This window comes from Megalopta genalis, unplaced genomic scaffold (assembly GCF_051020955.1).
Source record: "Megalopta genalis isolate 19385.01 unplaced genomic scaffold, iyMegGena1_principal scaffold0425, whole genome shotgun sequence".
Lineage (NCBI taxonomy): Eukaryota > Metazoa > Arthropoda > Insecta > Hymenoptera > Halictidae > Megalopta > Megalopta genalis.
The window spans coordinates 73,694-145,782 of record NW_027476494.1 but is presented as its reverse complement, the minus strand read 5'-3'; the positions used below and the strand labels follow the sequence as shown (position 1 = coordinate 145,782).

The 72,089-nt window shown below is 36.6% G+C and overlaps 1 protein-coding gene across 1 annotated transcript; it reads left to right on the top strand.

The window, feature by feature from the left end:
- Positions 1–28,982: 28,982 nt before the first annotated feature.
- On the top strand, positions 28,983–32,501 carry LOC143263257 (uncharacterized). The gene is made up of 3 exons (XM_076528355.1): positions 28,983–29,327; positions 29,601–30,894; positions 31,195–32,501. The coding sequence occupies exons 1-3, from the start codon at positions 28,983–28,985 to the stop codon at positions 32,499–32,501; spliced, it is 2,946 nt and encodes a 981-aa protein (XP_076384470.1).
- The last annotated feature ends 39,588 nt before the right edge of the window (positions 32,502–72,089 follow it).

Below are 72,089 nucleotides of genomic sequence, written 5' to 3'. Positions count from 1 at the left end.
GTGTTTCGCATTGATTTGAAGCTAAGTCTTCTACTTCGCATTGATTTGGAGGTAAATCATGTGTTTCGCTTGGTTTTGAAGCTAACTCGTTTGTTTCGCATGCAGTTGAAGCTAAATCATGCATATCACAAGTATTTGAAGCTAAACCATTTGTTTCGCATGAATTTGAATCTAAGCCTTCTACTTCGCATTGATTTGAAGCTAAGTCTTCTACTTCGCATTGATCTGGAGGTAAATCATGTGTTTCGCTTGGATTTGAAGATAACTCGTTTGTTTCGATTGCAGTTGAAGCTAAATCATGTTTATCACAAGTATCTGAATATAAACCATCTGTGTCGCATGAATATTGAGCTAACCATGTATTTCGCATGAATTTGAAGATAAATGATGTGTTTCGCATGGATATGAAGCTAGCTCTTTTGTTCGCCTGCATTTGAAGATAAATCATGTATATCATAAGTATTTGAAGCTCAACCGTTTGATTCGCATGGATTTGAAGCTATCCCTTCTACTTCGCATTGATTTGCAGCTAAATTATGTGTTTCGCTTGGTGTTGAAGCTAACTCGATTGTTTCGCATGCAGTTGAAGCTAAATCATGTATAGCACAAGTATTTGAAGATAAACCGTTTGTTTCACATAGATTTGAAGATATGCCTTATACTTCGCATTGATTTGAAGCTAAATCATGTGTTTCGCTGTGATTTGAAGCTAACTCGTTTGTTTCGCATGCAGTTGAAGCTAAATCATGTTTATCAAAAGTATTAGAAGCTAAACCATTTGTTTCGCATGGATTTGAAGATAAGCCTCCTACTTCGCATTAATTTGAAGCTAACTCGATTGATTGTACTGCATTTGAATCTATATCACTTATATCGCAATTATCTGAAGATAAAGCATTTGCTTCTCATGTATTTGAAGCTAAGCCGTCTATTTCGCATTGATTTGAAGCTAAATCATATGTTTCGCATGGATTTGAAGCTAACTCGTTTTTTTCGCCTGTTTTAAAGATAAATCATGTATATCACAAGTATTTGAAGCTAAAACCATTCGCTTCGCACGGATTTGAAGCAAAGCCTTCAACTTCGCATTGATTTGAAGATAAATCATGTGTTTCGCTTGAATTTGAAGCTAACTCGTTTGTTTCGCATGCAGTTGAAGCTAAATCATGTATATCACAAGTATTTGAAGCTAAACCATTTGTTTCACATTGATTTGATGATAAGCATTCTACGTCGCATTGATTTGAAGCTAAGCCTTCCACTTCGCATTGATTTGAAGCTAACTCGATTGTTTCGCCTGCATTTGAAGCTATATCACTTATATCGCAATTATCTGAAGATAAATCATTTGTTTCTCATGTATTTGAAGCTAAGCCTTCCACTTCGCATTGATTTGAACCTAAATAATGTGTTTCGCTTGGATTTGAAGGTAAAACGTTTGTTTCGCATGCAGTTGAAGCTAAATCATGTATATCACAAGTATTTGAAGCTAAACCATTTGTTTCGCATGCATTTGAAGCTATGCCTTCTACTTCGCATTGATTTGAAGCTAAATCAGGTGTTTCGCATGGTTTTGAAGCTAACTCGTTTGTATCGCATGCAGTTGAAGCTAAATCATGTATATCTCAAGTATTTGAAGCTAAACCATTTGTTTCGCATGGATTTGAAGATAAGTCTCCTACTTCGCATTAATTTGAAGCTAACTCGATTGATTCGACTGCATTTGAATCTATATCACTTATATCGCAATTATCTGTAGATAAATCATTTGCTTCTCATGTATTTGAAGCTAAGCCTTCTACTTCGCATTGATTTGAAGCTAAATCATATGTTTCGCTTGGATTTGAAGCTAACTCGTTTGTTTCTCCTACATTTGAAGCTAAATCATGTATATCACAAGTATTTGAAGCTAAACCATTTGTTTCGCATGGTTTCGAATTTAAGCCTTCTACTTCGCATTGATTTGAAGCTAAATCATTTGATTCGCTTGAATTGAGGCTATCTCGTTTGTTTCGCATACAGTTGAAGCTAAATAATGTGTATTACAAGCATTTAAAGCTAAATCATTTGTTTTGCATGGATTTGAAGCTAACTCGATTGTTTCGCCCGCATATGAAGCTATATCACTTATATCGCAATTATCTGAAGATAAATCATTTGTTTCTCATGTATTTGAAGCTAAGCCTTCCACTTCGCATTGATTTGAACCTAAATAATGTGTTTCGCTTGGATTTGAAGGTAAAGCGTTTGTTTCGCATGCAGTTGAAGCTAAATCATGTATATCTCAAGTATTTGAAGCTAAATCATATGTTTTGCACGGATTTGAAGCTAACTCGTTTTATTCGCCTGTATTTGAAGATAAATCATGTATATCACAAGTATTTGAAGCTAAACCATTCGCTTCGCATGGATTTGAAGCAAAGCCTTCAACTTCGCATTGATTTGAAGATAAATCATGTGTTTCGCTTAGATTTGAAGCAAACACGTTTGTTTAGCATGCAGTTGAAGCTAAAACATGTACATCACAAGTATCTGGATCTAATTCATCTGTTTCGCATGAATATGAAGCTATGAAGCTAATCCATGTGATTCGCATGAATTTGAAGCTAAATCATGTGTGTCGCATGGATTTGAAGCTCTATCACTTATATCGCAATTATCTGAAGATAAATCATTTGTTTCTCATGTGTTTAAAGCTAAGCCTTCCACTTCGCATTGATTTGAAGCTAACTCGATTGTTTCGCCTGCATATGAAGCTATATCACTTATATCGCAATTATCTGAAGATAAATCATTTGTTTCTAATGTATTTGAAGCTAAGCCGTCTATTTCGCATTGATTTGAAGCTAAATCATATGTTTCGCATGGATTTGTAGCTAACTCGTTTTTTTCGCCTGTATTTAAAGATAAATCATGTATATCACAAGTATTTGAAGCTAAACCATTCGCTTCGCACGGATTTGAAGCAAAGCCTTCAACTTCGCATTGATTTGAAGATAAATCATGTGTTTCGCTTGGATTTGAAGCTATCACGTTTGTTTCGCATGCAGTTGAAGCTAAATCATGTATATCACAAGTATTTGAAGCTAAACCATTTGTTTCACATTGATTTGGTGATTAGCATTCTACGTCGCATTGATTTGAAGCTAAGCCTTCTATTTCGCATTGATTTGAAGGTAAATCATGTGTTTCGCTTGGATTTGAAGCTAACTCGTTTGTTTCGCATGCAGTTGAAGCTAAATCATGTTTATCACAAGTATCTGAATATAAACCATCTGTTTCGCATGAATATTAAGCTAAACCATGTGTTTCGCATGAATTTGAAGCTAAATGATGAGTTTCGCTTGGTTTTGAAGCTAACTCTTTTGTTTCGCCTGCATTTGAAGCTATATCACTTATATCGCAATTATCTGAAGATAAATCATTTGTTTCTCATGTATTTGAAGCTAAGCCTTCCACTTCGCATTGATTTGAACTTAAATAATGTGTTTCGCTTGGATTTGAAGGTAAAGCGTTTGTTTTGCATGCAGTTGAAGCTAAATCATGTATATCACAAGTATTTGAAGCTAAACCATTTGTCTCGCATGAATTTGAAGCAAAGCCTTCAACTTCGCATTGATTTTAAGATAAATCATGTGTAGCGCATGGATTTGAAGCTGACTCGTTTGTATCGCATGCAGTTGAAGCTAAATCATGTATATCACAAGTATTTGAAGCTAAACCATTTGTTTCGCATGGATTTGAAGCAAAGCCTTCACCTTCGCATTAATTTGAAGCTAACTCGATTGATTCGAATGCATTTGTATCTATATCACTTATATCGCAATTATCTGAAGATAAATCATTTGCTTCTCATGTATTTGAAGATAAGCCTCCTACTTCGCATTGATTTGATGCTAAATCGTGTGTTTCGCATGGATTTCAAGATAACTCGTTTCTTTCGCATGCAGATGAAGCTAAATTATGTATATCACAAGTATTTGAAGCTGAACAATTTGTTTCGCATGGATTTAAAGCTATGCCTTCAAGTTCGCATTGATTTGAAGCTAAATCATGTGTTTCGCATGGATTTCAAGATGACTCCTTCGTTTGGCATGAAGTTGAACCTAAATCATGTATATCACAAGTATTTGATGCTAAACCATTTGTTTCGCATTGATTTGAAGCTCAGGCTTATACTTAGCATTGTTTTGATGTTAAATTATGTGTTTCCCTTGGGTATGAAGCAAAATCGTTTGTTTCGCATGCAGCTGAAGCTAAATCACGTATATCGCAATTATCTGAAGATAAATTATTTGTTTCTCATGTATTTGAAGCTAAGCCTTCTACTTCGCATTGATTTGAAGCTAAGTCATGTGTTTCGCATGGATTTGAAGCTAACTCGTTTGTTTCACAATGCAGTTGATGCTAAATCATGTATAAAACAAGTATTTGAAGCTAAACCATTTATTTCGCATGTGTTTGAAGCTAAGACTTCTACTTTGCATGAAATTGAAGCTATGTCATGTGTTTCGCTTGGATTTGAAACTAACTCGTTTGTTTCGTCTTCATTTGAAGCTGTTTCATTTATATTGCAAGTATTTGATGCTAAACCATTTGTTTCGGATGTATTTGAAGATAAGTCTTCTACTTCGCATTCATTTAAATCTAAATCGTGTGTATGGCATGGATTTGAAGCTAACTCGTTTGTTTCGCATGCATTTGAAGCTAAATCATGTATATCACAAGTATTTGAAGCTAAGCCATTTGTTTCGGATTGATTTGAAGCTAAGCCTTCTACTTCGCATTGATTTGATGCTAAATCATATGTTTCGCATGGATTTGAAACTAACTCGTTTGTTTCGTCTTCATTTGAAGCTGATTCATTTATATCGCAAGTATTTGAAGCTAAACCATTTGTTTCGCATGGATTTGAAGATAAGCCTCCTACTTCGCATTAATTGAAAGCTAACTCGATTGATTCGACTGCATTTGAATCTATATCAATTATATCGCAATTATCTGAAGATAAATCATTTGCTTCTCATATATTTGAAGCTAAGCCGTCTATTTCGCATTGATTTGAAGCTAAATCATGAGTTTCGCATGGATTTGAAGCTAACTCGTTTGTTTCGCATGCAGTTGCAGCTCAATCATGTATATCACAAGTATTTGAAGCCAAAACATTCGCTTCGCATGGGTTTGAAGCAAAACTTTCATCTTCGCATTGATTTGAAGATAAATCATGCGTTTCGCTTGGTTTTGAAGCTAACACGTTTGTTTCGCATGCAGTTGAATCTAAAACATGTACATCACAAGTATCTGGATCTAATCCATCCGTTTCGCAAGAATATGAAGCTATGAAGCTAATCCATGTGATTCGCTTGAATTTGAAGCTAAATCATGTGTTTCGCATGGATTTGAAGCTGTATCACTTATATCGCAATTATCTGTAGATAAATCATTTGTTTCTCATGTGTTTGAAGCTAAGCCTTCTACTCCGCATTGATTCGAAGCTAAATCATGTGAATCGCATGGATTTGAAGCTAACTCTTTTGTTTCGCCTGCATTTGAAGATAAATCATGTATATCACAAGTATTTGAAGCTAAACCATTTGTTTCGCATGAATTTGAAGCTAAGCCTTCTACTTCGCTTTGATTTGAAGCTAAATCATGTGTTTCGCTTGGTTTTGAAGCTAACTCGTTTGTTTCGCATGCAGTTGAAGCTAAATCATGCATATCACAAGTATTTGAAGCTAAACCATTTGTTTCGCATGGATTTGAAGATAAGCCTTCTACTTCGCATTGATTTGAAGCTAACTCGATTGTTTCGCCAGCATTTGAAGCTATATTACTTATATCGCAATTATCTGAAGATAAATCATTTGTTTCTCATGTGTTTGAAGCTAAGCCTTCTACTTCGCATTGATTCGAAGCTAAATCATGTGAATCGCATGGATTTGAAGCTAACTCGTTTGATTCGCATGCAGTTGAAGCTAAATCATGTATATCACGAGTATTTGAAACTAAACCATTTGTTTCGGATTGATTTGAAGCTAAGCCTTCTACTTCGCATTGATTTGAAGCTAACTCGATTGTTTCGCCTGCATTTGAAGCTATATCACTTATATCGCAATTATCTGAAGATAAATCACTTGTTTCTCATGTATTTGAAGCTAAGTCTTCCACTTCGCTTTGATTTGAACCTAAATAATGTGTTTCGCTTCGATTTGAAGGTAAAGCGTTTGTTTCGCATGCAGCTGAAGCTGAATCATGTATATCACAAGTATTTGAAGCTAAACCATTTGTTTCGCATGAATTTGAAGCTCAGCCTTCTACTTCGCTTTGATTTGAAGCTAAATCATGTGTTTCGCTTGGTTTTGAAGCTAACTCGTTTGTTTCGCATGCAGTTGAAGCTAAATCATGCATATCACAAGTATTTGAAGCTAAACCATTTGTTTCGCACGGATTTGAAGATAAGCCTTCTACTTCGCATTGATTTGAAGCTAACTCGATTGTTTCGCCAGCATTTGAAGCTATATCACTTATATCGCAATTATCTGAAGATAAATCATTTGTTTCTCATGTGTTTGAAGCTAAGCCTTCTACTTCGCATTGATTCGAAGCTAAATCATGTGAATCGCATGGATTTGAAGCTAACTCGTTTGATTCGCATGCAGTTGAATCTAAATCATGTATATCACGAGTATTTGAAACTAAACCATTTGTTTCGGATTTATTTGAAGCTAAGCCTTCTACTTCGCATTGATTTGATGCTAAATCATATGTTTCGCATGGATTTGAAACTAACTCGTTTGTTTCGTCTTCATTTGAAGCTGTTTCATTTATATCGCAAGTATTTGAAGCTAAACCATTTGTTTCGGATGGATTTGAAGATAAGCCTTCTACTTCGCATTGATTTAAATCGAAATCGTATGTATGGCATGGATTTGAAGCTAACTCGTTTGTTTCGCATGCTGTTGAAGCTAAATCATGTTTATCACAAGTATCTGAATCTAAACCATCTGTTTCGCAAGAATATGAAGCTATACCATGTGTTTCGCATGAATTTGAAGCTAAATGATGTGTATCGCTTGGTTTTGAAGCTAACTCTTTTGTTTCGCCTCCATTTGAAGATAAATCATGTATAGCACAAGTATTTGAAGCTAAACCATTTGTTTCGGATTGATTTGAAGCTAAGCCTTCTACTTCGCATTGATTTGATGCTAAATCATATGTTTCGCATGGATTTGAAACTAACTCGTTTGTTTCGTCTTCATTTGAAGCTGATTCATTTATATCGCAAGTATTTGAAGCTAAACCATTTGTTTCGCATGGATTTGAAGATAAGCCTTCTACTTCGCATTAATTGGAAGCTAACTCGATTGATTCGACTGCATTTGAATCTATATCAATTATATCACAATTATCTGAAGATAAATCATTTGCTTCTCATATATTTGAAGCTAAGCCGTCTATTTCGCATTTATTTGAAGCTAAATCATAGGTCTAGCATGGATTTGAAGCTGACTCGTTTTTTTCGCCTGTATTTGAAGATAAATCATGTATATCACAAGTATTTGAAGCTAAACCATTGGTTTCGCATGGATTTGAAGATAAGCCTTCTACTTCGCATTGATTTGAAGCTAACTCGATTGTTTCACCTGCATTTGAAGCTACATCACTTATATCGCAATTATCTGAAGATAAATCATTTGCTTCTCATGTATTTGAAGATAAGCCTCCTACTTCGCATTGATTTGTTGCTAAATCGTGTGTTTCGCATGGATTTCAAGACAACTCGTTTCTTTCGCATGCAGATGAAGCTAAATCATGTATATCACAAGTATTTGAAGCTAAACAATTTGTTTCGCATGGATTTAAAGCTATGCCATCAAGTTCGCATTGATTTGAAGCTAAATCATGTGTTTCGCATGGATTTCAAGATGACTCCTTCGTTTGGCATGAAGTTGAACCTAAATCATGTATATCACAAGTATTTGATGCTAAACCATTTGGTTCGCATGGATTTAAAGCTAAACCTTCTACTTCGCATTGATTTGCAGCTAAATCATGTGTTTCGCTTGGTTTTGAAGCTAACTCGTTTGTTTCGCCTGCATTTGAAGCTATATCACATATATCGCAAGAATTTGAATCTAAATCATTTGTGTCGCATGGATTTGAAGCTATGCCATCTACTTCGCATTGGTTTGAATCTAAATCATGTGTTTCGCATGGATTTCAAGATAACTCCTTCGTTTCGCATGAAGTTGAACCTAAATCATGTATATCACAAGTATTTGATGCTAAACCATTTGTTTCACATTGATATGAAGCTAAGGCTTATACTTCGCATTGTTTTGATGTTAAATCATGTGTTTCCCTTGGGTGTGAAGCAAAATCGATTGTTTCGCATGCAGCTGAAGCTAAATCACGTATATCACAAGTATTTGAAGCTAAACCGTTTGATTCGCATGGATTTGAAGCTAAGCCTTCTACTTCGCATTGATTTGCAGCTAAATCATGTGTTTCGCTTGGTTTTGAAGCTAACTTGTTTGTTTCGCATGCAGTTGAATCTAAATCATTTATATCACAAGTATTTGAAGCTAGACCATTTGTTTCTCATGTATTTGAAGCTAAGCCTTCCACTTCGCATTGATTTGATCCTAAGTAATGTGTTTCGCTTGGATTTGAAGGTAAAGTGTTTGTTTCGCATGCAATTGAAGCTAAATCATGTATAAAACAAGTATTTGACGCTAAACCATTTATTTGGCATGTATTTGAAGCTAAGACTTCTACTTTGCATGAAATTGAAGCTATGTCATGTGTTTCGCTTGGATTTGAAGCTAAATCGTGAGTTTCGCATGGATTTGAAGCTAATTCATGTATATCACATGTATTTGAAGCTGAACCATATGTTTTGCGTGAATATTAAGCTAAACCATGTGTTTCGAACGTATTTGAAGCTGAATTATGTGTTTCGCTTGGATTTGAAGCTAACACGATTGTTTCGCATGCAGTTGAAGCTAAAACATGTACATCACAAGTATCTGGATCTAATCCATCTGTTTCGCAAGAATATGAAGCTATGAAGCTAATCCATGTGATTCGCATGAATTTGAAGCTAAATCATGTGTTTCGCATGGATTTGAAGCTGTATCACTTATATCGCAATTATCTGAAGATAAATCATTTGTTTCTCATGTGTTTGAAGCTAAGCCTTCTACTTCGCATTGATTCGAAGCTAAATCATGTGGATCGCATGGATTTGAAGCTAACTCGTTTGTTTCGCATGCAGTTGAAGCTAAGTCATGTATATCACAAGTAATTGAAGCTAAACCATTTGTTTCGAATTGATTTGAAGCTGAGCCTTCTACGTCGCATTGATTTGATGCTAAATCATATGTTTCGCATGGATTTGAAACTAACTCGTTTGTTTCGTCTTCATTTGAAGCTGTTTCATTTATATCGCAAGAATTTGAAGCTAAACCATTTGTTTCAGATGGATTTGAAGATAAGCCTTCTACTTCGCATTGATTTAAATCTAAATCGTGTGTATGGCATGGATATGAAGCTAACTCTTTTGTTTCGCCTGCATTTGAAGATAAATCATGTATATCACAAGTAATTGAAGCTCAACCGTTTGATTCGCATGGATTTGAAGCTAACCCTTCCACTTCGCATTGATTTGCAGCTAAATCATGTGCTTCGCTTGGTTTTGAAGCTAACTCGATTGTTTCGCATGCAGTTGAAGCTAAATCATGCATAGCACAAGTATTTGAAGGTAAACCACTTGTTTCGCATGGATTTGAAGATATGCCTTCTACTTCGCATTGATTTGAATTTAAATCATGTGTTTCGCTGTGATTTGTAGCTAACTCGTTTGTTTCGCATGCAGTTGAAGCTAAATCATGTTTATCACATGTATCTGAATCTAAACCATCTGTTTCGCAAGACTATGAAGCTATGAAGCTAAACCATGTGTTTCGCATGAATTTGAAACTAAATCGTGTGTTTCGCATGGATTTGAAGCTAACTCTTTTGTTTCGCCTGCATTTGAAGGTAAATCTTGTATATCACAAGTATTTGAAGCTAAACCGTTTGATTCGAATGGATTTGAAGCTAAGCCTTCTACTTCGCATTGATTTGCAGCTAAATCATGTGTTTCGCATGGTTTTGAAGCTAACTCGTTTGTTTCTCATCAGTTGAAGCTGAATCATGTATATCACAAGTATTTGAAGCTAAACCGTTTGATTCGAATGGATTTGAAGCTAAGCCTTCTACTTCGCATTGATTTGCAGCTAAATCATGTGTTTCGCTTGGTTTTGAAGCTAACTCGTTTGTTTCTCATCAGTTGAAGCTGAATCATGTATATCACAAGTATTTGAAGCTAAACCTTTTCTTTCGCATGAATTTGAAGCAAAGCCTCCTACTTCGCATTAATTTGAAGCTAACTCGATTGAAACGACTGCATTTGAATCTATATCACTTATATCGCAATTATCTGAAGATAAACCATTTGCTTCTCATATATTTGAAGCTAACCCGTCTATTTCGCATTGACTTGAAGCTAAATCATGTATTTCGCATGGATTTGAAGCTAACTCGTTTGTTTCACCTGCATTTGAAGCTGAATCATGTATATCATAAGAATTTGAAGCTAAACCATTTGTCTCGCATGAATTTGAAGCTAAGCGTTCTACTTCGCATTGATTTGAATCTAAATCATGTGTTTCGCTTGGTTTTGAAGCTATCTCGTTTGTTTCGCATGCAGTTGAAGCTGAATCATGTATATCACAAGTATTTGAAGCTAAACCATTTCTTTCGCATGAATGTGAAGCAAAGCCTCCTACTTCGCATTAATTTGAAGCTAACTCGATTGATTCGACTGTATTTGAATCTATATCACTTATATTGCAATTATCTGAAGATAAACCATTTGCTTCTCATGTATTTGAAGCTAAGCCGTCTATTTCGCATTGATTTGAAGCTACATCATGTGTTTCGCATGGATTTGAAGGTAACTTGTTTGTTTCGCCTGCGTTTGAAGCTGAATCATGTATATCACAAGTATTTGAAGCTAAACCATTTGTTTCGCATGAATTTGAAGCTAAGCCTTCTACTTCGCATTGATTTGCAGCTAAATCATGTGTTTCGCTTGGTTTTGAAGCTAACACTTTTGTTTCGCCTGCATTTGAAGATAAATCATGTACATCACAAGTATTTGAAGCTAAACCATTTGTTTCGCATGAATTTGAAGCTAAGCCTTCTACTTCGCATTGATTTGCAGCTAAGTCATGTGTTTCGCTTGGTTTTGAAGCTAACTCGTTTGTTTCGCATGCAGTAGAAGCTGAATCATGTATATCACAAATATTTGAAGCTAAACCATTTCTTTCGCATGAATTTGAAGCTAAGCCTTCTATTTCGCATTGATTTGAAGCTAAATCATGAGTTTCGCATGGATTTGTAGCTAACTCGTTTGTTTCGCATGCAGTTGAAGCTCAATCATGTATATCACAAGTATTTGAAGCTAAAAAATTCGCTTCGCATGGGTTTGAAGCAAAACTTTCATCTTCGCATTGATTTGAAGATAAATCATGCGTTTCGCTTGGATTTGAAGCTAACACGTTTGTTTCGCATGCAGTTGAATCTAAAACATGTACATCACAAGTATCTGGATCTAATCCATCCGTTTCGCAAGAATATGAAGCTATGAAGCTAATCCATGTGATTCGCTTGAATTTGAAGCTAAATCATGTGTTTCGCATGGATTTGAAGCTGTATCACTTATATCGCAATTATCTGTAGATAAATCATTTGTTTCTCATGTGTTTGAAGCTAAGCCTTCTACTCCGCATTGATTCGAAGCTAAATCATGTGAATCGCATGGATTTGAAGCTAACTCTTTTGTTTCGCCTGCATTTGAAGATAAATCATGTATATCACAAGTATTTGAAGCTAAACCATTTGTTTCGCATGAATTTGAAGCTAAGCCTTCTACTTCGCTTTGATTTGAATCTAAATCATGTGTTTCGCTTGGTTTTGAAGCTAACTCTTTTGTTTCGCCTCCATTTGAAGATAAATCATGTATAGCACAAGTATTTGAAGCTAAACCATTTGTTTCGCATGGATTTGAAGATAAGCCTTCTACTTCGCATTGATTTGAAGCTAACTCGATTGTTTCGCCTGCATTTGAAGCTATATCACATATATCGCAATTATCTGAAGATAAATCATTTGTTTCTCATGCATTTGAAGCTAAGTCTTCCACTTCGCTTTGATTTGAACCTAAATTATGTGTTTCGCTTCGATTTGAAGGTAAAGCGTTTGTTTCGCATGCAGCTGAAGCTGAATCATGTATATCACAAGTATTTGAAGCTAAACCATTTGTTTCGCATGAATTTGAAGCTAAGCCTTCTACTTCGCTTTGATTTGAAGCTAAATCATGTGTTTCGCTTGGTTTTGAAGCTAACTCGTTTGTTTCGCATGCAGTTGAAGCTAAATCATGAATATCACAAGTATTTGAAGCTAAACCATTTGTTTCGCATGGATTTGAAGATAAGCCTTCTACTTCGCATTGATTTGAAGCTAACTCGATTGTTTCGACTGTATTTGAATCTATATCACTTATATTGCAATTATCTGAAGATAAACCATTTGCTTCTCATGTATTTGAAGCTAAGCCGTCTATTTCGAATTGATTTGAAGCTACATCATGTGTTTCGCATGGATTTGAAGGTAACTTGTTTGTTTCGCCTGCGTTTGAAGATGAATCATGTATATCACAAGTATTTGAAGCTAAACCATTTGTTTCGCATGAATTTGAAGCTAAGCCTTCTACTTCGCATTGATTTGCAGCTAAATCATGTGTTTCGCTTGGTTTTGAAGCTAACTCTTTTGTTTCGCCTGCATTTGAAGATAAATCATGTACATCACAAGTATTTGAAGCTAAACCATTTGTTTCGCATGAATTTGAAGCTAAGCCTTCTACTTCGCATTGATTTGAATCTAAATCATGTGTTTCGCTTGGTTTTGAAGCTAACTCGATTGTTTCGCATGCAGTTGAAGCTGAATCATGTATATCACAATTATTTGAAGCTAAACCATTTCTTTCGCATGAATTTGAAGCTAAGCCTTCTACTTCGCATTGATTTGAAGCTAACTCGATTGTTTCGCCTGCATTTGAAGCTGAATCATGTATATCACAAGTAATTGAAGCTAAATCATTTGTTTCGCATGAATTTGAAGCTAAGCCTTCTATTTCGCATTGATTCGAAGCTAAATCATGTGAATCGCATGGATTTGAAGCTAACTCGTTTGATTCGCATGCAGTTGAAGCTAAATCATATATATTACGAGTATTTGAAGCTGAACCATTTGATTCGCATGGATTTGAAGCTGAACCATTTGATTCGCATGGATTTGAAGCTAAGCCTACTACTTCGCATTGATTTGAAGCTAAATCATGTGTTTCGCTTGAATAAGAAGCTAACTCGTTTGTTTCGCCTGCATTTGAAGCTAAATCATTTATATCACAAGTATTTGAAACTAAACCATTTATTTCGCATGGATTTGAAGACAAGCCTTCTACTTCGCATTGATTTGAAGCTAACTCGATTGTTTCACCTGCATTTGAAGCTACATCACTTATATCGCAATTATCTGAAGATAAATCATTTGTTTCTCATGTATTTGAAGCTAAGCCTTCTACTTCGCTTTGATTTGAAGATAAACCACGTGATTCGCATGGACTTGCAACTAACTCGTTTGTATCGCGTGCATTTGAAGCTATATCACTTACATCGTAATTATCTGAAGTTAAATCATTTGTTTCTCATGTATTTGAAGCTAAGGCTTCTACTTCGCATTGATTTGCAGCTAAATCATGTGTATCGCTTGGTTTTGAAGCTAACTCGTTTGTTTCGCACGCAGTTGAAGCTAAATCATGCATATCACAAGTATTTGAAGCTAAACCATTGGTTTCGCATGGATTTGAAGATAAGCCTTCTACTTCGCACTGATTTCAAGCTAACTCGTTTGTTTCACCTGCATTCGAAGCTGCATCACTTATCTCGCAATTATCTGTAGATAAATCATTTGCTTCTCATGTATTTGAAGCTAAGCCGTCTATTTCGCACTGATTTGAAGCTAAATCATATGTTTTGCATGGATTTGAATCTAACTCGTTTTATTCGCCTGTATTTGAAGATAAATCATGTACATCACAAGTATTTGAAGCTAAACCATTCGCTTCGCATGGATTTGAAGCAAAGCCATCAACTTCGCATTGATATGAAGATAAATCATGTGTTTAGCTTGGATTTGAAGCTAACACGTTTGTTTAGCATGCAGTTGAAGCTAAAACATGTACATCACAAGTATCTGGATCTAATCCATCTGTTTCGCAAGAATATGAAGCTATGAAGCTAATCCATGTGATTCGCACGAATTTGAAGCTAAATCATGTGTGTCGCATGGATTTGAAGCTGTATCACTTTTATCGCAATTATCTGAAGATAAATCATTTGTTTCTCATGTGTTTAAAGCTAAGCCTTCTACTTCGCATTGATTTGAAGCTAAATCATGTGTAGAGCATGGATTTGAAGCTAACTCGTTTGTTTCGCCTGCATTTGAAGCTAAATCATGTATATCACAAGTATTTGAATCTAATCCATTTGTTTCGCATTGATTTGAAGATAAGCTTTCTACTTCGCATTGATTTGAAGCTGAATCATGTGTTTCGCATGGATTTGAAGCTAACTCGTTTGTTTCGCCTGCCGTTAAAGCTAAATCATGTACATCACAAGTATTTGTAGCTAAACCATGTGTTTCGCATGAATTTAAAGCTAAATGATGTCTTTCGCATTGATTTGAAGCTAACTCTTTTGTTTCACCTGCATTTGGAGACAAATCATGTATATCACAAGTATTTGAAGCTAAACCGTTTGATTCGCATGGATTTGAAGCTAAGCCTTCTACTTCGCATTGATTTGCAGTTAAATGATGTGTTTCGTTTGGATTTGAAACTAACTCGTTTGTTTCGCATGCAGTTGAAGCTAAATCATTTATATCACAAGTATTTGAAGCTAAACCATTTATTTCGCATGGATTTGAAGATAAGTCTTCTACTTCGCACTGATTTCAAGCTAACTCGATTGTTTCACCTGCATTCGAAGCTACATCACTTATCTCGCAATTATCTGTAGATAAATCATTTGCTTCTCATGTATTTGAAGCTAAGCCGTCTATTTCGCACTGATTTGAAGCTAAATCATATGTTTTGCATGGATTTGAACCTAACTCGTTTTATTCGCCTGTATTTGAAGATAAATCATGTACATCACAAGTATTTGAAGCTAAACCATTCGCTTCGCATGGATTTGAAGAAAAGCCTTCAACTTCGCATTGATATGAAGATAATTCATGTGTTTCGCTTGGATTTGGAGCTAACACGTTTGTTTAGCATGCAGTTGAAGCTAAAACATGTACATCACAAGTATCTGGATCTAATTCACCTGTTTCGCAAGAATATGAAGCTATGAAGCTAATCCATGTGATTCGTATGAATTTGAAGCTAAATCATGTGTTTCGCATGGATTTGAAGCTGTATCACTTATATCGCAATTATCTGAAGATAAATCATTTGTTTCTCACGTATTTGAAGCTAAGCCTTCTACTTCGCATTGATTTGAAGCTAACTCGATTGTTTCGCCCGCATATGAAGCTATATCACTTATATCGCAATTATCTGAAGATAAATCATTTGTTTCTCATGTATTTGAAGATAAGCCTTGTACTTCGCATTGATTTGAAGCTAAATCATGTGTTTCGCATGGATTTGAAGCTAACTCGTTTGTTTCGCATGCAGTTGAAGCTAAATCATATTTATCACAAGTATCTGAGTATAAACCATGTGTTTCGCGTGAATATTAAGCTAAACTATGTGTTTCGCATGAATTTGAAGCTAAATGATGTGTTTCGCATGGATTTGAACCTATCTCTTTTGTTTCGCCTGCATTTGAAGATAAATCATGTATATCACAAGTATTTGAAGCTAAACCGTTTGATTCGCACGGATTTGAAGCTAAGCCTTCAACTTCGCATTGATTTGAAGATAAATCATGTGTTCCGCTTAGATTTGAAGCTAACACGTTTGTTTAGCATGCAGTTGAAGCTAAAACATGTACATCACAAGTATCTGGATCTAATCCATCTGTTTCGCAAGAATATGAAGCTATGAAGCTAATCCATGTGATTCGCATGAATTTGAAGCTAAATCATGTGTGTCGCATGGATTTGAAGCTGTATCACTTTTATCGCAATTATCTGAAGATAAATCATTTGTTTCTCAAGTGTTTAAAGCTAAGCCTTCTACTTCGCATTGATTTGAAGCTAAATCATGTGTAGCGCATGGATTTGAAGCTAACTCGTTTGTTTCGCCTGCATTTGAAGCTAAATCATGTATATCACAAGTATTTGAAGCTAAACCATTTGTTTCGCATTGATTTGAAGATAAGCTTTCTACTTCGCATTGATTTGAAGCTAAATCGATTGTTTCGCCTGCATTTGCAGCTTTATCACATATATCGCAATTATCTGATGATAAATCATATGTTTCTCATGTATTTGAACATAAGCCTTGTACTTCGCATTGATTTGAAGCTGGATCATGTGTTTGGCATGGATTTGAAGCTAACTCGTTTGTTTCGCCTGCCGTTAAAGCTAAATCATGTACATCACAAGTATTTGTAGCTAAACCATGTGTTTCGCATGAATTTAAAGCTAAATGATGTCTTTCGCATTGATTTGAAGCTAACTCTTTTGTTTCGCCTGAATTTGGAGACAAATCATGTATATCACAAGTATTTGAAGCTAAACCGTTTGATTCGCATGGATTTGAAGCTAAGCCTTCTACTTCGCATTGATTTGCAGTTAAATGATGTGTTTCGTTAGGATTTGAAACTAACTCGTTTGTTTCGCATGCAGTTGAAGCTAAATCATTTATATCACAAGTATTTGAAGCTAAACCATTTATTTCGCATGGATTTGAAGATAAGCCTTCTACTTCGCACTGATTTCAAGCTAACTCGATTGTTTCACCTGCATTCGAAGCTACATCACTTATATCGCAATTATCTGAAGATAAATCATTTGTTTCTCATGTATTTGAAGCTAAGCCCTCTACTCCGCTTTGATTTGAAGATAAACCACGTGATTCGCATGGACTTGCAACTAACTCGTTTGTATCGCGTGCATTTGAAGCTATATCACTTACATCGTAATTATCTGAAGTTAAATCATTTGTTTCTCATGTATTTGAAGCTAAGGCTTCTACTTCGCATTGATTTGCAGTTAAATGATGTGTTTCGTTAGGATTTGAAACTAACTCGTTTGTTTCGCATGCAGTTGAAGCTAAATCATTTATATCACAAGTATTTGAAGCTAAACCATTGGTTTCGCATGGATTTGAAGATAAGCCTTCTACTTCGCACTGATTTCAAGCTAACTCAATTGTTTCACCTGCATTCGAAGCTACATCACTTATATCGCAATTATCTGAAGATAAATCATTTGCTTCTCTTATATTTGAAGCTAAGCCGTCTATTTCGCATTGATTTAAAGCTAAATCATATGTTTCGCATGGATTTGAGGCTAACTTGTTTGTTTCGCATGCAGTTGAAGCTAAATCATGTACATCACAAGTATTTGAATCTAAACCATTTGTTTGGCATGGATTTGAAGAGAAGCCTCCTACTTCGCATTAATTTGAAGCTAACTCGATTGATTCGACTGCATTTGAATCTATATCACTTTTATCGCAATTATCTGAAGATAAATCATTTGCTTCTCATGTATTTGAAGCTAAGCCGTCTATTTCGCACTGATTTGAAGCTAAATCATATGTTTCGCATGGATTTGAAACTAACTCGTTTTCTTCGCCTGTATTTGAAGATAAATCATATATATCACAAGTATTTGAAGCTAAACCAAACGCTTCGCATGGATTTGAAGCAAAGCCTTCAACTTCGCATTGATTTGAAGATAAATCATGTGTTTCGCTTAGATTTGAAGCTAACACGTTTGTTTAGCATGCAGTTAAAGCTAAAACATGTACATCACAAGTATCTGGATCTAATTCATCTGTTTCGCAAGAATATGAAGCTATGAAGCTAATCCATGTGTTTCGCATGAATTTGAAGCGAAATGATGTGTTTCGCATGGATTTGAAGCTATCCCTTTTGTTTCGCCTGCATTTGAAGATAAATCATGTATATCACAAGTATTTGAAGCTAAACCATTTGATTCGCATGGATTTGACATTAAGCCTTCTACTTCGTACTGATTTGAAGCTAAATCATATGTTTCGTTTGAATTTGAAACTAAGCCTTCTACTTCGCATTGATTTGAAGCTAAATCGTGTGTTTCGCATGAATTTGAAGCTTATTCATGTATATCACAAGTATTTGAAGCTGAACCATATGTTTTGCGTGAATATTAAGCTAAACCATGTGTTTCCAACGTATTTGAAGCTAAATCATGTGTTTCGCTGTGATTTGAAGCTAACACGTTTGCTTCGCATGCAGTTGAAGCTAAATCATGTTTATCAAAAGTATTAGAAGCTAAACAATTTGTTTCGCATGGATTTGAAGATAAGCCTTCTACTTCGCATTGATTTAAATCTAAATCGTGTGTATGGCATGGATTCGAAGCTATCTCGTTTGTTTCGCCTGCATTTGAAGTTAAATCATGTATATCACAAGTATTTGAAGCTAAAACAATCGCTTCGCATGGGTTTGAAGCAAAACTTTCATCTTCGCATTGATTTGAAGATAAATCATGCGTTTCGCTTGGATTTGAAGCTAACAAGTTTGTTTCGCATGCAGTTGAAGCTAAAACATGTACATCACAATTATCTGGATCTGATCCATCCGCTTCGCAAGAATATGAAGCTATGAAGCTAATCCATGTGATTCGCTTGAATTTGAAGCTAAATCATGTGTTTCGCATGGATTTGAAGCTGCATCACTTATATCGCAATTATCTGTAGATAAATCATTTGTTTCTCATGTGTTTGAAGCTAAGCCTTCTACTTCGCATTGATTCGAAGCTAAATCATGTGAATCGCATGGATTTGAAGCTAACTCGTTTGATTCGCATGCAGTTGAAGCTAAATCATGTATATCACGAGTATTTGAAGCTAAACCATTTGTTTCGGATTGATTTGAAACTAAGCCTTCTACTCCGCATTGATTTGATGCTAAATCATATGTTTCGCATGGATTTGAAACTAACTCGTTTGTTTCGTCTTCATTTGAAGCTGTTTCTTTTATATCGCAAGTATTTGAAGCTAAACCATTTGTTTCGGATGGATTTGAAGATAAGCCTACTACTTCGCATTGATTTAAATCCAAATCGTATGTATGGCATGGATTTGAAGCTGTATCACTTATATCGCCATTATCTGAAGATAAATCATTTGTTTCTCATGTGTTTGAAGCTAAGCCTTCTACTTCGCATTGATTCGAAGCTAAATCATGTGAATCGCACGGATTTGAAGCTAACTCGTTTGATTCGCATGCAGTTGAAGCTAAATCATGTATATCACGAGTATTTGAAGCTAAACCATTTGTTTCGGATTGATTTGAAGCTAAGCCTTCTACTTCGCATTGATTTGATGCTAAATCATATGTTTCGCAAGGATTTGAAACTAACTCGTTTGTTTCGTCTTCATTTGAAGCTGTTTCATTTATATCGCAAGTATTTGAAGCTAAACCATTTGTTTCGGATTGATTTGAAGCTAAGCCTTCTACTTCGCATTGATTTGATGCTAAATCATATGTTTCGCATGGATTTGAAACTAACTCGTTTGTTTCGTCTTCATTTGAAGCTGTTTCATTTATATCGCAAGTATTTGAAGCTAAACCATTTGTTTCGGATGGATTTGAAAATAAGCCTTCTACTTTGCATTGATTTAAATCTAAATCGTATGTATGGCATGGATTTGAAGCTAACTCGATTGTTTCGCATGCTGTTGAAGCTAAATCATGTTTATCACAAGTATCTGAATCTAAACCATCTGTTTCGCAAGAATATGAAGCTAAACCATGTGTTTCGCATGAATTTGAAGCTAAATGATGTGTTTCGCTTGGTTTTGAAGCTAACTCTTTTGTTTCGCCTGCATTTGAAGATAAATCATGTATAGCACAAGTATTTGAAGCTAAACCATTTGTTTCGCATGGATTTGAAGATAAGCCTTCTACTTCGCATTGATTTGAAGCTAACTCGATTGTTTCGCCTGCATTTGAAGCTATATCACTTATATCGCAATTATCTGAAGATAAATCATTTGTTTCTCATGTATTTGAAGCTAAGTCTTCCACTTCGCTTTGATTTGAACCTAAATAATGTGTTTCGCTTCGATTTGAAGGTAAAGCGTTTGTTTCGCATGCAGCTGAAGCTGAATCAAGTATATCACAAGTATTTGAAGCTAAACCATTTGTTTCGCATGAATTTGAAGCTAAGCCTTCTACTTCGCTTGATTTGAAGCTAAATCATGTGTTTCGCTTGGTTTTGAAGCTAACTCGTTTGATTTGCATGCAGTTGAAGCTAAATCATGTATATCACTAGTATTTGAAGCTAAACCATTTGTTTCGGATGGATTTGAAGATAAGCCTTCTACTTCGCATTGATTTAAATCTAAATCGTATGTATGGCATGGATTTGAAGCTAACTCGTTTGTTTCGCATGCTGTTGAAGCTAAATCATGTTTATCACAAGTATCTGAATCTAAACCATCTGTTTCGCAAGGATATGAAGCTAAACCATGTGTTTCGCATGAATTTGAAGCTAAATAATGTGTTTCGCTTGGTTTTGAAGCTAACTCTTTTGTTTCGCCTGCATTTGAAGATAAATCATGTATAGCACAAGTATTTGAAGCTAAACCATTTGTTACGCATGTATTTGAAGATAAGCCTTCTACTTCGCATTGATTTGAAGCTAACTCGATTGTTTCGCCTGCATTTGAAGCTATATCACTTATATCGCAATTATCTGAAGATAAATCATTTGTTTCTCATGCATTTGAAGCTAAGTCTTCCACTTCGCTTTGATTTGAACCTAAATAATGTGTTTCGCTTCGATTTGAAGGTAAAGCGTTTGTTTCGCATGCAGTTGAAGCTAAATCATGTATATCACAAGTATTTTAATCTAAACCATTTGTTTCGCATTGATTTGAAGATAAGCTTTCTACTTCGCATTGATTTGAAGCTAAATCGATTGTTTCGCCTGCATTTGCAGCTTTATCACATATATCGCAATTATCTGATGATAAATCATATGTTTCTCATGTATTTGAACATAAGCCTTGTACTTCGCATTGATTTGAATCTGAAACATGTGTTTCGCATGGATTTGAAGCTAACTCGTTTGTTTCGCTTGCCGTTAAAGCTAAATCAAGTACATCACAAGTATTTGTAGCTAAACCATGTGTTTCGCATGAATTTGAAGCTAAATGATGTCTTTCGCTTTGATTTGAAGATAAACCACGTGATTCGCATGGACTTGCAACTAACTCGTTTGTATCGCGTGCATTTGAAGCTATATCACTTACATCGTAATTATCTGAAGTTAAATTATTTGTTTCTCATGTATTTGAAGCTAAGGCTTCTACTTCGCATTGATTTGCAGCTAAATTATGTGTTTCGCTTGGATTTGAAGCTAACACGTTTGTTTAGCATGCAGTTGAAGCTAAATCATGTACATCACAAATATTTGAAGCTAAACCATTTGTTTCGCATGGATTTGAAGATAAGCCTCCTACTTCGCATTAATTAGAAGCTATCTCGATTGATTCGACTGCATTTGAATCTATATCACTTATATCGCAATTATCTGAAGATAAATCATTTGCTTCTCATGTATTTGAAGCTAAGCCGTCTATTTCGCACTGATTTGAAGCTAAATCATATGTTTCGCATGGATTTGAAGCTAACTCGTTTTCTTCGCCTGTATTTGAAGATAAATCATGTATATCACAAGTATTTGAAGCTGAACCATACGCTTCGCATGGATTTGAAGCAAAGCCTTCAACTTCGCATTGATTGGAAGATAAATCATGTGTTCCGCTTAGATTTGAAGCTAACACGTTTGTTTAGCATGCAGTTGAAGCTAAATCATTTATATCACAAGTATTTGAAGCTAAACCGTTTGATTCGCACGGATTTGAAGCTAAGCGTTCTACTTCGCATTGATTTGCAGCTAAATCATGTGTTTCGCTTGGTTTTGAAGCTAACTCGTTTGTTTCGCTTGCAGTTGAAGCTACATCATGTATAGCACAAGTATTTGAAGCTAAACCATTTGATTCGCATGGATTTGAAGCAAAGCCCTCAACTTCGCATTGATTTGAAGATAAATCATGTGTTCCGCTTAGATTTGAAGCTAACACGTTTGTTTAGCATGCAGTTGAAGCTAAAACTTGTACATCACAAGTATCTGGATCTAATCCATCTGTTTCGCAAGAATATGAAGCTATGAAGCTAATCCATGTGATTCGCATGAATTTGAAGCTAAATCATGTTTGTCGCATGGATTTGAAGCTGTATCACTTTTATCGCAATTATCTGAAGATAAATCATTTGTTTCTCATGTGTTTAAAGCTAAGCCTTCTACTTCGCATTGATTTGAAGCTAAATCATGTGTAGCGCATGGATTTGAAGCTAACTCGTTTGTTTCGCCTGCATTTGAAGCTAAATCATGTATATCACAAGTATTTGAATCTAAACCATTTGTTTCGCATTGATTTGAAGATAAGCTTTCTACTTCGCATTGATTTGAAGCTAAATCGATTGTTTCGCCTGCATTTGCAGCTTTATCACATATATCGCAATTATCTGATGATAAATCATATGTTTCTCATGTATTTGAACATAAGCCTTGTACTTCGCATTGATTTGAAGCTGAATCATGTGTTTCGCATGGATTTGAAGCTAACTCGTTTGTTTCGCCTACCGTTAAAGCTAAATCATGTACATCACAAGTATTTGTAGCTAAACCATGTGTTTCGCATGAATTTGAAGCTAAATGATGTCTTTCGCATTGATTTGAAGCTAACTCTTTTGTTTCGCCTGCATTTGGAGACAAATCATGTATATCACAAGTATTTGAAGCTAAACCGTTTGATTCGCATGGATTTGAAGCTAAGCCTTCTACTTCGCATTGATTTGCAGGTAACTCGATTGTTTCACCTGCATTTGAAGCTACATCACTTTTATCGCAATTATCTGAAGATAAATCATTTGTTTCTCATGTATTTGAAGCTAAGCCTTTTACTTCGCTTTGATTTGAAGATAAACCACGTGATTCGCATGGACTTGCAACTAACTCGTTTGTATCGCGTGCATTTGAAGCTATATCACTTACATCGTAATTATCTGAAGTTAAATCATTTGTTTCTCATGTATTTGAAGCTAAGGCTTCTACTTCGCATTGATTTGCAGCTAAATCATGTGTTTCGCTTGGTTTTGAAGCTAACTCTTTTGTTTCGCATGCAGTTGAAGCTAAATCATGTACATCACAAGTATTTGAAGCTAAACCATTTGTTTCGCATGGATTTGAAGAGAAGCCTCCTACTTCGCATTAATTTGAAGCTAACTCGATTGATTCGACTGCATTTGAATCTATATCACTTATATCGCAATTATCTGAAGATAAATAATTTGCTTCTCATGTATTTGAAGCTAAGCCGTCTATTTCGCACTGATTTGAAGCTAAATCATGTGTTTCGCTTAGATTTGAAGCTAACACGTTTGTTTAGCATGCAGTTAAAGCTAAAACATGTACATCACAAGTATCTGGATCTAATTCATCTGTTTCGCAAGAATATGAAGCTATGAAGCTAATCCATGTGATTCGCATGAATTTGAAGCTAAATCATGTGTGTCGCATCGATTTGAAGCTCTATCACTTATATCGCAATTATCTGAAAATAAATCATTTGTTTCTCATGTGTTCAAAGCTAAGCCTTCTACTTCGCATTGATTTGAAGCTAAATCATGTGTAGCGCATGGATTTGAAGCTAACTCGTTTGTTTCGCCTGCATTTAAAGCTAAATCATGTATATCACAAGTATTTGAAGCTAAACCATCTGTTTCGCGTGGTTTCGAAGATAAGCCTTGTACTTCCAATTGATTTGAAGATAAATCATGTGATTCGCAATGATTTGAAGGTAACTCATTTGTTTCACATGCATTTGAACCAATTTCACTTATATTCGCCAGTATTTGAAGATAAATCATTCGTTTCGCGTGGATTTGAAGCTACGCCACCTACTTCGTATTGATTTGAAGCTAAATCATGTATTCGCCTGGATTTGAAGCCAACTCGTTTGTTTCGCCTGCAGTTCAAGCTAAATCATGTATATCACAATTATTTGAAGCTGAACCATTTGTTTCGCATGGATTTGAAGCAAAGCCTTCTACTGTGCATTGATTTGAAGCTAAATCATGTGTTTCGCTTGCATTTGAAGCTAACTCGTTTGTTTCGTCTGCATTTGAACCAATATCACTTATATTCGCCAGTATTTGAAGATAAATCATTCGTTTCGCATGGATTTGAAGCTAAGCCTCCTACTTCGTATTGATTTGAAGCAAAGTCATGTATTCGCATGGATTTGAAGCCAACTCGTTGTTTCGCATGCAGTTGAAGCTAAATCACGTATATCACAAGTATTTGAAGCTGAACCATTTGTTTGGCATGGTTTTGAAGCTAAGCCTTCTACTTCGCATTTATTTGATGCTAAGTCACGTGTTTCGCATTGATTTGGAGATAACTCGTTAGTTTCGCATGCATTTGAACCAATTTCACTTATATTCGCCAGTATTTGAAGATAAATCATTCGTTTCACGTGGATTTGAAGCTAAGCCACCTACTTCGTATTGATTTGAAGCTAAATCATGTATTCGCTTGGATTTGAAGCCAACTCGTTTGCTTCGCCTGCAGTTGAAGCTAAATCATGTATATCACAATAATTTGAAGCTGAACCATTTGTTTCGCATGGATTTGAAGCTAAGCCTTCTACAACGCATTTATTTGATGCCAAGTCACGTGTTTCGCATTGATTTGAAGATAACTCGTTTGTTTCTTCTGCATTTGTACCAATATCTCTTATATTCGCCAGTATTTGAAGATAAATCATTCGTTTCGCGTGGATTTGAAGCTAAGCCACCTACTTCGTATTGATTTGAAGCTAAATCATGTATTCGCTTGGTTTTCAAGCCAACTCGTTCGTATCGCCTGCAGTTGAAGCTAAATCATGTATATCACAATTATTTGAAGCTTAACCATTTGTTTGGCATGGATTTTAAGCTAAGCCTTCTACATCGCATTTATTTGATGCCAAGTCACGTGTATCGCATTGATTTGAAGATAACTCGTTTGTTTCGTCTGCATTTGTACCAATATCTCTTATATTCGCCAGTGTTTGAAGATAAATCATTCGTTTCGCGTGGATTTGAAGCTAAGCCACCTACTTCGTATTGATTTGAAGCTAAATCATGTATTCGCTTGGATTTGAAGCCAACTCGTTTGTTTCGCCTGCAGTTGAAGCTAAATCATGTATATCACAATTATTTGAAGCTGACCCATTTGTTTCGCATGGACTTGAAGCTAAGCCTTCTACTGCCCATTGATTTGAAGCTAAATCATGTGTTTCGCTTGGATTTGAAGCTAACTCGTTTGTTTCGAATGCAGTTGAATCTAAATCATGTATATCACATATATTTGAAGCTGAACAATTGTTTCGCATGAATATTAAGCTAAACCATGTGTTTCGAATGAATTTGAAGCTAAATCATGTGTTTCGCATGGATTTGAAGCTAACTCGATTTTTTCGCCTGCATTTGAAGCTACATCATGTATATCCCAAGTATGTGAAGCTAAACCATTTTATTCGCATGGATTTGAAGCTAAGCCTTCTACTTCGCATGGAGTTGAAGCTAAGCCTTCTACTTCGCATTGATTTGAATCTTAATCATGTGTTTCGCATGGATTTGAATTAAAATCGTTTGATTCACCTGCATTTGAAGCTATATCACTTAAATTCGCAAGTATTTGAAGCTAAATCATTTGTGTCGCATGGATTTGAAGCTAAGCCTTCTACTACGCATTGATCTGAAGCTAAATCATGCGTTTCGCATGGATTTGAAGCTAACTCGTTTGTTTCGCATGCAGTTGATGCTAAAGCATGTATATCACTAGTATTTGAAGCTGAACCATATGATTCTCGTGAATATTAAGCTAAACCATGTGTTTCGCATGAATATTAAGCTAAACCAAGTGTTTCGCATGAATTTGAAGATAAATCATGCTTTTCACATGGATTTGAAGCTGACTCGTTTGTTTCGCCTGCATTTGAAGCTATATCACTTATATCGCAAGTGTTACGGCCAAGTGGCCAGGATTTATGGCAGGGGCCATGTGCTTGGGTACCCGGACGGTATGGGTGTGTCCCGGGCCGTTCCCGGGCACATGCGGCACCGCCATAACGTCTCCTGGTCCTTGATTACGGTCCAGTCAATTACGGTTGGGTCTGGCATTGTTCGGGCACGTAGGCCCATCAGCGCGGGATGTCTAGCAGGAGTTATTTTGCCACTCTCCCTCCTAACTCCCGGCCCACCGTTTTGGGGCAGTCTCACTGGATTTGGGATTGCAGTGGTTGGACCGTAATTCCTTGCCGCCCACCCTAGGTCAAGAGAAGTAGTTAGGACCGAGGTGATATTAGGCATGACTCCGGTCCTCTAGGGGACCGACAAGACGGAACAGACAGACAGAAAGCACAGAATATCAGAAGAGTACAGAACATTTTTAGAGCTTCAGAAGAGGACACCTTAGACTTTCAGACAGAACAGAACAGAAGACATAGAGAGATACGCGTAACGGTTAGGTTGCGTGTTACAAATAGAGTACTAGCATTTCATTTAGTCCCACTACAGTGGGTGGTCCTTCGAGTTAGTCGGCACCAAGTGCAATATTCAGAGGATCTCCGTCATCCATCTGATGGGTCCTCAACATTTGGTCCTTCGAGCCGGATCTAAGAACGCACAGACGAAGTGACAGTACATCAGAAGCTACAGACACGCAGTACAGTGTATCACGAGAGCACCAACACCTGGCTTCAATCAGGAATCTCAGGAGCTCAGTGACGAGAAGTTTCTTCCGGAGGCTACAGCATCCAGAGAAGGCAGTGCATATAGCTTCAGAGCAGTGCAACACCACAGAAGTCCAGCAACACAGCAGGACAATCACGCAGCAGCTCAACATCATTGCAGAACAACGGAGCATCCCAGTGCAGCCAACAGGCATCGACAGCAGTACCAAGTGTCCCAGCCCAAGTGATAAGTACTTTTATAGTCCCATTTGCGTCAGTAAATCACTATGGCGGAAGATCTCAAACCGTTGATGATCGAGCGCGGAACGGTCAAGGCTGCATTCACGCGGTTTAAGACATTTATTTGCAAATTCGCGACCACGACCTCGGTGGGATCTCTTAACTAACGGTTAGATGCAAATGTATGTCTCCTTGACAATTTTAATAGAGTTCAAACGAGAATCGAAATACTCGTAGCTGGAACGGACGCCGAAGCAGCGCACGCGATCGAGCGCGAAGAATTCGAGACGGCGTATTTTCATCTGATAGATAAAGTCGAAATAGTCATTGCCCGTGCCACTCCGGAGCAGAGTAGGATAACCACGAACAGCCCGATATCCGCGCAGACTGCAGATACCGCAATAAACGTTAGATTACCGATACTGCAACTGCCTTCCTTTGATGGCAATTACAGTGATTGGGTGAAATTTAAAGACACATTTACATCAGTGATTCACGAGAATAATTCATTAACAGACATACAACGGTTCCATTATTTAAATACCTCACTCAAGGAGGTAGCGGCTCGTGTGATTCAAGCGTTAGGCGTGTCCGGAACAAATTACAGACATGCATGGGAATTACTCAAGTCGCGATATGAAGATTCCACAAGTCTCAAGCGGCATCATGTAAATTCATTACTTGATTTAAAATCCATTCAAAGGGAATCAGACATCACATTGCGGGAATTTCTGGACGAAGCTACAAATCATAGAATAGCGTTAATGTCTTTGGGTGAATCGGTTGAAACTTGGGACACCATGTTAGTTCCGTTATTGTCCAGAAAGTTAGGTCAAGTGTCCATGAGAGAATGGGAAAGGAGAATAATATCTCAGTCGGAAATGCCTACATTTGGTCAATTATCTGCGTTTATAGAAGAACGTTCCAAATATTTAGCAAATATCGCGGTCAGTGTTCAGGTAGCTGCATCCAGGGTCGACCAGCGACCTCGAGGAACAAATAATACCCCTCGTTACAACTACATAGCTTCGCATGTAGTTAACTCAGCCGGGTGCCCCGCATGCAAGGCCAATCACGCGATATATAACTGTGAGAAATTTAAGAACAGCGATTTAAATACAAAAACAAAGATAGTGCAAGAAGCCCGGCTGTGTTTCAATTGTTTGTCATCGGCACATCGGGTACGGGCGTGTACACGGAGTCATTGCAAACAGTGTGGAAGGAAGCATCATTCCTTATTACATAATCCCGAATTCAAACGCGCAGAAGAAGGCTACGCGGCTACAGGAGAATCAGATTCGCGAGAACCCCCAGTACTCACAGCTAACGTAGCAAATACAATAGGGCATGCCGTATTATCAACAGCAATAGTTTATGTCAAGGACAAGGGGGGTCACATAAATGCAGGGTATTATCAGATTCGGGATCTCAAGCAAATTTTATAACCACGGAATTTTGCCAACGACTCGGCATCAAACCGACTGCAATAAGTTCAACAGAGACAGGATTAGGAAGGGCAGTAAATTCCATAGAAGGTAGAGCAACATTAACAATTCATTCGCGATATAATAAATCTCAACACACGGTACAATGCCTATCAATAGAAACCATCACGTCAGACATGCCCAATTTTCAGATACATAGAGAAAAAATAGAAATTCCAAGTCACATAGAGCTAGCCGATCCAGAATTCCATTTACAACGGCCAATAGATATGCTCATTGGAGCAGGTATATTTTGGACATTGCTATGTGTCGGTCAACATAAATCAACTTCCAACCTGCTCTTGCAAAAGACCCAACTCGGTTGGGTTTTGGGAGGCACTCCTACCTGGGCAGACAAGAAATTATCACAAGACAATAAGTGTTGTTTAGCCACACTCAATGACCTACAATCTCAATTAGAGAGGTTTTGGGACATAGAGGAACTAACCCCAAGCGATACTAGGTTAATCGATGAATGCGAGGCACATTTTAGGGAAACCATAAGACGAGACACGGACGGTAGATATATCGTTAGAATACCGTTTAAATCCAACGCAAATGAATTAGGTACTTCGCGAGCGCAAGCTGAACGGCGGTTATAATCGTTAGAAAGGTGGTTAGCAAGATATCCAGAAAAAAGTCAGCAGTATACAGAATTCATGTCAGAATATGAGACGTTAGGGCATATGTCGCGCATTGTAGAAGGTACACACGAGCAATCCGCCTACTAACTTCCCCACCACGCTGTATTCAAGGAAGGCAGCACGACAACGAAGCTTAGTGTTGTGTTCGATGGATCAGCAAAATCCTCATCAGACCTTGCATTGAACGACATCCAATTAGTGGGCCCTACAGTTCAAAGCGATTTAATTTCCATTTTAATTCGTTTTCGATATAATCGGTACGTCCTGTCGGCCGATATTGCTAAAATGTATCGACAAATTTTAGTTCATCCAGCAGATAGGAAGTATCAAAGACTTTTGTGGCGAGCACAGCCCCATCTCCCAGTCCAAGAGTACGAGTTAAACACAGTAACTTATGATACAGCATCCGCTCCTTTCCTAGCGACTCGTACTCTGCACGAAATTGGACTGACCTGTGCTCACACATTTCCGACGAGCAGTAAGGTTATAATCAATGATTTTTACGTAGACGATTTATTAACTGGGGCTCAAACAGAACAGGAAATAGAAACGCTGAAAAGGGAGCTGACGCAAATTCTATCACAAGCAGGTATGGACCTTCGTAAATGGGTAAGCAATTGCCCGACAGTTACAGCAACAGACAGTACAGAGAGAAATCGCGAAATCGCCGTAGATAAAGACCCAAAAACGTTAGGCCTCTTGTGGTCACCGACGACCGACCACTTAATGTTTAGAGTAGAATCCCCACAGAACCAGCGTGTCACAAAACGTACTATTCTTTCTGAAATAGCTCAAATTTTTGACCCGTTAGGTCTAATATCCCCCATTGTAATAGTCGCAAAATTGATCCTACAACAACTATGGCAGACTCAGATAGGTTGGGATCAATCAATACCGCAGAACCTGCATACTCAATGGCTCCAATACCGCCAAGATATTAGCAAGGTAGGAGCAATGAACATCTCGCGATGTGCAATTTCAGAGTGTTTAGATGATATAGAACTGCACGGGTTTTCAGACGCGTCCGAGAAGGCGTACGGGGCTTGTGTTTACCTGCGCTCTAGGGATCTGTCAGGTAGTTGGGTAACGCGCTTATTGTGTGCAAAGTCCAGAGTCGCACCGCTCAAAACCATTTCATTACCGAGATTAGAATTATGCGGTGCATTATTACTAGCAAATGTAGTAAGCAAAGTTAGAATAGCATTAGACACAGTAAGGTTTAAGGAATACCTGTGGACAGATTCGACGATCACCCTCGCCTGGCTTCGAAGCTCCCCAAACAAATGGAAAACCTTCGTAGCCAATAGAGTATCGCAAATTCAAGGTTTAACGTCAAGTGATAGTTGGAGACATGTAGCCTCTGAAGACAACCCGGCAGATTTAATTTCGCGAGGCACAAAACCAGGTACATTACAGAACACAACCATTTGGTGGGACGGTCCCACCTAGTTACGTCAGAGCTCAAGTCTATGGCCTAGCGCGTTAGATAACCCTATCGACGTTCCGGAAGAGAAGGAAAGGAAACCGGTTATGTTGACTATATCGACTGCAGAGAGTAGCATTGTCAGGATATTTTCAACCTATACGCGATTACTCAGAAGCATAGCATACTGTCTCAGATTTGCCAAATTTATGAGAAATCGAGTTAAAAAATTAGAAGGTGACGCATCAGGTTCGCTAATAACGGGTTCATTGACAACAATAGAAATCAATGCAGCGAGAACACGTTTGGAATTACTTGCGCAAAGGGAGGCATTTTCGACAGAGATCAGATTAGTACAAACGCAACAAGCACTTCCAAATTCCAGTGCGCTACGGTCCCTAAATGTATTTCTGGACAATGGCGGACTACTCAGGGTGGGCGGAAGACTATCCAACGCACCCATAGACTACGATCAAAAACATCCGATCATATTGCCACCAAAGCATCCGCTAACGGATTTAATAATCAAATGCGAACATCACAGGTTAATGCATGCGGGATGTCAGGCTGTTTTAACGTCATTACAAACAAGGTATTGTTTAGTCTCAGCAAAACATAATGTAAAACGAAACATACGGAAATGTGTACGGTGCTTTAAAACAAACCCATTGAGTCAAACCTATCAGATGGGTCAATTACCTGCGTCGAGAGTCACCCCAGTGCGACGTTTTTTTACCTGTGGAGTCGATTACGCAGGCCCATTTTTTACAAAGGAAAGAACGAGAAGCAAGGTAACAGTCAAGGCATACCTATGCATTTTTGTATGTTTCGTTACGAAGGCCGTACATTTAGAATTAGCTACCGACTTGAGTACCGACGCTTTCATAAACTGTTTCCGGCGTTTTATTGCCCGACGGGGACGATGTCATTGTATCATATCCGATAACGGTACAAACTTCATTGGGGCGCGGAATGAGCTAGTTGAGCTAAATATCTTAATTAAGGACAAACAACACAACGAAAAAATTGCAAACGCACTAAGACAGGAATCCATCGAATGGCGATTAATTCCTGCGCACTCTCCACACTTTGGTGGATTGTGGGAGGGAGCGGTCAAATCTCCTAAATACCACCTCACACGCGTTATAGGAGATCAGAGGTTCACGTTCGAAGAGCTATATACGTTACTGACGCAAATAGAATCCAGTTTAAATTCACGTCCACTTTCACCATTATCCTCAGATCCCACAGATCTAAACCCTTTGACTCCTGGGCATTTTTTAATTGGTACTGCCCTTACAACACTGCCATCTGATGACCTACGAGATATCAAGGTCACTCGACTCAACAGATACCAGCTAATCCAGCAAATGGTCCAGCATTTCTGGCAAATGTGGCAGCGGGAATGTATACAACAGTTACAGCAACGACACAAATGGCAGCATTCCACCACGTCGAAATTAGCCGTGTATTCCTTGGTAATCATCAAGGAGGACAATCTACCCCCGTTACAGTGGAGCATGGGAAGAATCGTTCAGGTACACCCTGGTACAGATGGAGTGATTCGTGTCGCAACAGTCAGAACGTGAACCGGAACAATTAAACGACCCGTGACAAAATTGTGTATAATACCTTTAGATCACTTAGAAATGTCACACGAGGTGTAGCGCAACTATGTATAGTGTAAATTTCGATCATTGTAAATATTGTAATATTCACACAGAATACGTAGATTGTAATCATATCATAAGCTTACACTTATATGGGTTATCAAATATAGACATAGTTGAACATGCGATGCATGTTCAAGGTGGGCGGTATGTTCCGGCCAAGTGGCCAGGATTTATTGCAGGGGCCATGTGCTTGGGTACCCGGACGGTATGGGTCTGGCCCGGGCCGTTCCCGGGCACATGCGGCACCGTCATAACGTCTCCTGGTCCTTGATTACGGTCCAGTCAATTACGGTTGGGTCTGGCATTGTTCGGGTACGTAGGCCCATCAGCGCGGGATGTCTAGCAGGAGTTATTTTGCCACTCTCCCTCCTAACTCCCGGCCCACCGTTTTGGGGCAGTCTCACTAGATTTGGAATTGCAGTGATTGGACCGTAATTCCTTGCCGCCCGCCCTAGGTAAAGAGAAGTAGGGAGGACCGAGGTGATATTAGGCATGACTCCGGTCCTCTAGGGGACAGAAAAGACGGAACAGACAGACAGAAAGCACAGAACATCAGAAAAGTACAGAACATTTTTAGAGCTTCAGAAGAGAACACCTTAGACTTTCGGACAGAACAGAACAGAAGACATAGAGAGATACGCATAACGGTTAGGTTGCGTGTTACAAATAGAGTACTAGCATTTCATTTAGTCCGCCTACAGTGGGTGGTCCTTCGAGTTAGTCGGCACCAAGTGCAATATTCAGAGGATCTCCGTCATCCATCTGATGAGTCATCAACAGCAAGTATTTGAAGCTAAACCATTTGTTTCGCATGGATTTGAAGCTAAGCCATCTACTTCGCATTGATTTGAAGCTGAATCATGTGTTTCGCTTGGATTTGATGTTCACTCGTTTGTTTCGCCTGCATTTGAAGCTATATCACTTATATCGCAAGTATATGAATCTAAATAATCTGTGTCGCATGGATTTGATGCTAATCCTTCTACTTCGCATTGATTTAAAGTTGAATCATGTGTTTCGCATTGATTTGAAGATAACTCGTTTGTTTAGCATGCAGTTGAAGCTAACTCATGTATATCACAAGTATTTGAAGCTAAACCATTTGTTTCGCAAGAATTTGAAGATAAGCATTCTGCTTCGCATTGATTTGAAGCTAACTCGTTTGTTTCGCATGCATTTGAACCTGTATCACTTATATTCGCAAGTATTTGAAGGTCAATCATTCGTTTCGCATGGATTTGATGCTAAGTCTTCGGCTTCGCATTGATTTGAAGCTAAATCCTGTGTTACGCTTGGATTTGAAGTTCACTCGTTTGTTTAGCCTGCATTTGAAGCTATATCACATATATCGCAAGTCTATGAATCTAAATAATTTCGGTCGCATGGATTTGATTCTAAGCCTTCTACTTCGCATTGATTTGAAGCTAAATCATGTGTTTCGCATGGATTTAAAGCTAACTCGTGTGTTTCGCCTGCATTTGAAGCTATATCACTCATTTTCGCAAGTATTTGAAGCTAAATCATTTGTTTCGTATGGATTTGAAGCTAACTCGTTTGTTTGGCATGAAGTTGATGCTAAATCATGTATATCACAAGTATTTGTAGCTGAACCATTTGTTTCGCATGGATTTGGAGCTAAGCCTTTCACTTCGCATTGATTTGAAGCTAAGTCATGTGTTTCGCATGGATTTGAAGCTAACTCGTTTGCATCGCATGCAGTTGAAGCTAAATCATGTATTAGACAAGAATTTGAAGCTAAATCATCTGTTTCGCGTGGATTTGAAGCTAAGCCTTCTACTTCGCATTGATTTGAAGCTAAATCATGCGTTTTGCTTGGATTTGAAGCTAGCTCGTTTGTATCGCATGCAGTTGACGCTAAATCATGTGTACCATAAGTATTTGAAGCTAAACCATTTGATTCGCATGGATTTAAAGCTAACACTTCTGTTTCGCATTGATTTGAAGCTGAATCATGTTTTTTGCATGGATTTGAAGATAACTCGTTTGTTTAGCATGGAGTTGAAGCTAACTCATGTATATCACAAGTATTTGAAGCTAAATCATTTGTGTCGCATGGATTTGAAGCTAAGCCTTCTACTTCGCATTGATTTGAAGCTAAATCATGTGATCGACATTGATTTGAAGGTAACTCTTTTGTTTCGCATGCAGTTGAAGCTAAATCACGTATATCGCAAGTATTTGAAGCTAAACCATTTGATTGGCATTGATTTATAGATAAGTCTTCTACTTTGCATGAATTTGAAGCTAAACCATGTGTCGCGCTTGAATTTGTAGCTAACTCGTTTGTTTCGCATGCAGTTGAAGCTAAATAATGTATATTACAAGTATTAGAATCTAATTCATATGATTCGCATGGATTTGAAGATAAGCCTCCTACTTCGCATTGATTTGAATCTAAATCATGTGATTAACTTGGATTTGATGCTAACCCTTCTACTTCGCATTGATTTGAAGCTAAATCATGAGTTTCGCTTGGATTTGAAGCTAACTCGTTTGTTTCGCATGCAGTTGAAGCTAAATCACGTATATCGCAAGTATTTGAAGCTAAACCATTTGATTCGCATGAATTTGAAGCTAAATGATGTGGTTCACATGAATTGAATCTCACTCGTTTGTTTCGCATGCATTTGAAGATATATCAGTTATGTCGCAAGCATTTGATGCTAAATCATTTGTGTCGCATGGATTTGAAGCTGAGTCTCCAACTTCGCATTGATTTGAAGCTAAATCTTGTGTTTCGATTTGGTTTGAAGCTAACTGGATTGTTTCCCGTGCATTTGAAGCTGTATCACTTATGTCGCAATTATCTGAAAATAAATCATTTGTTTACATGCATTTGGAGCTAAGCCTTCCACTTCGCATTGATTTGAAGCTAAATCATGTGTTTCGCATGGATTTGAAGCTAACTCGTTTGTATTGCATGCAGTTGATGCTAAATCATGTATATCACAAGTATTTGTAGCTGAACCATTTGTTTCGCATGGATTTGGAGCTAAGCCTTTCACTTCGCATTGATTTGAAGCTAAGTCATGTGTTTCGCATGGATTTGAAGCTATCTCGTTTGTTTCGCCTTCATTTGAAACTTAATCATGTATATCACAAGTATTTGAAGCTAAACCATTTGTTTCGCATTGTTCTGAAGATAAACCTTCTACTTCGCATTGATTTGAAGCTAAATCATGCGTTTTGCTTGGATTTGAAGATAGCTCGTTTGTATCGCATGCAGTTGACGCTAAATCATGTATACCACAAGTATTTGAAGCTAAACCACTTGATTCGCATGGATTTAAAGCTAAAACTTCTGTTTCGCATTGATTTGAAGCTGAATCATGTTTTTTGCATGGATTTGAAGATAACTCGTTTGTTTAGCATGCAGTTGAAGCTAACTCATGTATATCACAAGTATTTGAAGCTAAATCATTTGTGTCGCATGGATTTGAAGCTAAGCCTTCTACTTCGCATTGATTTGAAGCTAAATCATGAGTTTCGCATGGATTTGAAGCTAACTCGTTTGTTTCGCATGGATTTGAAGCTAACTCGTTTGTTTCCCACGCAGCTGAAGCCAAATCATGTATACCACAAGTATTTGGAGCTAAACCATTTATTTCGCATGGATTCGAAAATCAGCCTTCTATTTCGCAATGATTTGAAGCTAAATCATGCGCTTCGCATGGAATTGAAGCTATCTCGTTGGTTTCGCATGGATTTGAAGCTAACTAGTTTGTTTCGCCTGCATTTGAAGCGAAATCATGTACATCACAAATATTTGAAGCTAATCCATTTGTTTCGCATGGATTCGTAAATCAGCCTTCTATTTCGCATTGATTTGAAGCTAACTCGTTCGTTTCGCATGGATTTGAAACTAACTCGTTTGTTTCCCACGCAGCTGAAGCTAAATTATGTATACCACAAGTATTTGGAGCTAAAACATTTGTTTCTCATGTATGTGAAGCTAAGCCTACCACTTCGCATTGATTTGAAACTAAATCATGTATTTCGCATGGATTTGAATCTAACTCGATTGTTTCGAGTGCATTTGAAGCTATATCACATATATCGTAATTATCTGAAGATAAATCATTTGTTTCTCATGTATTTGAAGCTAAGCCTTCTAGTTCGCATTGATTTGAAGCTAAATCATGTGTTTCGCATGGACTTGAACTTCACTCGTTTTTTTGGCATGGAGTTGAAGCTAAATCATGTATATCAGAAGTATTTGAAGCTAAACCATTTGGTTCGCATTGATTTGAAGCTAAGTCGTTTGTTTCGCATGCAGTTGAAGCTAAAACATGTATATAACAATTATTTGAAGCTAAATCATTTGTGTCGCATGGATTTGAAGCTAAGCCTTGTACTTCGCATCGATTTGAAGCTAAATCATGGGTTTCGCATGGATTTGAAGATAAATCATGTGTTTCACAAGTATTTGAAGCTGAACCATTTGTTTCGCATGGATTTGAAGATAAGCCTTTTACTTCGCATGGATTTGCATCTAAGACTTCTATTTCGCATTGATTTGAATATAAATCAAACATTTCGCATGTATTTGAAGCTATCTCGTTTTTTTCGCCTGCATTTGAAGCTACATCACTTATATTCGCAAGTATTTGAAGGTCATTCATTCGTTTCGCATGAATTTGAAGCTAAGCCTTCTACTTCGCATTGATTTGAAGCTAAATCATGTGTTACGCTTGGATTTGAAGTTCACTCGTTTGTTTAGCCTGCATTTGAAGCTATATCACATATATCGCAAGTCTATGAATCTAAATAATTTCGGTCGCATGGATTTGATTCTAAGCCTTCTACTTCGCATTGATTTGAAGCTAAATCATGTGTTTCGCATGGATTTAAAGCTAACTCGTGTGTTTCGCCTGCATTTGAAGCTATATCACTCATTTTCGCAAGTATTTGAAGCTAAATCATTTGTTTCGTATGGATTTGAAGCTAACTCGTTTGTTTGGCATGAAGTTGATGCTAAATCATGTATATCACAAGTATTTGTAGCTGAACCATTTGTTTCGCATGGATTTGGAGCTAAGCCTTTCACTTCGCATTGATTTGAAGCTAAGTCATGTGTTTCGCATGGATTTGAAGCTAACTCGTTTGCATCGCATGCAGTTGAAGCTAAATCATGTATTAGACAAGAATTTGAAGCTAAATCATCTGTTTCGCGTGGATTTGAAGCTAAGCCTTCTACTTCGCATTGATTTGAAGCTAAATCATGCGTTTTGCTTGGATTTGAAGCTAGCTCGTTTGTATCGCATGCAGTTGACGCTAAATCATGTGTACCATAAGTATTTGAAGCTAAACCATTTGATTCGCATGGATTTAAAGCTAACACTTCTGTTTCGCATTGATTTGAAGCTGAATCATGTTTTTTGCATGGATTTGAAGATAACTCGTTTGTTTAGCATGGAGTTGAAGCTAACTCATGTATATCACAAGTATTTGAAGCTAAATCATTTGTGTCGCATGGATTTGAAGCTAAGCCTTCTACTTCGCATTGATTTGAAGCTAAATCATGTGATCGACATTGATTTGAAGGTAACTCTTTTGTTTCGCATGCAGTTGAAGCTAAATCACGTATATCGCAAGTATTTGAAGCTAAACCATTTGATTGGCATTGATTTATAGATAAGTCTTCTACTTTGCATGAATTTGAAGCTAAACCATGTGTCGCGCTTGAATTTGTAGCTAACTCGTTTGTTTCGCATGCAGTTGAAGCTAAATAATGTATATTACAAGTATTAGAATCTAATTCATATGATTCGCATGGATTTGAAGATAAGCCTCCTACTTCGCATTGATTTGAATCTAAATCATGTGATTAACTTGGATTTGATGCTAACCCTTCTACTTCGCATTGATTTGAAGCTAAATCATGAGTTTCGCTTGGATTTGAAGCTAACTCGTTTGTTTCGCATGCAGTTGAAGCTAAATCACGTATATCGCAAGTATTTGAAGCTAAACCATTTGATTCGCATGAATTTGAAGCTAAATGATGTGGTTCACATGAATTGAATCTCACTCGTTTGTTTCGCATGCATTTGAAGATATATCAGTTATGTCGCAAGCATTTGATGCTAAATCATTTGTGTCGCATGGATTTGAAGCTGAGTCTCCAACTTCGCATTGATTTGAAGCTAAATCTTGTGTTTCGATTTGGTTTGAAGCTAACTGGATTGTTTCCCGTGCATTTGAAGCTGTATCACTTATGTCGCAATTATCTGAAAATAAATCATTTGTTTACATGCATTTGGAGCTAAGCCTTCCACTTCGCATTGATTTGAAGCTAAATCATGTGTTTCGCATGGATTTGAAGCTAACTCGTTTGTATTGCATGCAGTTGATGCTAAATCATGTATATCACAAGTATTTGTAGCTGAACCATTTGTTTCGCATGGATTTGGAGCTAAGCCTTTCACTTCGCATTGATTTGAAGCTAAGTCATGTGTTTCGCATGGATTTGAAGCTATCTCGTTTGTTTCGCCTTCATTTGAAACTTAATCATGTATATCACAAGTATTTGAAGCTAAACCATTTGTTTCGCATTGTTCTGAAGATAAACCTTCTACTTCGCATTGATTTGAAGCTAAATCATGCGTTTTGCTTGGATTTGAAGCTAGCTCGTTTGTATCGCATGCAGTTGACGCTAAATCATGTATACCACAAGTATTTGAAGCTAAACCACTTGATTCGCATGGATTTAAAGCTAAAACTTCTGTTTCGCATTGATTTGAAGCTGAATCATGTTTTTTGCATGGATTTGAAGATAACTCGTTTGTTTAGCATGCAGTTGAAGCTAACTCATGTATATCACAAGTATTTGAAGCTAAATCATTTGTGTCGCATGGATTTGAAGCTAAGCCTTCTACTTCGCATTGATTTGAAGTTAAATCATGAGTTTCGCATGGATTTGAAGCTAACTCGTTTGTTTCGCATGGATTTGAAGCTAACTCGTTTGTTTCCCACGCAGCTGAAGCCAAATCATGTATACCACAAGTATTTGGAGCTAAACCATTTATTTCGCATGGATTCGAAAATCAGCCTTCTATTTCGCAATGATTTGAAGCTAAATCATGCGCTTCGCATGGAATTGAAGCTATCTCGTTGGTTTCGCATGGATTTGAAGCTAACTAGTTTGTTTCGCCTGCATTTGAAGCGAAATCATGTACATCACAAATATTTGAAGCTAATCCATTTGTTTCGCATGGATTCGTAAATCAGCCTTCTATTTCGCATTGATTTGAAGCTAACTCGTTCGTTTCGCATGGATTTGAAACTAACTCGTTTGTTTCCCACGCAGCTGAAGCTAAATTATGTATACCACAAGTATTTGGAGCTAAAACATTTGTTTCTCATGTATGTGAAGCTAAGCCTACCACTTCGCATTGATTTGAAACTAAATCATGTATTTCGCATGGATTTGAATCTAACTCGATTGTTTCGAGTGCATTTGAAGCTATATCACATATATCGTAATTATCTGAAGATAAATCATTTGTTTCTCATGTATTTGAAGCTAAGCCTTCTAGTTCGCATTGATTTGAAGCTAAATCATGTGTTTCGCATGGACTTGAACTTCACTCGTTTTTTTGGCATGGAGTTGAAGCTAAATCATGTATATCAGAAGTATTTGAAGCTAAACCATTTGGTTCGCATTGATTTGAAGCTAAGTCGTTTGTTTCGCATGCAGTTGAAGCTAAAACATGTATATAACAATTATTTGAAGCTAAATCATTTGTGTCGCATGAATTTGAAGCTAAGCCTTCTACTTCGCATTGATTTGAAGCTAAATCATGTGTTTCGCTTGGATTTGAAGCTAAGCCTTCTACTTCGCATTGATTTGAAGCTAAATCATGTGTTACGCTTGGATTTGAAACTGAGCCTTCTACTTTGCATTGATTGGCAGCTAAATCTTGTGTTTGGTATGGATTTGAAGCTAACACGGTTGTTTTGCCTGCATTCGAAGTTATATCATGTATAATCGCAAGTATTTGAAGCTCAGTCATCCGTTTCGCATGGATTTGAAGCTAAGCCTTCTACTTCGCATTGATTTGAAGCTAAATCATATTTTTCGCTTGGATTTGAAGGTAACACGTTTGTTTCACATGCAGTTGAAGCTCAATCATGTATATCACAAGTATTTCAAGCTGAACAATTTGTTTCGCATGAATACTAAGTTAAACCATGTGTTTCGCATGAGTATTAAGCTAAACCATGTTTTTGTAATGAATTTGAAGCTAAACCCTTTGTTTCGCATTGATTTGAAGCTAACTCGTTTGTTTCGCATGCAGTTGAAGCTATAACACTTCTATTTGCAAGTATTTGAAACTTAATCATTCCCTTCGCATGTATTTGATGCTAAGCCTTCAACTTCGCATTGATTTGAAGCTAAATCATGTGCTTCGCTTGGATTTCAAGATAACTCGTTTGTTTCTCACGCAGCTGAAGCCAAATCATGTATACCACAAGTATTTGGAGCTAAACCATTTATTTCGCATGGATTCGAAAATCAGCCTTCTATTTCGCAATGATTTGAAGCTAAATCTTGTGTTTGGTATGGATTTGAAGCTAACACGGTTGTTTTGCCTGCATTCGAAGTTATATCACGTATAATCGCAAGTATTTGAAGCTCAGTCATCCGTTTCGCATGGATTTGAAGCTAAGCCTTCTACGTCGCACTGATTTGAAGCTAAATCATATGTTTCGCTTGGATTTGAAGGTAACACGTTTGTTTCGCATGCAGTTGAACCTAAATCATGTATATCACAAGTATTTGAAGCTAAACCATTTTTTTCGCATGGATTCGAAAATCAGTCTTCTATTTCGCAATGATTTGTTGCTAAATCAAGTGTTTCTCATGGATTTGAAGCTAACTCGTTTCTATCGAATGGATTTATAGCTAACTCGTTTGTTTCGCATGCTGTTGAATCTAAATATAGTATATCACAAGTATTTGAAGCTAAACCATTTGTTTCGCATGGATTCGTAAATCAGCCTTCTATTTCGCATTGATTTGAATCTAAATCATGAGTTTCGCATGGATTTGAAGCTAACTCGTTTGTTTCGCATGGATTTGAAGCTAACTCGTTTGTTTCGCATGCAGTTGAAGAAAAATCATGTATATCACAAGTATTAGAAGCTAAACCATTTGATTCGCATGGATTTGAAGCTAAGCGTTCTACTTCGCATTGATTTGAAGCTTAATCATGTATTTGCTTGGATTTGAAGCTAAATCATGTGTTTCGCATGGACTTAAAGCTAACACGTTTGTTTCGCATGCAGTTGAACCTAAATCATGTATATCACAAGTATTTGAAGCTAAACCATTTTTTTCGCATGGATTCGAAAATCAGTCTTCTATTTCGCAATGATTTGTTGCTAAATCATGTGTTTCTCATGGATTTGAAGCTAACTCGTATCTATCGCATGGATTTATAGCTAACTCGTTTGTTTCGCATGCTGTTGAATCTAAATCTAGTATATCACAAGTATTTGAAGCTAAACCATTTGTTTCGCATGGATGCGTAAATCAGCCTTCTATTTCGCATTGATTTGAATCTAAATCATGAGTTTCGCATGGATTTGAAGCTAACTCGTTTGTTTCGCATGCAGTTGAAGAAAAATCATGTATATCACAAGTATTAGAAGCTGAACCATTTGATTCGCATGGATTTGAAGCTAAGCGTTCTACTTCGCATTGATTTGAAGCTTAATCATGTATTTGCTTGGATTTGAAGCTAAATCATGTGTTTCGCATGGACTTAAAGCTAACACGTTTGTTTCGCATGCAGTTGAACCTAAATCATGTATATCACAAGTATTTGAAGCTAAACCATTTTTTTCGCATGGATTCGAAAATCAGTCTTCTATTTCGCAATGATTTGTTGCTAAATCATGTGTTTCTCATGGATTTGAAGCTAACTCGTATCTATCGCATGGATTTATAGCTAACTCGTTTGTTTCGCATGCTGTTGAATCTAAATCTAGTATATCACAAGTATTTGAAGCTAAACCATTTGTTTCGCATGGATGCGTAAATCAGCCTTCTATTTCGCATTGATTTGAATCTAAATCATGAGTTTCGCATGGATTTGAAGCTAACTCGTTTGTTTCGCATGCAGTTGAAGAAAAATCATGTATATCACAAGTATTAGAAGCTGAACCATTTGATTCGTATGGATTTGAAGCTAAGCCTTCTTCTTCGCATTGATTTGAAGCTTAATCATGTATTTCGCTTGGATTTGAAGCTAAATCATGTGTTTCGCATGGACTTAAAGGTAACTCGTTTGTCTCACCTGCATTTGAAGCTAAATCATGTATATCACAAATATTTGAAGCTAAACCATTTGTTTCGCATGGATTTGGATCTAAACCTACTACTTCGCATTGATTTGGAGCTAAATCATGTGTTTTGCATGGATTTAAAGATAACACGATTGTTTCGCATGCAGTTGAAGCTAAATCATGTAGGATCACAAGTATTTGAAGCTAAACCATTTGTTTCGAATGGATTCGAAAATCAGCCTTCTATTTCGCATTGATTTGAAGCTAAATCATTAGTTACGCATGGATTTGAAGCTAAATCATGTGTTTCGCATGGACTTAAAGCTAACACGTTTGTTTCGCATGCAGTTGAACCTAAATCATGTATATCACAAGTATTTGAAGCTAAACAATTTGATTCCCATGGATTTGGAGCTAAACCTACTACCTCGCATTGATTTGGAGCTAAACCATGTGTTTTGCATGGATTTAAAGATAACACGATTGTTTCGCATGCAGTTGAAGCTAAATCATGTATATCACAAGTATTTGAAGCTAAACCATTTGTTTCGCATGGATTCGAAAATCAGCCTTCTATTTCGCATTGATTTGAAGCTAACTCGTTTGTTTCGCATGGATTTGAAGCTAACTCGTTTGTTTCGCATGCAGTTGAACCTAAATCATGTATATCACAAGTATTTGAAGCTAAACCATTTGATTCGCATGGATTTGAAGCTAAGCCTTCTTCTTCGCATTGATTTGAAGCTTAATCATGTATTTCGCTTGGATTTGAAGCTAAATCATGTGTTTCGCATGGACTTAAAGCTAACACGTTTGTTTCGCATGCAGTTGAACCTAAATCATGTATATCACAAGTATTTGATGCTAAACCATTTGATTCGCATGGATTTGAATCTAACTCGTTCGTTTCGCCTGCATTTGAAGCTAAAACATGCATATCACAATTATTTAAAGCTTAGCCATTTGCTTCGCATGGATTCGAAGATAAGGCTTCAGCTTCGCATTGATTTGAAGCTAAATCGTGTGTTTCGCTTGGATCTGAAGCTATCTCGATTGTTTCGCATGCAGTTGTATAAAACAAGTATTTGAAGCTAAACTAATCGTTTCGAATGGATTTTAAGCTAAGCCTACTACTTCGCATTGATTTGAAGCTAAATCATGTGTTTTGCATGGATTTAAAGCTAACTCGTTTATATCGCATGGATTTGAAGCTAACTCGTTTGTTTCGCATGCAGTTGAAGAAAACTCATGTATATCACAAGTATTATAAGCTAAACCATTTGATTCGCATGGATTCGAAGCTAAGCCTTCTTCTTCGCATTGATTTGAAGCTTAATCATGTATTTCGCTTGGATTTGAAGCTAAATCGTTTGTTTCACATGCAGTTGAATCTAGTCATGTATATCACAAGAATTTAAAGCTAAACCATTCGTTTCGCATGGATTTGAAGCTAAGCCTTCTACTTCGCATTGATTTGAAGCTAAATCATGTGTTTCGCTTGGACTTAAAGCTAACACGTTTGTTTCGCATGCAGTTGAACCTAAATCATGTATATCACAAGTATTTGAAGCTAAAACATTTGTTTTGCGTGATTTCGAAATTCATCCTTCTATTTCGCATTGATTTGAATCTAACTCACGTGTTTCTCATGGATTTGAACTAACTCGTTTTTATCGCTTGGATTTGAAGCTAACACGTTTGTTTTGCATGCAGTTGAACCTAAATCATGTATATCACAAGTATTTGAAACTAAACCATTTGTTTTGCGTGATTTCGAAATTCAGCCTTCTATTTCGCATTGATTTGAAGCTAAATCACGTGTTTCTCATGGATTTGAACTAACTCGTTTCTATCGCATGGATTTGAAGCTAACTCGTTTGTTTCGCATGCAGTTGAAGCAAAATCATGTATATCACAAGCATTATAAGCTAAACCATTTGATTCGCATGGATTTGATGCTAAGCCTTCTTCTTCGCATTGATTTGAAGCTTAATCATGTATTTCGCTTGGATTTGAAGCTAAATCGTTTGTTTCACATGCAGTTGAATCTAGTCATGTATATCACAAGAATTTAAAGCTAAACCATTCGTTTCGCATGGATTTGAAGCTAAGCCTTCTACTTCGCATTGATTTGAAGCTAAATCATGTGTTTCCCTTGGACTTAAAGCTAACACGTTTGTTTCGCATGCAGTTGAACCTAAATCATGTATATCACAAGTATTTGAAGCTAAAACATTTGTTTTGCGTGATTTCGAAATTCATCCTTCTATTTCGGATTGATTTGAAGCTAACTCACGTGTTTCTCATGGATTTGAACTAACTCGTTTTTATCGCTTGGATTTGAAGCAAACTCGTTTGTTTCGCATGCAGTTGAAGCAAAATCATGTATGTCACAAGTATTATAAGCTAAACCATTTGATTCGCGTGGATTTGAAGCTAAGCCTTCTACTTCGCATTGATTTGAAGCTTAATCATGTATTTCGCTTGGATTTGAAGCTAAATCATGTGTTTCGCATGGACTTAAAGCTAACACGTTTGTTTCACACGCAGTTGAACCTAAATCATGTATATCACAAGTATTTGAAGCGAAACCATTTGTTTCGCATGGATTTGAAGCTAAGCCGTCTACTTCGCATGGATTTGAAGCTAAGCCGTCTACTTCGCATTGATTTGAAGCTGAATCATGTGTTTAGCTTGTATTGGAATCTAACTCGCTTGTTTCGCATGCAGTCGAAGCTGAATCATGTATGAAACAAGTATTTGAAGCTAAACCATTTGTTTCGCATGGATTCGAAAATGAGTCTTCTATTTCGCAATGATTTGATGCTAAATCATGTGTTTCTCATGGATTTGAAGCTAACTCGTTTGTTTCGCATGAATTTGAATCTAACTCGTTTGTTTCGCATGCAGTTAAAGCAAAATCATGTATATCACAAGTATTAGAAGCTAAATCATTTGATTCGCATGGATTGGAAGCTAAGCCTTCTACTTCGCATTGATTTGAAGCAAAATCAAGTGTTTCGCTTGGATTTGAACCTAACTCGTTTATTTCGCATGCAGTTGAAGCTCAATCATGTATATAACAAGTATTTGAAGCTAATCCATTTGTTTCGCATGGATTCGAAAATCAGCCTTCTATTTCGCAATAATTTGAAGCAAAATCGTGTGTTTCTCTTGGATTTGAAGCTAACTCGTTTCTATCGCATGGATTTAAAGCTAACTCGTTTGTTTCGCATGCTGTTGAAGCTAAATCTAGTATATCACAAGTATTTGAAGCTAAACCATTTGTTTCGCATGGATCCGAAAATCAGCCTTCTATTTCGCATAGATTTGAAGCTAAATCATGAGTTTCCCACGGATTTGAAGCTAACTCGTTTGTTTCGCATGAATTTGAATCTAACTCGTTTGTTTCGCATGCAGTTGAAGCTCAATCATGTATATAACAAGTATTTGAAGCTAATCCATTTGTTTCGCATGGATTCGAAAATCAGCCTTCTATTTTGCAATAATTTGAAGCAAAATCGTGTGTTTCTCTTGGATTTGAAGCTAACTCGTTTCTATCGCATGGATTTAAAGCTAACTCGTTTGTTTCGCATGCTGTTGAAGCTAAATCTAGTATATCACAAGTATTTGAAGCTAAACCATTTGTTTCGCATGGATCCGAAAATCAGCCTTCTATTTCGCATAGATTTGAAGCTAAATCATGAGTTTCCCATGGATTTGAAGCTAACTCGTTTGTTTCGCATGAATTTGAATCTAACTCGTTTGTTTCGCATGCAGTTAAAGCAAAATCATGTATATCACAAGTATTAGAAGCTAAATCATTTGATTCGCATGGATTGGAAGCTAAGCCTTCTACTTCGCATTGATTTGAAGCAAAATCAAGTGTTTCGCTTGGATTTGAACCTAACTCGTTTATTTCGCATGCAGTTGAAGCTCAATCATGTATATAACAAGTATTTGAAGCTAAAACATTTGTTTTGCGTGATTTCGAAATTCAGCCTTCTATTTCGCATTGATTTGAAGCTAACTCAAGTGTTTCTCATGGATTTGAACTAACTCGTTTTTATCGCTTGGATTTGAAGCTAACTCGTTTGTTTCGCATGCAGTTGAAGCAAAATCATGTATGTCACAAGTATTATAAGCTAACCATTTGATTCGCGTGGATTTGAAGCTAAGCCTTCTACTTCGCATTGATTTGAAGCTTAATCATGTATTTCGCTTGGATTTGAAACTAAATCATGTGTTTCGCATCGACTTAAAGCTAACACGTTTGTTTCGAATGCAGTTGAACCTAAATCATGTATATCACAAGTATTTGAAACTAAACCATTTGTTTTGCGTGATTTCGAAATTCAGCCTTCTATTTCGCATTGATTTGAAGCTAAATCACGTGTTTCTCATGGATTTGAACTAACTCGTTTCTATCGCATGGATTTGAAGCTAACTCGTTTGTTTCGCATGCAGTTGAAGCAAAATCATGTATATCACAAGTATTATAAGCTAAACCATTTGATTCGCATGGATTTGATGCTAAGCCTTCTTCTTCGCATTGATTTGAAGCTTAATCATGTATTTCGCTTGGATTTGAAGCTAAATCGTTTGTTTCACATGCAGTTGAATCTAGTCATGTATATCACAAGAATTTAAAGCTAAACCATTCGTTTCGCATGGATTTGAAGCTAAGCCTTCTACTTCGCATTGATTTGAAGCTAAATCATGTGTTTCGCTTGGACTTAAAGCTAACACGTTTGTTTCGCATGCAGTTGAACCTAAATCATGTATATCACAAGTATTTGAAGCTAAAACATTTGTTTTGCGTGATTTCGAAATTCATCCTTCTATTTCGCATTGATTTGAAGCTAACTCACGTGTTTCTCATGGATTTGAACTAACTCGTTTTTATCGCTTGGATTTGAAGCTAACTCGTTTGTTTCGCATGCAGTTGAAGCAAAATCATGTATGTCACAAGTATTATAAGCTAAACCATTTGATTCGCGTGGATTTGAAGCTAAGCCTTCTACTTCGCATTGATTTGAAGCTTAATCATGTATTTCGCTTGGATTTGAAGCTAAATCATGTGTTTCGCATGGACTTAAAGCTAACACGTTTGTTTCACACGCAGTTGAACCTAAATCATGTATATCACAAGTATTTGAAGCGAAACCATTTGTTTCGCATGGATTTGAAGCTAAGCCGTCTACTTCGCATTGATTTGAAGCTGAATCATGTGTTTAGCTTGTATTGGAATCTAACTCGCTTGTTTCGCATGCAGTCGAAGCTGAATGATGTATGAAACAAGTATTTGAAGCTAAACCATTTGATTCGCATGGATTGGAAGCTAAGCCTTCTACTTCGCATTGATTTGAAGCAAAATCAAGTGTTTCGCTTGGATTTGAACCTAACTCGTTTATTTCGCATGCAGTTGAAGCTCAATCATGTATATAACAAGTATTTGAAGCTAATCCATTTGTTTCGCATGGATTCGAAAATCAGCCTTCTATTTCGCAATAATTTGAAGCAAAATCGTGTGTTTCTCTTGGATTTGAAGCTAACTCGTTTCTATCGCATGGATTTAAAGCTAACTCGTTTGTTTCGCATGCTGTTGAAGCTAAATCTAGTATATCACAAGTATTTGAAGCTAAACCATTTGTTTCGCATGGATCCGAAAATCAGCCTTCTATTTCGCATTGATTTGAAGCTAAATCATGAGTTTCCCATGGATTTGAAGCTAACTCGTTTGTTTCGCATGAATTTGAATCTAACTCGTTTGTTTCGCATGCAGTTAAAGCAAAATCATGTATATCACAAGTATTAGAAGCTAAATCATTTGATTCGCATGGATTGGAAGCTAAGCCTTCTACTTCGCATTGATTTGAAGCAAAATCAAGTGTTTCGCTTGGATTTGAACCTAACTCGTTTATTTCGCATGCAGTTGAAGCTCAATCATGTATATAACAAGTATTTGAAGCTAAAACATTTGTTTTGCGTGATTTCGAAATTCAGCCTTCTATTTCGCATTGATTTGAAGCTAACTCACGTGTTTCTCATGGATTTGAACTAACTCGTTTTTATCGCTTGGATTTGAAGCTAACTCGTTTGTTTCGCATGCAGTTGAAGCAAAATCATGTATGTCACAAGTATTATAAGCTAAACCATTTGATTCGCGTGGATTTGAAGCTAAGCCTTCTACTTCGCATTGATTTGAAGCTTAATCATGTATTTCGCTTGGATTTGAAACTAAATCATGTGTTTCGCATCGACTTAAAGCTAACACGTTTGTTTCGCATGCAGTTGAACCTAAATCATGTATATCACAAGTATTTGAAACTAAACCATTTGTTTTGCGTGATTTCGAAATTCAGCCTTCTATTTCGCATTGATTTGAAGCTAAATCACGTGTTTCTCATGGATTTGAACTAACTCGTTTCTATCGCATGGATTTGAAGCTAACTCGTTTGTTTCGCATGCAGTTGAAGCAAAATCATGTATATCACAAGTATTATAAGCTAAACCATTTCATTCGCATGGATTTGATGCTAAGCCTTCTTCTTCGCATTGATTTGAAGCTTAATCATGTATATCGCTTGGATTTGAAGCTAAATCGTTTGTTTCACATGCAGTTGAATCTAGTCATGTATATCACAAGAATTTAAAGCTAAACCATTCGTTTCGCATGGATTTGAAGCTAAGCCTTCTACTTCGCATTGATTTGAAGCTAAATCATGTGTTTCGCTTGGACTTAAAGCTAACACGTTTGTTTCGCATGCAGTTGAACCTAAATCATGTATATCACAAGTATTTGAAGCTAAAACATTTGTTTTGCGTGATTTAGAAATTCATCCTTCTATTTCGCATTGATTTGAAGCTAACTCACGTGTTTCTCATGGATTTGAACTAACTCGTTTTTATCGCTTGGATTTGAAGCTAACTCGTTTGTTTCGCATGCAGTTGAAGCAAAATCATGTATGTCACAAGTATTATAAGCTAAACCATTTGATTCGCGTGGATTTGAAGCTAAGCCTTCTACTTCGCATTTATTTAAAGCTTAATCATGTATTTCGCTTGGATTTGAAGCTAAATCATGTGTTTCGCATGGACTTAAAGCTAACACGTTTGTTTCACACGCAGTTGAACCTAAATCATGTATATCACAAGTATTTGAAGCGAAACCATTTGTTTCGCATGGATTTGAAGCTAAGCCGTCTACTTCGCATTGATTTGAAGCTGAATCATGTGTTTAGCTTGTATTGGAATCTAACCCTGCTTGTTTCGCATGCAGTCGAAGCTGAATCATGTATGAAACAAGTATTTGAAGCTAAACCATTTGTTTCGCATGGATTCGAAAATCAGTCTTCTATTTCGCAATGATTTGATGCTAAATCATGTGTTTCTCATGGATTTGAAGATAACTCGTTTGTTTCGCATGAATTTGAATCTAACTCGTTTGTTTCGCATGCAGTTAAAGCAAAATCATGTATATCACAAGTATTAGAAGCTAAATCATTTGATTCGCATGGATTGGAAGCTAAGCCTTCTACTTCGCATTGATTTGAAGCAAAATCAAGTGTTTCGCTTGGATTTGAACCTAACTCGTTTATTTCGCATGCAGTTGAAGCTCAATCATGTATATAACAAGTATTTGAAGCTAATCCATTTGTTTCGCATGGATTCGAAAATCAGCCTTCTATTTCGCAATAATTTGAAGCAAAATCGTGTGTTTCTCTTGGATTTGAAGCTAACTCGTTTCTATCGCATGGATTTAAAGCTAACTCGTTTGTTTCGCATGCTGTTGAAGCTAAATCTAGTATATCACAAGTATTTGAAGCTAAACCATTTGTTTCGCATGGATCCGAAAATCAGCCTTCTATTTCGCAATGATTTGATGCTAAATCATGTGTTTCTCATGGATTTGAAGCTAACTCGTTTGTTTCGCATGAATTTGAATCTAACTCGTTTGTTTCGCATGCAGTTAAAGTAAAATCATGTATATCACAAGTATTAGAAGCTAAATCATTTGATTCGCATGGATTGGAAGCTAAGCCTTCTACTTCGCATTGATTTGAAGCAAAATCAAGTGTTTCGCTTGGATTTGAACCTAACTCGTTTATTTCGCATGCAGTTGAAGCTCAATCATGTATATAACAAGTATTTGAAGCTAATCCATTTGTATCGCATGGATTCGAAAATCAGCCTTCTATTTCGCAATAATTTGAAGCAAAATCGTGTGTTTCTCTTGGATTTGAAGCTAACTCGTTTCTATCGCATGGATTTAAAGCTAACTCGTTTGTTTCGCATGCTGTTGAAGCTAAATCTAGTATATCACAAGTATTTGAAGCTAAACCATTTGTTTCGCATGGATCCGAAAATCAGCCTTCTATTTCGCATTGATTTGAAGCTAAATCATGAGTTTCCCATGGATTTGAACTAACTCGTTTCTATCGCATGGATTTGAAGCTAACTCGTTTGTTTCGCATGCAGTTGAAGCAAAATCATGTATATCACAAGTATTATAAGCTAAACCATTTGATTCGCATGGATTGGAAGCTAAGCCTTCTACTTCGCATTGATTTGAAGCAAAATCAAGTGTTTCGCTTGGATTTGAACCTAACTCGTTTATTTCGCATGCAGTTGAAGCTCAATCATGTATATAACAAGTATTTGAAGCTAAAACATTTGTTTTGCGTGATTTCGAAATTCAGCCTTCTATTTCGCATTGATTTGAAGCTAACTCACGTGTTTCTCATGGATTTGAACTAACTCGTTTTTATCGCTTGGATTTGAAGCTAACTCGTTTGTTTCGCATGCAGTTGAAGCAAAATCATGTATGTCACAAGTATTATAAGCTAAACCATTTGATTCGCGTGGATTTGAAGCTAAGCCTTCTACTTCGCATTGATTTGAAGCTTACTCATGTATTTCGCTTGGATTTGAAACTAAATCATGTGTTTCGCATCGACTTAAAGCTAACACGTTTGTTTCGCATGCAGTTGAACCTAAATCATGTATATCACAAGTATTTGAAACTAAACCATTTGTTTTGCGTGATTTCGAAATTCAGCCTTCTATTTCGCATTGATTTGAAGCTAAATCACGTGTTTCTCATGGATTTGAACTAACTCGTTTCTATCGCATGGATTTGAAGCTAACTCGTTTGTTTCGCATGCAGTTGAAGCAAAATCATGTATATCACAAGTATTATAAGCTAAACCATTTGATTCGCATGGATTTGATGCTAAGCCTTCTTCTTCGCATTGATTTGAAGCTTAATCATGTATTTCGCTTGGATTTGAAGCTAACTCGATTGTTTCGCATGAATTTGAATCTAACTCGTTTGTTTCGCATGCAGTTAAAGCAAAATCATGTATATCACAAGTATTAGAAGCTAAATCATTTGATTCGCATGGATTGGAAGCTAAGCCTTCTACTTCGCATTGATTTGAAGCAAAATCAAGTGTTTCGCTTGGATTTGAACCTAACTCGTTTATTTCGCATGCAGTTGAAGCTCAATCATGTATATAACAAGTATTTGAAGCTAAAACATTTGTTTTGCGTGATTTCGAAATTCAGCCTTCTATTTCGCATTGATTTGAAGCTAACTCACGTGTTTCTCATGGATTTGAACTAACTCGTTTTTATCGCTTGGATTTGAAGCTAACTCGTTTGTTTCGCATGCAGTTGAAGCAAAATCATGTATGTCACAAGTATTATAAGCTAAACCATTTGAATCGCGTGGATTTGAAGCTAAGCCTTCTACTTCGCATTGATTTGAAGCTTAATCATGTATTTCGCTTGGATTTGAAACTAAATCATGTGTTTCGCATCGACTTAAAGATAACACGTTTGTTTCGCATGCAGTTGAACCTAAATCATGTATATCACAAGTATTTGAAACTAAACCATTTGTTTTGCGTGATTTCGAAATTCAGCCTTCTATTTCGCATTGATTTGAAGCTAAATCACGTGTTTCTCATGGATTTGAACTAACTCGTTTCTATCGCATGGATTTGAAGCTAACTCGTTTGTTTCGCATGCAGTTGAAGCAAAATCATGTATATCACAAGTATTATAAGCTAAACCATTTGATTCGCATGGATTTGATGCTAAGCCTTCTTCTTCGCATTGATTTGAAGCTAAATCATGTGTTTCGCTTGGATTTGAAGCTAACTCGTTTGTTTCGCATGCAGTTGAAGCCAAATCATGTATATCAATAGTATTTGAAGCTAAACCATTTGTTTCGCATGGATTCGTAAATCAGCCTTCTATATCGCATTGATTTGAAGCTAAATCAAGTGTTTCTGATGGATTTGAAGCTAACTCGTTTGTTTCGCATGAATTTGAAGCTAAATCATGTATGTCACAAGTATTTGAAGCTAAACCATTTGTATCGCAAGAATTTGAAGCTAAACCATGTGATTTGCGAGAATTTGAAGCTAAATCATGTGTTTCGCTTGGATTTGAAGCTAACTCGTTTGTTTCGCATGCAGTTGAAGCTAAATCATGTATACCACAAGTATTTGGAGCTAAACCATTTATTTCGCATGGATTCGAAAATCATCCTTCTATTTCGCATTGATTTGAAGCTAAATCAAGTGTTTCTCATGGATTTGAAGCTAACTCGTTTGTTTCGCATGCAGTTGAAGCTAAATCATGTATATCATAAGTATTTGAAGCTAAACCCTTTGTTTCGCATTGATTTAAAGCTATCACGTTTCTTTCGCATGCAGTTGAAGCTAAATCATGTATATCACAAGTATTTGAAGCTGAACGATTTGTTTCTCATGTATGTGAATCTAAGCCTTTTACTTCGCATTGATTTGAAGCTAAATCATGTGATTCGCATGGATTTGAAGCTAACTCATTTGTTTCTCCTGCATTTGAACCAATATCACTTATATTCGCCAGTATTTGAAGATAAATCATTCGTTTCTCATGGATTTGTATCTAAGCCCCCTACTTCGTGTTGATTTGAAGCTGAACCATGTATTCGCTTGTATTTGAAGCCAACTCGTTTGTTTCGCCTGCAGTAGAAGCTAAATCAAGTATATCACAAGTATTTGAAGCTAAACCTATTGTTTCGCATTGATTTGAAGCTAAGACTTCTACGTCTCACTGATTTGAAGCTAAATCATGTGTTACGCTTGGATTTAAAACTGAGCCTTCTACTTTGCATTGATTGGAAGCTAAATCTTGTGTTTGGTATGGATTTGAAGCTAACACGGTTGTTTTGCCTGCATTCGAAGTTATATCATGTATAATCGCAAGTATTTGAAGCTCAGTCATCCGTTTCGCATGGATTTGAAGCTAAGCCTTCTACTTCGCATTAATTTGAAGCTAACACGATTGATTCGACTGCATTTGAATCTATATCACTTATATCGCAGTTATCTGAAGATAAATCATTTGCTTCTCATGTATTTGAATCTAAGCCGTCTATTTCGCACTGATTTGAAGCTAACTCGATTGTTTCGCCTGCATTTGAAGCTATATCACTTACATCGCAATTATCTGAAGATAAATCATTTGTTTCTCATGTATTTGAAGCTAAGCCGTCTATTTCGCATTTATTTGAATCTAAATCATGTGTTTCGCTTGGATTTGAAGCTAACTCGTTTTTTTTCGCCTGTATTTGGAGATAAATCACGTATATCACAAGTATTTAGAGCTAAACCATTCGCTTCGCATGGATTTGAAGCAATGCCTTCAACTTCGCATTGATTTGCAGATAAATCATGTGTTTCGCTCGGATTTGAAGCTAACTCGTTTGTTTCGCATGCAGTTGAAGCTAAATCATGTTTATCACAAGTATCTGAATATAAACCATCTGTTTCGCATGAATATTGAGCTTAACCATGTGATTCGCATGAATTTGAAGCTAAATGATGTGTTACGCTTGGTTTTGGAGCTAACTCTTTTGTTTCGCCTGCATTTGAAGATAAATCATGTATAGCACAAGTATTTGAAGCTAAACCATTTGTATCGCGTGGATTTGAAGATATGCCTTCTACTTCGCATTGATTTGAAGCTAACTCGATTGTTTCGTCTGCATATGAAGCTATATCACTTATAACGCAATTATCTGCAGCTAAGCCATTTGTTTCTCATGTATTTGAAGCTAAGCCTTCCACTTCGCATTGATTTGAACCTAAATAATGTGTTTCGCTTGGATTTGAAGGTAAAGCGTTTGTTTCGCATGCAGTTGAAGCTAAATCATGTATATCACAAGTATTTGAAGCTAAATCAATTGTTGCTCATGTATTTGAAGCTAAGCGTTCCACTTCGCATTGATTTGAAGCTAACTCGATTGTTTCGCCTGCATTTGAAGCCATATCACTTACATCGCAATTATCTGAAGATAAATCATTTGTTTCTCATGTACTTGAAGCAAAGCCGTCTATTTCGCATTTATTTGAAGCTAAATCATATGTTTCGCATGGATTTGAAGCTAACTCGTTTTTTTCGCCTGTATTTGAAGATAAATCATGTATATCACAAGTATTTGAAGCTTAACCATTTGTTTCGCATGGATTTGAAGATAAGCCTCCTACTTCGCATTAATTTGAAGCCAACTCGATTGATTCGACTGCATTTGAAGCTATATCACTTATAACGCAATTATCTGAAGATAAATCATTTGTTTCTCATGTATTTGCTGCTACGCCTTCTACTTCGCTTTGATTTGAAGCTAAATCACGTGATTCGCATGGACTTGAAGTTAACTCGATTGTATCGCGTGCATTTGAAGCTATATCACTTATATCTCAATTATCTGAAGATAAATCATTTGTTTCTCATGTATTTGAAGCTAAGCCTTCTACTTCGCTTTGATTTGAAGCTAAATCACGTGATTCGCATGGACTTGAAGTTAACTCGATTGTATCGCGTGCATTTGAAGCTATATCACTTATGTCGCAATTATCTGAAGATAAATCATTGGTTTCTCATGTATTTGAACATAAGCCTTGTACTTCGCATTGATTTGAAGCTAAATCATGTGTTTCGCATGGATTTGAAGCTAACTCGATTGATTCGACTGCATTTGAATGTATATCACCTATATCGCAATTATCTGAAGATAAATCATTTGTTTCTCATATATTTGAAGCTAAGCCGTCTATTTCGCATTGATTTGAACCCAAATAATGTGTTCCGCTTGGATTTGAAGCTAACTCGTTTTTTTCGCCTGTATTTGGAGATAAATCATGTATATCACAAGTATTTGAAGCTAAACCATTTGTTTCGCATGAATTTGAAGCTAAGCCTACTACTTCGCATTGATTTGAATCTAAATCATGTGTTTCGCTTGGTTTTGAAGCTAACTCGTTTTTTTCGCCTGTATTTGGAGATAAATCATGTATATCACAAGTATTTGAAGCTAAACCATTCGCTTCGCATGGATTTGAAGCAAAGGCTTCAACTTCGCATTGATTTGAAGATTAATCATTTGTTTCGCTTGGATTTGAAGCTAACTCGTTTGTTTCGCATGCAGTTGAAGCTAAATCATTGTATATCACAAGTATTTGAAGCTAAACCACTTGTTTCATATTGATTTGATGATAAGCCTTCTACGTCGCATTGATTTGAAGCTAAGCCTTATATTTCGCATTGATTTGAAGGTAAATCATGTGTTTCGCTTGGATTTGAAGCTAACTCGTTTGTTTCGCATGCAGTTGAAGCTAAATCATGTATATCATAAGTATTTGAAGCTAAACCCTTTGTTTCGCATTGATTTAAAGCTATCACGTTTCTTTCGCATGCAGTTGAAGCTAAATCATGTATATCACAAGTATTTGAAGCTGAACGATTTGTTTCTCATGTATGTGAATCTAAGCCTTCTACTTCGCATTGATTTGAAGCTAAATCATGTGATTCGCATGGATTTGAATCTAACTCATTTGATTCTCCTGCATTTGAACCAATATCACTTATATTCGCCAGTATTTGAAGATAAATCATTCGTTTCTCATGGATTTGTATCTAAGCCCCCTACTTCGTATTGATTTGAAGCTGAACCATGTATTCGCTTGTATTTGAAGCCAACTCGTTTGTTTCGCCTGCAGTAGAAGCTAAATCAAGTATATCACAAGTATTTGAAGCTAAACCTATTGTTTCGCATTGATTTGAAGCTAAGACTTCTACGTCTCACTGATTTGAAGCTAAATCATGTGTTTGGTTTGGATTTGAAGCTAAGCCTTCTACTTCGCATTGATTTGAAGCTAAATCATGTGTTACGCTTGGATTTGAAACTGAGCCTTCTACTTTGCATTGATTGGAAGCTAAATCTTGTGTTTGGTATGGATTTGAAGCTAACACGGTTGTTTTGCATGCATTCGAAGTTATATCATGTATAATCGCAAGTATTTGAAGCACAGTCATCCGTTTCGCATGGATTTGAAGCTAAGCCTTCAACTTCGCATTGATTAGAAGCTAAATCATGTGTTTCGCTTGGTTTTGAAGCTAACTAGTTTGTTTCGCATGCAGTTGAAGCTAAATCATGTATATCACAAGTATTTGAAGCTAAACAATTTGATTCACATGGATTTGAAGATAAGCCTCCTACTTCGCATTAATTTGAAGCTAACACGATTGATTCGACTCCATTTGAATCTATATCACTTATATCGCAGTTATCTGAAGATAAATCATTTGCTTCTCATGTATTTGAATCTAAGCCGTCTATTTCGGACTGATTTGAAGCTAACTCGAATGTTTCGCCTGCATTTGAAGCTATATCACTTACATCGCAATTATCTGAAGATAAATCATTTGTTTCTCATGTATTTGAAGCTAAGCCGTCTATTTCGCAATTATTTGAAGCTAAATCATGTATATCATAAGTATTTGAAGCTAAACCCTTTGTTTCGCATTGATTTAAAGCTATCACGTTTCTTTCGCATGCAGTTGAAGCTAAATCATGTATATCACAAGTATTTGAAGCTGAACGATTTGTTTCTCATGTATGTGAATCTAAGCCTACTACTTCGCATTGATTTGAAGCTAAATCATGTGATTCGCATGGATTTGAAGCTAACTCATTTGTTTCTCCTGCATTTGAACCAATATCACTTATATTCGCCAGTATTTGAAGATAAATCATTCGTTTCTCATGGATTTGTATCTAAGCCCCCTACTTCGTGTTGATTTGAAGCTGAACCATGTATTCGCTTGTATTTGAAGCCAACTCGTTTGTTTCGCCTGCAGTAGAAGCTAAATCAAGTATATCACAAGTATTTGAAGCAAAACCTATTGTTTCGCATTGATTTGAAGCTAAGACTTCTACGTCTCACTGATGTGAAGCTAAATCATGTGTTTGGTTTGGATTTGAAGGTAACACGTTAGTTTCGCAAGCAGATGAAGCTAAACCAAGTATATCACAAGTATTTGAAGCTGAACCATTTGATTCGCATGAATATTAAGCTAAACCATGTGTTTCGCACGAATATTAAGCTAAACCATGTGTTTCGCATGAATTTGCAGCTAAATGATGTGTTTCACATGTATTTGAAGCTAACTCGTTTGTTTCGCCTGCATTTGAAGCTATATTACTTATATCGCAAGTATTTGAAGCTAAATCATTTGTGTCGCATGGATTTGCAGCTAAGACTTCTATTTCGCATTGATTTGAATCTAAATCAAACGTTTCGCATGTGTTTGAAGCTATCTCGTTTGTTTCGCCTGCATTTGAAGCTACATCACATATATTCGCAAGTATTTGAAGGTCATTCATTCGTTTCGCATGAATTTGAAGCTAAGCCTACTACTTCGCATTGATTTGAAGCTAAATCATGTGTTTCGCTTGGATTTGAAGCTAAGCCTTCTACTTCGCATTGATTTGAAGCTAAATCATGTGTTACGCTTGGATTTGAAACTGAGCCTTCTACTTTGCATTGATTGGAAGCTAAATCTTGTGTTTGGTATGGATTTGAAGCTAACACGGTTGTTTTGCCTGCATTCGAAGTTATATCCTGTATAATCGCAAGTATTTGAAGCTCAGTCATCCGTTTCGCATGGATTTGAAGCTAAGCCTTCTACTTCGCATTAATTTGAAGCTAACACGATTGATTCGACTGCATTTGAATCTATATCACTTATATCGCAGTTATCTGAAGATAAATCATTTGCTTCTCATGTATTTGAATCTAAGCCGTCTATTTCGCACTGATTTGAAGCTAACTCGATTGTTTCGCCTGCATTTGAAGCTATATCACTTACATCGCAATTATCTGAAGATAAATCATTTGTTTCTCATGTATTTGAAGCTAAGCCGTCTATTTCGCATTTATTTGAATCTAAATCATGTGTTTCGCTTGGATTTGAAGCTAACTCGTTTTTTTTCGCCTGTATTTGGAGATAAATCACGTATATCACAAGTATTTAGAGCTAAACCATTCGCTTCGCATGGATTTGAAGCAATGCCTTCAACTTCGCATTGATTTGCAGATAAATCATGTGTTTCGCTCGGATTTGAAGCTAACTCGTTTGTTTCGCATCCAGTTGAAGCTAAATCATGTTTATCACAAGTATCTGAATATAAACCATCTGTTTCGCATGAATATTGAGCTTAACCATGTGATTCGCATGAATTTGAAGCTAAATGATGTGTTACGCTTGGTTTTGGAGCTAACTCTTTTGTTTCGCCTGCATTTGAAGATAAATCATGTATAGCACAAGTATTTGAAGCTAAACCATTTGTATCGCGTGGATTTGAAGATATGCCTTCTACTTCGCATTGATTTGAAGCTAACTCGATTGTTTCGTCTGCATATGAAGCTATATCACTTATAACGCAATTATCTGCAGCTAAGCCATTTGTTTCTCATGTATTTGAAGCTAAGCCTTCCACTTCGCATTGATTTGAACCTAAATAATGTGTTTCGCTTGGATTTGAAGGTAAAGCGTTTGTTTCGCATGCAGTTGAAGCTAAATCATGTATATCACAAGTATTTGAAGCTAAATCAATTGTTGCTCATGTATTTGAAGCTAAGCGTTCCACTTCGCATTGATTTGAAGCTAACTCGATTGTTTCGCCTGCATTTGAAGCCATATCACTTACATCGCAATTATCTGAAGATAAATCATTTGTTTCTCATGTACTTGAAGCTAAGCCGTCTATTTCGCATTTATTTGAAGCTAAATCATATGTTTCGCATGGATTTGAAGCTAACTCGTTTTTTTCGCCTGTATTTGAAGATAAATCATGTATATCACAAGTATTTGAAGCTTAACCATTTGTTTCGCATGGATTTGAAGATAAGCCTCCTACTTCGCATTAATTTGAAGCCAACTCGATTGATTCGACTGCATTTGAAGCTATATCACTTATAACGCAATTATCTGAAGATAAATCATTTGTTTCTCATGTATTTGCTGCTACGCCTTCTACTTCGCTTTGATTTGAAGCTAAATCACGTGATTCGCATGGACTTGAAGTTAACTCGATTGTATCGCGTGCATTTGAAGCTATATCACTTATATCTCAATTATCTGAAGATAAATCATTTGTTTCTCATGTATTTGAAGCTAAGCCTTCTACTTCGCTTTGATTTGAAGCTAAATCACGTGATTCGCATGGACTTGAAGTTAACTCGATTGTATCGCGTGCATTTGAAGCTATATCACTTATGTCGCAATTATCTGAAGATAAATCATTGGTTTCTCATGTATTTGAACATAAGCCTTGTACTTCGCATTGATTTGAAGCTAAATCATGTGTTTCGCATGGATTTGAAGCTAACTCGATTGATTCGACTGCATTTGAATGTATATCACCTATATCGCAATTATCTGAAGATAAATCATTTGTTTCTCATATATTTGAAGCTAAGCCGTCTATTTCGCATTGATTTGAACCCAAATAATGTGTTCCGCTTGGATTTGAAGCTAACTCGTTTTTTTCGCCTGTATTTGGAGATAAATCATGTATATCACAAGTATTTGAAGCTAAACCATTTGTTTCGCATGAATTTGAAGCTAAGCCTACTACTTCGCATTGATTTGAATCTAAATCATGTGTTTCGCTTGGTTTTGAAGCTAACTCGTTTTTTTCGCCTGTATTTGGAGATAAATCATGTATATCACAAGTATTTGAAGCTAAACCATTCGCTTCGCATGGATTTGAAGCAAAGGCTTCAACTTCGCATTGATTTGAAGATTAATCATTTGTTTCGCTTGGATTTGAAGCTAACTCGTTTGTTTCGCATGCAGTTGAAGCTAAATCATTGTATATCACAAGTATTTGAAGCTAAACCACTTGTTTCATATTGATTTGATGATAAGCCTTCTACGTCGCATTGATTTGAAGCTAAGCCTTATATTTCGCATTGATTTGAAGGTAAATCATGTGTTTCGCTTGGTTTTGAAGCTAACTAGTTTGTTTCGCATGCAGTTGAAGCTAAATCATGTATATCACAAGTATTTGAAGCTAAACCATTTGTTTCGCATGGATTTGAAGATTAGCCGCCTACATCGCATTAATTTGAAGCTAACTCAATTGATTCGACTGCATTTGAATTTATATCACTTATATCGCAATTATCTGAAGACAAATCATTTGGTTCTCATGTATTTGAATCTAAGCCGTCTATTTCGCACTGATTTGAAGCTAAATCATATGTTTCGCATGGAATTGAAGCTAACTCGTTTTCTTCGCCTGTATTTGAAGATAAATCATTTATATCACAAGTATTTGAAGCTAAACCACTCGCTTCGCATGGATTTGAAGCAAAGCCTTCAACTTCGCATTGATTTGAATCTAAATCATGTGTCTCGCTTGGATTTGAAGCTAACTCGTTTGTTTCGCATGCAGTTGAAGCTAAATCATGTATATCACAAGTATTTGAAGCTAAACCATTTGTTTCGCATGGATTTGAAGATTAGCCGCCTACATCGCATTAATTTGAAGCTAACTCAATTGATTCGACTGCATTTGAATTTATATCACTTATATCGCAATTATCTGAAGACAAATCATTTGGTTCTCATGTATTTGAATCTAAGCCGTCTATTTCGCACTGATTTGAAGCTAAATCATATGTTTCGCATGGAATTGAAGCTAACTCGTTTTCTTCGCCTGTATTTGAAGATAAATCATTTATATCACAAGTATTTGAAGCTAAACCATTCGCTTCGCATGGATTTGAAGCAAAGCCTTCAACTTCGCATTGATTTGAATCTAAATCATGTGTTTCGCTTGGATTTGAAGCTAACTCGTTTGTTTCGCATGCATTTTAAGCTAAATCATGTATGTCACATGTATTTGAAGCTAAACCATGTGTTTCGCATGGATTTGAATCTAACTCGTTTGTTTCGCCAGCATTTGAAGCTACAACACTTCTATTCGCAAGTATTTGAAACTTAATCATTCCCTTCGCATCTATTTGTGGCTAAGCCTTCAACTTCGCATTGATTTGAAGCTAAATCATTTGCTTCGCTTGGATTTCAAGATAACTCGTTTGTTTCCACGCAGCTGAAGCTAAATCATGTATACCACAAGTATTTGGATCTAAAACATTTGTTTCTCATGTATGTGAAGCTAAAACTACCACTTCGCATTGATTTGAAGCTGAATCATGTGTTTCGCTTGGATTTGAAGCTAACTCGTTTGTTTCGCATGCAGTTGAAGCTAAATCATGTATATCATAAGTATTTGAAGCTAAACCCTTTGTTTCGCATTGATTTAAAGCTATCACGTTTCTTTCGCATGCAGTTGAAGCTAAATCATGTATATCACAAGTATTTGAAGCTGAACGATTTGTTTCTCATGTATGTGAATCTAAGCCTTCTACTTCGCATTGATTTGAAGCTAAATCATGTGATTCGCATGGATTTGAATCTAACTCATTTGATTCTCCTGCATTTGAACCAATATCACTTATATTCGCCAGTATTTGAAGATAAATCATTCGTTTCTCATGGATTTGTATCTAAGCCCCCTACTTCGTATTGATTTGAAGCTGAACCATGTATTCGCTTGTATTTGAAGCCAACTCGTTTGTTTCGCCTGCAGTAGAAGCTAAATCAAGTATATCACAAGTATTTGAAGCTAAACCTATTGTTTCGCATTGATTTGAAGCTAAGACTTCTACGTCTCACTGATTTGAAGCTAAATCATGTGTTTGGTTTGGATTTGAAGCTAAGCCTTCTACTTCGCATTGATTTGAAGCTAAATCATGTGTTACGCTTGGATTTGAAACTGAGCCTTCTACTTTGCATTGATTGGAAGCTAAATCTTGTGTTTGGTATGGATTTGAAGCTAACACGGTTGTTTTGCATGCATTCGAAGTTATATCATGTATAATCGCAAGTATTTGAAGCACAGTCATCCGTTTCGCATGGATTTGAAGCTAAGCCTTCAACTTCGCATTGATTAGAAGCTAAATCATGTGTTTCGCTTGGTTTTGAAGCTAACTAGTTTGTTTCGCATGCAGTTGAAGCTAAATCATGTATATCACAAGTATTTGAAGCTAAACAATTTGATTCACATGGATTTGAAGATAAGCCTCCTACTTCGCATTAATTTGAAGCTAACACGATTGATTCGACTCCATTTGAATCTATATCACTTATATCGCAGTTATCTGAAGATAAATCATTTGCTTCTCATGTATTTGAATCTAAGCCGTCTATTTCGCACTGATTTGAAGCTAACTCGAATGTTTCGCCTGCATTTGAAGCTATATCACTTACATCGCAATTATCTGAAGATAAATCATTTGTTTCTCATGTATTTGAAGCTAAGCCGTCTATTTCGCAATTATTTGAAGCTAAATCATGTGTTTCGCTTGGATTTGAAGCTAACTCGTTTTTTTTCGCCTGTATTTGGAGATAAATCACGTATATCACAAGTATTTAGAGCTAAACCATTCGCTTCGCATGGATTTGAAGCAATGCCTTCAACTTCGCATTGATTTGCAGATAAATCATGTGTTTCGCTCGGATTTGAAGCTAACTCGTTTGTTTCGCTTGCAGTTGAAGCTAAATCATGTTTATCACAAGTATCTGAACATAAACCATCTGTTTCGCATGAATATTGAGCTTAACCATGTGATTCGCATGAATTTGAAGCTAAATGATGTGTTACGCTTGGTTTTGAAGCTAACTCTTTTGTTTCGCCTGCATTTGAAGATAAATCATGTATAGCACAAGTATTTGAAGCTAAACCATTTGTATCGCGTGGATTTGAAGATATGCCTTCTACTTCGCATTGATTTGAAGCTAACTCGATTGTTTCGTCTGCATATGAAGCTATATCACTTATAACGCAATTATCTGCAGCTAAGCCATTTGTTTCTCATGTATTTGAAGCTAAGCCTTCCACTTCGCATTGATTTGAACCTAAATAATGTGTTTCGCTTGGATTTGAAGGTAAAGCGTTTGTTTCGCATGCAGTTGAAGCTAAATCATGTATATCACAAGTATTTGAAGCTAAATCAATTGTTGCTCATGTATTTGAAGCTAAGCGTTCCACTTCGCATTGATTTGAAGCTAACTCGATTGTTTCGCCTGCATTTGAAGCCATATCACTTACATCGCAATTATCTGAAGATAAATCATTTGTTTCTCATGTACTTGAAGCTAAGCCGTCTATTTCGCATTTATTTGAAGCTAAATCATATGTTTCGCATGGATTTGAAGCTAACTCGTTTTTTTCGCCTGTATTTGAAGATAAATCATGTATATCACAAGTATTTGAAGCTTAACCATTTGTTTCGCATGGATTTGAAGATAAGCCTCCTACTTCGCATTAATTTGAAGCCAACTCGATTGATTCGACTGCATTTGAAGCTATATCACTTATAACGCAATTATCTGAAGATAAATCATTTGTTTCTCATGTATTTGCTGCTACGCCTTCTACTTCGCTTTGATTTGAAGCTAAATCACGTGATTCGCATGGACTTGAAGTTAACTCGATTGTATCGCGTGCATTTGAAGCTATATCACTTATATCTCAATTATCTGAAGTTAAATCATTTGTTTCTCATGTATTTGCAGCTAAGCCTTCTACTTCGCTTTGATTTGAAGCTAAATCACGTGATTCGCATGGACTTGAAGTTAACTCGATTGTATCGCGTGCATTTGAAGCTATATCACTTATGTCGCAATTATCTGAAGATAAATCATTGGTTTCTCATGTATTTGAACATAAGCCTTGTACTTCGCATTGATTTGAAGCTAAATCATGTGTTTCGCATGGATTTGAAGCTAACTCGATTGATTCGACTGCATTTGAATCTATATCACCTATATCGCAATTATCTGAAGATAAATCATTTGTTTCTCATATATTTGAAGCTAAGCCGTCTATTTCGCATTGATTTGAACCCAAATAATGTGTTTCGCTTGGATTTGAAGCTAACTCGTTTTTTTCGCCTGTATTTGGAGATAAATCATGTATATCACAAGTATTTGAAGCTAAACCATTTGTTTCGCATGAATTTGAAGCTAAGCCTACTACTTCGCATTGATTTGAATCTAAATCATGTGTTTCGCTTGGTTTTGAAGCTAACTCGTTTTTTTCGCCTGTATTTGAAGATAAATCATTTATATCACAAGTATTTGAAGCTAAACCATTCGCTTCGCATGGATTTGAAGCAAAGCCTTCAACTTCGCATTGATTTGAATCTAAATCATGTGTTTCGCTTGGATTTGAAGCTAACTCGTTTGTTTCGCATGCATTTTAAGCTAAATCATGTATGTCACATGTATTTGAAGCTAAACCATGTGTTTCGCATGGATTTGAATCTAACTCGTTTGTTTCGCCAGCATTTGAAGCTACAACACTTCTATTCGCAAGTATTTGAAACTTAATCATTCCCTTCGCTTCTATTTGTGGCTAAGCCTTCAACTTCGCATTGATTTGAAGCTAAATCATTTGCTTCGCTTGGATTTCAAGATAACTCGTTTGTTTCCACGCAGCTGAAGCTAAATCATGTATACCACAAGTATTTGGATCTAAAACATTTGTTTCTCATGTATGTGAAGCTAAAACTACCACTTCGCATTGATTTGAAGCTAAATCATGTGTTTCGCTTGGATTTGAAGCTAACTCGTTTGTTTCGCATGCAGTTAAAGCTAAATCATGTATATCACAAGTATTTGAAGCTATACCATTCGTTTCGCATGGATTTGAAGCTAAGCCTTCTACTTCGCATGAATTTGAATCTAAATCATGTGTTTCGCTTGGATTTGAAGTTCACTCGTTTGTTTCGCCTTCATTTATAGCTATATCACTTATATCGCAAGTATATGAATCTAAATAATGTGTATCGCATGGATTTGATGCTAATCCTTCTACTTCGCATTGATTTGAAGCTGAATCATGTGTTTCGCATGGTTTTGAAGATAACTCGTTTGTTTCGCATGCAGTTGAAGCTAAATCATGTATATAACATGTATTTGAAGCTAATTCATTTTTGTCGCATGGATTTGAAGCTAAGGCATCTACTTCGCATTGATTTGATGCTAAATCACGTATTTCGCATGCATATGAAGCCAAATAAATCATTTCGCATAGGGTTTGAAGCTAAGCCTTCTACTTCGCATGCATTTGAAGCTAAATCATGTGTTTCGATTGGATTTGAAGCTAACTCGTTTGTTTCGCATGCAGTTGAAGCTAACTCATGTATATCACAAGTATTTGAAGCTAAACCATTTGTTTCGCCGGAATTTGAAGATAACCCTTCTGCTTCGCATTGATTTGATGCTAAAGCATGTGTTTCGCATGGATTTGAAGCTAAATCATGTGTTTCGCTTGGATTTGAAGCTAACCCGTTTGTTTCGCATGCAGTTGAAGCTATATCACTTATATCGCAAGTATATGAATCTAAATAATTTGTGTGGCATGGATTTGATGCTGAGCCTTCTACTTCGCATTGATTTCAAGCTAAATCATTTGTGTCGCATGGATTTGAAGCTAAGCCTTTTACTTCGCTTTGATTTGAAGCTACATCATGCGTTTCGCATGAATTTGATGCTAACTCGTTTGTTTCGCATGCATTTGAAACTATATCACTTATATTCGCAAGTATTTGAAGGTCAATCATTCGTTTCGCATGAATTTGAAGCTAAGCCTTCTACTTCGCATTAATTGGAAGCTTAATCATGTGTTTCGATTGGATTTGAAGCTAACTCGTTTGTATCGCATGCAGTTGAATATAAAACATGTATATCACAACTATTTGAAGCTAAACCATTTGTTTCGCATGGATTCGAAAATCAGCCTTCTATTTCGCATTGATTTGAATCTAAATCATGAGTTTCGCATGGATTTGAAGCTAACTCGTTTGTTTCGCATGGATTTGAAGCTAACTCGTTTGTTTCGCATGAATTTGAAGCTAAATCATGTATGTCACAAGTATTTGAAGCTAAACCATTTGTATCGCAAGAATTTGAAGCTAAACCATGTGATTTGCGAGAATTTGAAGCTAAATCATGTGTTTCGCGTGGATTTGAAGCTAACTCGTTTGTTTCGCATGCAGTTGAAGCTAAATCATGTTCATCATAAGTATTTGAAGCTAAACCCTTTGTTTCGCATTGATTTGAAGCTAACTCGTTTGTTTCGCATGCAGTTGAAGCTATAACACTTCTATTCGCAAGTATTTGAAACTTAATCATTCCCTTCGCATGTATTTGAAGCTAAGCCTTCAACTTCGCGTTGATTTGAAGCTAAATCATGTGCTTCGCTTGGATTTCAAGATAACTCGTTTGTTTCCCACGCAGCTGAAGCCAAATCATTTATAGCACAAGTATTTGGAGCTAAAACATTTGTTTCTCATGTATGTGAAGCTAAGCCTACCACTTCGCATTGATTTGATGCTAAATCATGTGTTACGCATAGATTTGATGCTAACTCGTTCGCTTCGCATGCAGTTGAAGCTTAATCATGTATAAACAAGTATTTGAAGCTAAACCATTTGTATCGCAAGGATTTGAAGCTACACCATGTGATTCGCAAGAATTTGAAGCTAAGTCATGTGTTTCGCTTGGATTTGAAGCTAACTCGTTTGTTTCGCAAGCAGTTGAAGCTATATCACTTATGGTCGCAAGTATTTGAAGCTAAATCATTCATTTCGCATGGAGTTCAAGCTAAGCCTTCTACTTCGCATTGATTTGGAGGTAAATCAAGTGTTTCGCATGGACTTGAACGTCACTCGTTTTTTTGGCATGCAGTTGAAGCTAAATCATGTATATCACAAGTATTTGAAGCTAAATCATTTGTTTCGCATGGATTTGAAGATAAGCCTTTTACTTCGCATCGATTTGAAGCTCAACCATTTGTTTCGCATGGATTTGATGCTAAACCTTCTACTTCACATTGATTTGAAACTAAATCATGTATTTCGCATGGATTTGAATCTAACTCGATTGTTTCGCACGAATTTGAAGCTAAATCACGTATGTCACAAGTATTTGAAGCTAAGTCTTCAACTTCGCATTGATTTGAAGCTAAATTATGTATTTCGCTTGGATTTGAAGCTAACTAGATTGTTTCGCATGCAGTTGAACCTATATCATGTATATCACAAGTATCTGAAGCTGCACCATTAGTTTCGCATGAATATTAATCTAAACCATGTGTTCGCATGAATTTGAGCTAAATCATGTGTTTCTTAAGGATTTGGCGCTAATTCATTTGTTTCGCCTGCATTTGAATCTATATCACATATATCGCAAGAATTTGAAGCTAAATCATTTGTTTCTCATATACTTGAAGCTAAGCCTTCTGCTTCGCATTTATTTGAAGCTAAATCATGTGTTCCGCTTGGATTTTAAGCGAACTCGTTTGTTCCGCATGCTGTTGAATCTTAGTCATGTATAAAACAAGTATTTGAAGCTAAATAATTCGTTTCGCATGGATTTGATGGTAAGCCATCTACTTCGCATGCAGTTGAAGCTAAATCATGTATATCACAAGTATTTGAAGCTGAACGATTTGTTTCTCATGTATGTGAATCTAAGCCTTCTACTTCGCATTGATTTGAAGCTAAATCATGTGATTCGCATGGATTTGAAGCTAACTCATTTGTTTCTCCTGCATTTGAACCAATATCACTTATATTCGCCAGTATTTGAAGATAAATCATTCGTTTCTCATGGATTTGTATCTAAGCCCCCTACTTCGTGTTGATTTGAAGCTGAACCATGTATTCGCTTGTATTTGAAGCCAACTCGTTTGTTTCGCCTGCAGTAGAAGCTAAATCAAGTATATCACAAGTATTTGAAGCTAAACCTATTGTTTCGCATTGATTTGAAGCTAAGACTTCTACGTCTCACTGATTTGAAGCTAAATCATGTGTTTGGTTTGGATTTGAAGGTAACACGTTAGTTTCGCAAGCAGATGAAGCTGAACCAAGTATATCACAAGTATTTGAAGCTGAACCATTTGATTCGCATGAATATTAAGCTAAACCATGTGTTTCGCACGAATATTAAGCTAAACCATGTGTTTCGCATGAATTTGCAGCTAAATGATGTGTTTCACATGTATTTGAAGCTAACTCGTTTGTTTCGCCTGCATTTGAAGCTATATTACTTATATCGCAAGTATTTGAAGCTAAATCATTTGTGTCGCATGGATTTGCAGCTAAGACTTCTATTTCGCATTGATTTGAATCTAAATCAAACGTTTCGCATGTGTTTGAAGCTATCTCGTTTGTTTCGCCTGCATTTGAAGCTACATCACATATATTCGCAAGTATTTGATGCTCAGTCATTCGTTTCGCATGGATTTGAAGCTAAGCCTTCTACTTCTCATTGATTTGAAGCTAAATCATATGTTTCGCTTGGTTTTGAAGGCAACACGTTTGTTTCACATGCAGTTGAAGCTCAATCATGTATATCACAAGTATTTGAAGCTGAACAATTTGTTTCGCATGAATATTGAGCTAAACCATGTGTTTCGCATGAATAATAAGCTAAACCAAGTGTTTCGCATGAATTTGAAGATAAACCAAGTGTTTCGCATGAATTTGAAGATAAATCATGTGTTTCACATAGATTTGAAGCTGACTCGTTTGTTTCGCCTGCATTTGTAGCTATATCACTTATATCGCAAGTATTTGAAGCTTCTACTTCGCATTGATTTGCAGCTAAATCATGTGTTCCACTTGGATTTGAATCGAACGCGTTTGTTTCGCATGCAGTTGAAGCTAAATCATGTATATCACAAGTATTTGAAGGTAAGTCTTCAACTTCGCATTGATTTGAAGCTAAATCATGTATTTCGCTTGGATTTGAAGCTAACTAGATTGTTTCGCATGCAGTTGAACCTATATCATGTATATCAAAATTATTTGAAGCTAAACCATTTGTTTTGCATGGTTTCGAAGATAAGCCTTCTACTTCGCATGAATTTGCAGCTAAATGATGTGTTTCACATGTATTTGAAGCTAACTCGTTTGTTTCGCCTGCATTTGAAGCTATATCACTTATATCACAAGTATTTGAAACTAAACCATTTCTTTCGCATGGATTTCAAGCTAAGACTTCTATTTCGCATTGATTTGAATCTAAATCATGTGTTTCGCATGGATTTGAAGCTAACTCGTTTGTTTCGCCTGCATTTGAAGCTACATAACTTATATTCGCAAGTATTTGAAGGTCAATCATTCGTTTCGCATGGATTTAAAGCTAAGCCTTCTACTTCTCATTGATTTGAAGCTGAATCACGTGCGTCGCATGGGTTTGAGGCTAACTCGTTTGTTCGCATGCAGTTGTAACTAGATCATGTATAAAAGAAGTATTTCAAGCTAAACTATTTGTTTCGCATGGATTTGAAGCGAAGCCTTTTACTTCGCATTGATTTGAAGCTAAGTCATGTGTTTCTCTTGGATTTGAAGCTAACACGTTTGTTTCGCATATAGTTGAAGCTAAATCATGTATATCACAAGTAATTGAAACTAAACCATTTGATTCGCATGGATTTGGAGCTAAGCATTCTACTTCGCATTGATTTGGAGCAAAATCATGTGTTTCGCATGGATGTATAGCTAACACGTTTGTTTCGCATGCAGTAGAAGCTAAATCATGTATATCACAAGTATTTGAAGCTAAACCATTTGTTTCACATGGATTCGAAGATCAGCCTTCCACTTCGCATTGATTTGAAGCTAAATCAAGTGTTTCGCTTGGATTTGAAGTTAACTCGTTAGTTTCGCATGCAGTTGAAGCTAAATCATGTATATCACAAGTATTTGAAGCTAAACCATTTGATTCTCACGGATTTGGGGCTAAGCCTTCTACTTCGCATTGGTTTGGAGCTAAATCATGTGTTTCGCATGGATTTAAAGCTAACACGTTTGCTTCGCATGCAGATGAAACTAAATCATGTATATCACAAGTAATTGAAACTAAACCATTTGATTCGCATGGATTTGAAGCTAAGCCTTCTACTTCGCATTGATTTGAAGCTTAATCATGCATTTCGCTTGGATTTGAAGCTAAATCATGTGTTTCGCTTGGATTTGAAGCTAATTCGGTTATTTCGGATGCAGTTGAAGCTAAATCATGTATATCACAAGTATTTGAAGCTGAACAATTTGTTTCGCATGAATATTAAGTTAAACCATGTGTTTCGCATGAGTATTAAGCTAAACCATGTGATTCGCATTGATTTGAAGCTAAATCATGTGCTTCGCATGGATTTGAAGCTAACTCGTTTGTTTCGCATACATTTGAAGCTAAATCACGTATATCACAACTATTTGAAGCTAAACTATTTGTTTCGCATGGATTCGATGATCAGCCTTCTATTTCGCATAGATTTGAAGCTAAATCATGTATATCACAAGTATTTGTAGCAAAACCATTTGTTTCGCATGAATATTAATCTAATCCATGTGTTTCGCATGAATTTGAAGCTAAGTCATGTGTTTCGCATGGATTTAAAGCTAACACGTTTGTTTCGCATATAGTTGAAGCTAAATCATGTATATCACAAGTATTTGAAGCTAAACCATTTGTTTCGCATGGATTCGAAAATCAACCTTCTATTTCGCATTGATTTGAAGCTAAATCATGAGTTTCGCATGGATTTGAAGCTAACTCGTTTGTTTCGCATGGATTTGAAGCTAACTCGTTTGTTTCGCATGCAGTTGAAGCAAAATCATGTATATCACAAGTATTAGAAGCTAAACCATTTGATTCGCATGGATTTGAAGCTAAGAGTTCTACTTCGCATTGATTTGAAGCTTA

Coding starts and splice junctions, on each gene's coding strand:
- LOC143263257 (XM_076528355.1), top strand. CDS start 28,983: ATGCCCAATTTTCAGATACATAGAGAAAAAATAGAAATTCCAAGTCAC. Junction 29,328..29,600: donor GGTTAATCGATGAATGCGAG/GCACATTTTAGG, acceptor GCTGTATTCAAG/GAAGGCAGCACGACAACGAA. Junction 30,895..31,194: donor TTCGCGAGGCACAAAACCAG/GTACATTACAGA, acceptor TGACAACAATAG/AAATCAATGCAGCGAGAACA.